Source organism: Bidens hawaiensis, unplaced genomic scaffold (genome assembly GCF_021521415.1).
Source record: "Bidens hawaiensis isolate Kalapana, Puna unplaced genomic scaffold, B.hawaiensis_p1.1 tig00000905_1, whole genome shotgun sequence".
Classification (NCBI taxonomy): Eukaryota; Viridiplantae; Streptophyta; class Magnoliopsida; order Asterales; family Asteraceae; genus Bidens; species Bidens hawaiensis.
This window is the reverse complement of record NW_027491053.1, coordinates 4,848,902-4,920,990: the sequence shown is the minus strand read 5'-3', so window position 1 is coordinate 4,920,990 and position 72,089 is coordinate 4,848,902. Positions and strand designations below refer to the sequence as shown.

General features: G+C 35.5%; 2 protein-coding genes across 2 annotated transcripts; both read right to left on the bottom strand.

Moving 5' to 3' along the window:
- Window positions 1–36,121: 36,121 nt before the first annotated feature.
- Window positions 36,122–39,490, bottom strand: LOC143547178 (uncharacterized). The gene is made up of 3 exons (XM_077038666.1): window positions 39,296–39,490; window positions 38,566–39,247; window positions 36,122–36,270 (listed from the first exon to the last, which is right to left on the bottom strand). The coding sequence occupies exons 1-3, from the start codon at window positions 39,488–39,490 to the stop codon at window positions 36,122–36,124; spliced, it is 1,026 nt and encodes a 341-aa protein (XP_076894781.1).
- A 9,663-nt stretch (window positions 39,491–49,153) lies between these two features.
- LOC143547156 (uncharacterized) lies at window positions 49,154–49,699 on the bottom strand. Its single transcript, XM_077038652.1, has one exon. The coding sequence runs from the start codon at window positions 49,697–49,699 to the stop codon at window positions 49,154–49,156; it is 546 nt and encodes a 181-aa protein (XP_076894767.1).
- Window positions 49,700–72,089: the final 22,390 nt, after the last annotated feature.

Here is a 72,089-nt window from a genome sequence, read left to right as displayed (position 1 = left end):
AATCAAATGAACCGTATGGCCCAGGGATCATTTTTGACGAGCATTTATTAAGTTTGGCCAAATAAAACACTCATTTAGTTTCACATTGAAACCATAGCAGAGAGTTACAATCATTGAAATTGAAGTTAAATAAAGACCCCAACAATCATACTAAAGTCCCAACACAAAACATGTCAGGACCGAAGATCAGTGCAACCTTAGATTGGTCGACAAGAGCACACAGATCCAATAACCCAAAGGCCTCTAGAATATCCCGGCGGAATCATGATATTCGACGAACGGGAACGAAGGTGTGAAACATCGACAAACAAAATAACAAATGATAATCAGTGAGAACAGATTCAAAGACAAAGATTTACGGTATTAAATACATCATTCAATGAAACAATAAATGGAATGTCTATGGTTTCGTGAAGTCGGCGGTACGAGGAAACAAAATGAATATTCGTTGGAATGTTTCTCGAATTCCGTGCGTGCCAGCGTTGCCCTAAATGGAAACTAGGACGCTACTTATAGACCATGACATTCCTTCTAGAATCCCTAATCATTACATAATGAAAGACAAATAAAATTACAAGTGTAAGAATATTCGAGCATGATTAGTATCATGCTCGAGCAGATTCACTATGTAAGGTATGCTCGATGAATGTCTTCGAGCATACTTTACTTAGAATATTTTCAGAGAAAATATTCTCCTTTAGCAAGCTTCATTCTTCATGACCAATCCATGCTTTGCTCGAACTAGTCCATCGAGCAAGTTTATTCTTCAAGATACCTTCAATCATGTCTTGAGACTTATTAAACAATTTTTAGCATGCTCGGATGTAAATCTTGCTTGGGGGACTGAACCATGCTCGAAGTCCTTTATCATGCAACCTAAGGTCCAACTACTTTTTAGCTTGTTTCTTCATCCAATATAGCTACCTGCGTCATGCGTGAAAGTATATAGTTTGTCAACATAAAGTTGAGCAAGTAATCACTGTTTTTGAATACATATAATATTGATAATTCCTCGCGATAAATATGAACTACTACAACTAGCATAACAATAAATATAAAAATTGTCTTTTCACTCGAATCACATAGATAACGAGTTACTCCGACGGCATATGATCATACTAATGAGGATGATGATGAGATACCAACCACCAAAATATAAAATAAACACTTAGTCAGGTATAACTAATTACTAATTGAGCAATATCATATAATGCAAATAATGGAATTGTAGTTAAATAAAATGATTGAGTTATGAACACATAACGCCCTCAAAATATAAAACGGTAAAAAGCCGGATGTGAATTACTTACCTTACGGTTGGAATAAGTGTTGATAGAATGATAAAAAGTTAAGGTGGCAACGGTTGCGTTTCTCGAGATACGTCAATAAAACGCCCTAATTGTTAACCGCAAAAATTAATTAATAAACGAAAATTTACAAGGGTTATAACGGATTTGCTGGTGTTTTGAGATTAAAGATCTATTAGTTTAATTTATATATAAATTTGGAGATTATTATATATATTAATGATTTGTATTATTATTATTATCATTAATATTATCGATTTGAATTAATATTTACCTATATTAATAAACATTATAAATATGTTTATTAACCATAAAATTATATATAATATGTTTGAAAAAAATGTTATACACATGCATATTTATTTATCGACGGGACTAAATTATTTGAACCCACAATTTAGCTCGGTTTATTATTATTATTATTATTATTATTATTATTATTATTATTTGGTATTTGCTTTTGATAACTAAGATACGCAATCCCATAGGGTTTTTTTATCTATGTTTATATTTATAAGCAAAATAATATTATTAATAAATAGCCAATATTAATCATCATAAAAAATTATATGTAAAAAAGACATAATATATATATATATATATAAGTTTGATGAACCTTAATATTTAATTATTGATAAATAAACAACTATTATATATACTAGTATTGTTAAATATTATAATAATATATGTGTTAATATATGTATTAATGGGAAAGTTAAACGAAGATTCACTTCGAACGTTAATAGTTAATAGGATGTTAGTTTGACGAATATATATTTATTGGCATTTTATTTATATCCATAAAATATATCTTATGTGTGTGTATATATATACATATATATATTTGTATATAATATGTTGTTGTCGGGAAAAAAAGGTTTAAAAGTCCGAAAGATAATAGCTTGGGGTTCGGTTTTAACAAAATAACGTTTATTAGATATTATATTAACAATAATATGATAGAAATATAAATTAAACAAAATATACAGAAAACCGGGCCTGAGGAGGGTTCGAACCCGCGCCCATGGCCGGTTCAAGACTCTACAACACACCCACATACCTTCCGGCCAAGTCTTTCAGTTGAATAAAACCCTAAACGATTTATTAAAAAACTATTACAACACTTGTCCCAAACCCCTAAGAACCCTAATCGATAAAATTCCTTAATTGAACAAGTTTTCCCATCGAAATTGACAGAGGGCTTTTGTTAAGGGTTGAAAACCGTTCAACAAGAACCAATTAATTACTTGCTTTGAACATGAATTGACAGATATCAACGACTTAGGGTTTGCGGCTTGGACATAATTCGAATTGTTATGAAATGGCTTTGTTTGCTGTAATTGAGAGGGGGTTGATTATCGCTAATATGAGGATGGTGTGGGACGATTGAATTGCATTATGGACAGGTATAAATAGTGATTTAAGGTTGTCAAGTTCCGCAGTTCTTTTGTTAACAAATTTGGTATACAAGCTGTCGATTTCCATGATTAAACGAAAATGCAAACGCGTTTCCAGCCAATTAATGATTTGGTGGTGTAAATTCCTTAATTTCCGGCGTGTATTATGGACCAAGAAATCAAAATAAAAGGGGTGTTTGGCCGATGGACGGGAAGAGGGAGGAGAGGGAAGAAATGGTTTTGAAAATATTGCAATTAGGTCCTTCATCTTTGGAGGTGGTGCAAAAGTGGTTAAACGTTTAGCTAGGAGTATTACTTGTATCTTTTTTGTAGTTTAACAATAAATAAATAAAGAATAATTAAATACTGCAATATTTTATAAAATAACCGAAACTAATTTGGGCGTCGTGAAATGATCGATGATAAATATATTAATTTGATTTAATAACAATAGACCAAAAAAAATAATAAAATTTTAAATGCGTCGGGTTTTAGGGTCTGAAATTTAACGAATGTAACAGTACGTATGTCTCGAAACAATTGTTTGTATATATTTGTTTATCAGTTAAAAAAATGAATGAAAAAAAACTCAAAAAGTGTCAATGTGTGACACTCCGTTAAAAAGACCATTTCCGTACAATGCTTTTTGTGATTTTCTTACGTTAATTCTCATTTAGTTAAAAATGGTTCAGGTTAATCTTGGCAAGTCTAGAATAAGCTCGCCTACATACAATACATTGCATTTAAGTAATTTATTTTTAAGTAAATTACTCGAACTTTCGGAACATGTCTGACAAATAAGGACGTTGGTGATATATTTAAACGCAGTGGATATATATATTTGAAATAACTAGAAGATTTGAGTTATACGTTATACAATTATATTTTATAATTATGTTTATAAAAGATCCATACGTCAGATACAAAACAAGTTTTGAGCGCTATAGCAGCGGTGCGTGAACATACGAAAAATTATGATTATGATTATGATTATGATTAATGTGTAATCTTCATAACACATTACCTAATTACTTGATTAATCTCATTCCTAACAAGCTAGATTAATTATGAACCAACTATAATTAACAAAATATATATAAAAAAGTGATAAAAATCAAACATCTCATCACATTATGATAAGTGTGGCAAAAGTCAAACTCATACCCTCTTTCCTGTTTTGATTGACTGGGCAGTACTCAACTCCCACCATATCAACTCCATCATATCTCTTGCTACAACAATTCAAAACCAACTTTACACTCAATATAGATACGAACTATGATGTGAATATTAAAATAAAAACTATTACAATCCTGCTTCTTTGTTTTTATAACACATACATAAAGACTTGGAGAAAACCACAAACCAACACACACACAACAAATATCGGTCCTCAATCTCTCTCTCTATCTGCTCATGTGCACCGGCAGCAAGCTCATAGTTGCAATCCGCCACCATCAGCAGCCACCCCGCCACCATCACGACCACCCTCTTACGTGTTTCATGCATGGCAGCAACATTCCAATACTTCCACCGCTCCGGCACCTTCACCAGCCGTGACAACCTCCGCGACCGCGACAGGCAGCTACCATCATCACCGCCAACAACTAAACTCTCTCTCGCCCCATCTCTGTCACCCCGTCACGCCACCACAACATCACCGTAATGCATCACCGGCAAGCCGTCACCATCAACAACCACCTCCAGCCTCCAACGGCCACCCTGAAACACCGCCCGGAACCATCATCATCGATCACCACCTTTTGTCACTCTAAAAACCACTCCCTATCTCTCTATGTTAACCACAACAAGTCACCACCTTTCATCTCTCTAACTCCAACTCCGCCATCGTAACATTTCCATAACGCCACCAAAAATATCATCGTAACACTACCGCAACACGACATCGTCAAACGTACCACCATCACTTACCTCCGTCACCACCGGTAATTACCTCTCACCATCATCGTGCTACTGGAACCACCACCATCGACACACCACTCACCATCGAAGCATCACCTATCCATTGCTTCAAAGCCAACCCAAGACGCTATAGTCCGCTATTAGACTCGAACCCGGCCCGAAACACGCTTCGGTCTCTTACCGGAAACCGGCCACGCCAAGCCCATTAGCGGTTTTCAATCTAAAGAAACAACTAGGAACGTGGAGTTGGCGGGCCGAGCATTAGGAAGCGGGAACTGGATCAAGTTTTTCTTGTTTCATCATCCTAAAACGAACCCGAATCTTAGAGCTATCTAAGCTAATCTTTTCTACAAACTATCTTTACATGTTTATAAAGAGCGTTTATGCTAGCTCGATCTAACACCCAACGATCAAAATATTAACTAATATGTTTAATGATGCTAAAACTTAGGCTTAAACTTGATAAATATGAGTTTGATTAAGAATTTGAAAAAGTTTATATATAAAACTTGAGGTAAAAACATTGTAAAAATGATCATGGTGTTTAAATACTAGTTAAAAGGGTTCTTTTGAATATAAATGGTGATTATGAAATATTAACTTAAATTGTGTTAATAAAGTCCTAAAATATTATACCACCTCATGTTAAAAAGATGAATCTTTGTATAAAATATTTATATGTACAAGTAGGTTATTTGAAAGATGCATGAAAAATGAATAAAAATATATAAAGTTTGGATATGAGCGGATAAACGAGTAAAACACGAGTTATTGGTTTAATAAAACGGTTATTTGGAAACTTTGTGAAATTGGTGACGATAACTGCAAATAAACTTGTTGAAGAAAATATGTTCAAATGAGTACCTGCGACTTTTAATAAAAAAAAACAAACATATTCAAAAGTCAAAACGTGTTTGATATTTTGAGTAAATAAGATATAAGTTTTTATAGATTTCCATGTTGAGATTGCAATGATATAGTTTTATTAAGCCTAAATATGACTTTTTAATAAAACCTAAGGGCTATGTTATAAAACAACAAATAATAAATATTATAATAACGACACTTTGTGGCAAACCAGTTATTGTTACATAGATATATATTTATGGAGAAATATATACAAAATAGACGTAAAAATAAAAGTTTTTACGAGTTAAACGATCGAAACAGTATACAAAAGTGGTTTGGGATAGTTATGAACGAAAATGTAGTTACCTTATTTTTACTAGAATATTTGTCGCAACTAAAAAAAAACGACAATACTTAGAAATAAATATATGACTTTAATGTATATTTATTTATTACTCTATCAAACGAATTAGTTATGTATAAATGAAACCGACACAAAGAAGAATTATATTCTTAATATTTATTATAAGTATATAAATATTTGTTTTCAAAAACAATATATAAAAACTTATCACCAACGGATCGTCCAAAAACTATTGTATGAAAAGTTACTTACGAAATAAGCAAAACGTTCGGTTGGTGAAAGCAACCGACACAAACAAGTGACACGTTCGGTTGATGAAAACAATCGACACAAACACACGAAACGATTGGTTGGTGAAAGTGATCGACACAAATATAATAAACGAAATGACTAGTTGGGTGAAAGCGACTAACATGAACCGACTTGCGAGTCAATAACAGTAATTAACTGACCTTACACGTTTAGGATGTGTGAAGGCAGCTGACCTCGGGTCTAAACGGAACTACTAACAAATGACCACTGAGCTCATGAGGTGAGTTTCACTACCCCCTTTACTGTTTTACTGCTTTATAAACCCCGGGGGGGGGGGGGGGAAACATACACAACTGCTTTTATATACGAAAATTAGAAACAAAACACCAATCCTTATGCGAACATGAGTTGAACTATGTAGTGCTATAAGTCCCTTGCTTGCATACTATAACCATTAGCTAACGGAGTTTGCCACAGGAATATACGAATAGTACTATTGACATTGACATTTCCCCCTATTTTAGGTTAGTCTCTCTAACCTCTGATATTGCATCGAAACAGGGTGCGTATATTCCATCTATGAGATTTGAACAGGGCAAAAGGATATAAGTTGTGGTTTGGTTATAGGCTCAGGGTTCGTTATATTAATTCGTAGATTTAGCTAGTCTACGGAGGATCATCGTATATGTTTCAACAGATTATCGTATACTTATTTGTGAACTAATTCAATGCTTTATGAATAACGTGATTTCATATCATGTCTCAAAACTTGTGAACTCACCAACCATTGTGTTGACTTTTAAAACGTATGTTTTTCAGGAAATTAACAAGTACTTAAGGAATCATGAAGACGGGACCTCAAGGCATAATTAGGATACCTTTTTGGAGGGGTTTCGCTTGTATATCCCTATTGATATTTGGGGTCATATACAAGAAATCCCAATTTTATCTTAAACTAATTTATTTAAAAACATGTTATGGTTTATAAACACTTTTTTTAAAACTATTGGTATCCTAATGGCTACTATGTTGGTGATAATCATATGCTTACGGTATACATGACGTCACGTGCCTGCGTAACCGTTTTGGCGGGGTGTGACGGATTAGTATCAGAGCCATTGGTTATAGCGAACTAGAGGGTCTGCTCTATAACTGGTGACTCATAAAAATGTTTTCGTTGCATAAATACACATTTTCATAATATATACTACATTGTACGAATATCGTTGCAGCATGGATTTCGTCCTCATCCACTCATATTGCAAGTTTCCTGACACCAAAACCATTAGTCTCTTGATATCCACCACTTCATGAGTAATAGCACGCTAGTCTTGGTAACCGCACCAACCACCCGTTCCGGCTAGCTGTGGGACCCGCACCAGAATAGTGACTTGAGAAAATATTCTTATTAGCCGTGGAGCGGGGATGACTCGTGTGACATTCGTCAATTTCGGGTCTTGTTTGTATTCGTTTTTGTATTTGTTTATTATGTAAACCGACCCGATTTGTAAACCGAAGCTTATGTTATAATCAAAATAATGGATTTATGTTACAATATTGTTTCACACTTGTTGGGTCTTGAAAACATCCTATTTTTATTTTTATTTATTTATTTATTTTTTTGTTGTTTTGTGTTTTTGTCTTGATCCATTTTGCATGAAAACTCTTGTGTCTCACACCCATATTTGACCACCAACATTACCCTATATATACACCACCTTTCATCTTCATTTTCCCTTGCTACAACTCCAAAAAAAAAAAAAAAACTCTCTCAAACATCAAAGATTCAAGGTTATCTTCTTAAGTGTTCTTGAAGGATTTTGGTATTTCATCTTAATTAGTTTATGTAGCCTTATTAATACTTGTTTATGGTTGTGCAACATATATATAATATACACCCCTTGTTTACCTTTGTTAGTTACTTCTCCGATTCCGGTCGGTGAGGTTTCGGACCCCATAAGGCAAGGCTTCATGGAGGACTTCGTGTCCTTGATATATATACATCTATATAACTTGTTCATACATATTAATCTTGCTTATTGTAGTTTGTTGGTCATGCTTACAAGTTCCATGGTTATGGGTTTTTAAGAGTCTATACTTCGGTTTAACCGTAAATAGCTCTAAACCATAAACCGAACTTTGTTACTAGTTTTGTTTGTTTAAACATACTTAGTGTTAGATCTAAGTTTCTAAAATCATTTTTACAAATTCTATGGTTATGGGTTTGTAGAATCTTACCTCGGTCTTAACCCAAAACACGATCCGAACCGAAAACCGAACTTTTGTTTAAAGACTTTATTGTTAACTTTTGGCATTTTTTTTATTTGTACATTATTATACAAGTTATTTAGTGTTTTGACATGTGGAAACCATCTATGAACTTGTTGTAAGATGGAAACCGAACCAAACCGATTCTTGCTCGCTTAAGACACACAAGTGCGTTTTTTTTTAGCCATCAAGACTTGTATATTTCTTTAAAAATAGTTACAAATTGATTTTTAAATATTTTCTTAAGTACTTGGAAATGTTGGATCCAACTTGAATCTCATAACAAAGTTTGGACCGACAAAACCGAACACTCGCTTAACGTGCGTTGTTAGTTTTAAAACAATGGAACTACATACTTGGTTAAGTCTTATTAAATTTTATTGAGTTATCTCATAACATTCAATATTTTGGAAAGTTGACTTTGGGTTTGACCAATTATCAAGACCCGAACCGACAACCCGAACACTCGATAAAAAAAACCCGTTTTAGTATCTTTATTCCAAAGGGATTTGCATTCTTGCATTTTACCCACCTTATTACTTAACATAGGTTGAGTAAATATTAAGGTTAGATACTTTAACTCGGTTTCGAGCAAACTTACATTTTTAAAGGGTTATTATTATAAATTCTTAAATAGTCACATTTTAAACCTTGAACTTTAATTATTTACATTTCTCAACATTTATTTTGTTTAAAGACCTTCAAGACAACCTTTCTAAATTCAAGACTTCTTTTCTTTTTAGGCATTGTGCGTTAAACTCGTCGTTCCGACAAATCTCCAAATTATCATCTTTCAAGTTTACTACTTGAAGGTGAGTACTTCATACCCCATTTTTCATCATTTATTTTGGGGGTGACATTTCATACTTATTCAACAAAATGCTTTATATTTGAATCTTAAACCACAAACGTAGTTGTATACTTTACCTAAATAATTGCTCGATTTGGTGTTCTATGCTTATATGCCTATGTGTTTATCGCTTTTGGTTGGTGGAACTATAAAATCCTAGACTATTTGGCATCCCCTTATAGCAAGGTGTCGTTAACGTAATGCAATTAACGATAACTATAAAATCCTAGACTATTTGGCATCCCCTTATAGCTAGGTGTCGCTAATGTGTTTAGCGATATCTATTTATCCAAATTACCACTTTTATTTATCGTTTCGTATGCAAGTTTTGTGGCTATCTTTATTATATACTAATATGATTAAACTTATGAATTGCTCACCGACCTTTGTGTTGACAAACTTTATTTTATGAAATGTTGCAGGTTTGCATCTTTGTTGATTTATGATTGTGAAGAAAACGACATCAAAGACCTTAGGATATTAGTAAAAATGAACAATATCAATTTGCCATATTTTGTGATATCTTGTTTATGGTTATTTTATGGATAATTGTTATGTGACATTTTCGATGTTGTGAAATGAAATGAGTTTATTAAATACTGTCACTTTAATTAGTGTCATGTGCTTATGGACAATCGTTACACCTCGGCATGTTCCGCCGCCTTTGGTCGGGGTGTGACAGATTGGTATCAGAGCCATGACAATAGGATAGGTGGTTAGACGTAACGACCTAGTATTGTTATGCTTAGGGTCCTATACGTGTGCTCATACGTGTTTACTCTATTTTGATTGTTCATATCGCATATTCTTTATAAACTTGTTTAAAATTCACCAATATCCCAAATGTTCACATACACACACTTTCATAGTATTTCCAAGGTATCCTTACCTTAAAACGCAAAAAGTAGATTTTCATTGTGTTTTATGGATTACAAGATTAATTTGGATCCCGTTGTTTATAATCCCTTAAAGGTTGCATTTATATCGGGTTCGTAGCCCTCATAGGAAGCGAGACATTATAAAACGACCATTTGACAAAAAGATTCCAAGAATCGAAGGTGATTTAGTTACCTGGAATGGTGGGATTATAGTGCTCGTTTTTCTAGGCCACAAACCATGTTATACATGTCAATACTTTAAGTAGTCAAATGCGAGCGTTCCGGTCGCCATCCTAATTTTTCGGTGTCAAAACAATAGAACTACGGTGATTCGTGGACTAGTGCTTTGACATGACGTTGTATTCCGATTTATGGTGTTATTATCGTTATTTGAGTCGAAAACATGAAAAAAATTGTGGTGATTCGTGCACATGTTTAGACTCCAACGTTGTGTTTTATAAATTTTTTTTTTGAGTTGGAATATCAAATCATGGTGGTTCATGTATGATTTTCCGACTCTATAAACCTCAAAATCTCAAATTTTTAAGCTTTAACCCCTCAAAATCTCAAAATCATTTACGATTGTTTCCAGTTTGTTGTTTATATACAAAGATTTATATTTTATCTAACACTAACATCTACTCCTCACTAACTCTAGGATTCACAATCAAAAAGAAAATTTAACTTCACCTTATTCTTATTTTATACACTCTCATATCCATTTCTTTTTTACCTAAAACTTATTCCATTTCTTTATAATCTTTTAGCATGCCTCCACTAAAACTGCGCAAGAGCACCAACCGACGTATGGCTGCTTTTATCATCAAGCAAATGGCCGCTGTGATTCCCGAACTTGTAACTCAAATCCAAGCTACCCAACCTCCTCCACCCGTTGTTGCACCCGTTGAACCCAAACCTGTATCCTACCCATATAAACAATTTACTAGTGCCAACCCAACCGAATTCTGGGGTACGAACTGTGCAACTACCTTGTTACAATGGTTCGAGTCTATGGAGAATGTGTTTAGATATAGCGAGTGCCCCGAAGCGAAAAAGACAAATTTCGCTTCAAGCATGTTTAGAAAAACCGCTCTAACATGGTGGGGTAGTGTCATGCATCTCCAAGGGTCGGAAACGGCTATGGCTCTTCCATGGTCCGACCTCAAGGCACTCATGATGAAGAAGTTTTGTCCCAAACACGAACTTCAAAAGCTTGAGGAGGAATTTTGGAACCTCAAGCAAGATAGTGGTGATAACGCCGCTTACTCACTCCGTTTCCACGAGTTGAGCATTCTCGTCCCTCATTTGGTTACCCCGGCTGAGCGTGAGCTTGACAAATACATTGGGGGTTTACCTATGCAAATCCGGGACTCAGTCATGAGTAGCAAACCCGTGAATCTTGAGGATGCCATTACTCTAGCCGGTGCGCTATCGGAGAATCATGTGAAAGCGGGTACCCTAACCCTCAAGAAACCAAAAGAAAAAGCCAAACCCGAGCCCGCACCACAAGCCAAGGTTGAACCCGTACCACAAGCCATTAACTACTCCAACTCTTCCCGTCACAACAATAACAACAACAAGAAGAAACCCAAAACCAACTACCGAAACTATGCCGTTACCCAACCCCAACCTCAACAACAAACCCAAATTCCACCCCAAACCCGAAAACCCTATACCGGTACCGCCCCACTATGCAACATTTGCCAACTCCATCACCCACCAAACATGCCTTGTCGCCATTGTACCATTTGTAACCGACTTGGTCATCTCAACACCACATGCCGATCCGCACAACGAACCCAACCTAACCAACCAAACCAACCAAGAACTTTTCCCCAAAATACTCAACACCGATATGCACCTTACCCACCAAACCAACCTCAACAACCCCGAGCTTGCTACAATTGCGGTGACCCTAACCATTTCCGCAAGAATTGTCCTCGCCTCATCCTTACTAACCAAACCATGACCGCACCTTACTACCAAACTCAAGCTTACCAAGTTCAAACCTACCAACCTCAACTTTCCCAACACAATGCACCACTCATCCAACCCATCCAAGCCATACAAGCACCACCTCCTCCACCACTGCAAGCACCTCAAGTCAACCAAGGCAATCAAGGACGAGCTTTCATGATGAATGTTAATCAAGCTCAAGCGGCAAACAATGTTGTGAACGGTATGTTTTTAGTGAACCAACATTTGGCTTCCATTTTATTTGATACGGGTGCCGATAGAAGTTTCATTTCTTTGAAATTTGAGTCAAAAATTGCCGTGTCTCGAACCAAGCTTTCCCGGTCGTTTTCTGTTGAAGTCGCCAATGGGAACTCCATCACCATAAATTCCGTCGTCTGCGATTGTACTCTCGTTCTTGCTAACCATAAATTCTCCATCGATCTCATCCCGATGCAAATGGGAAGTTTCGATATCATAGTAGGCATGGATTATCTTTGCACCGTGTCGAAGTTGTTTGCTTCGATAAATTCATTCGCATTCCGCTTGTTAACGGTAAAATCCTTAAGGTCTTCGGAAAAGCTACTTCGAGAAGGCTTAATCTCATGTCGTGTTCTCAATCGCAAAAATACTTACGCCAAAAGTATGCTCCGCTCCTGGCTCTCTTGGCGACAAAAGACAAAAAGGAAAGGAAAATCCAAGATATTTCTATTGTTCGTGATTTCCTCGATGTCTTTCCGACGATGTCACCGGCCTTCCACCCGTTCGTCCGATTGAATTTCGAATCGATCCTGTGCCCGGCGCGATGCCTGTGGCCAAGGCTCCTTACCGTTTAGCCCCGTCAGAAATACAAGAATTATCGAACCAACTCGAAGAACTTTCCAATAAAGGTTTCATTCGTCCTAGCTCTTCTCCTTGGGGCGCTCCTGTTCTCTTCGTGAAAAAGAAGGATGGTTCGTTTCGTATGTGCATCGATTATAGGGAACTTAGCAAACTCACCATTAAAAATCGTAATCCCTTGCCACGAATCGACGACCAATTCGACCAACTTCAAGGCGCAACTTGCTTCTCAAAAATCGATCTTCGATCAGGTTATCATCAATTGCGTGTTCGCGAAGAAGACATTCCAAAAACCGCTTTCCGTACTCGATATGGACATTTCGAATTTTTGGTTATGCCCTTTGGGTTAACAAATGCACCTGCGGTGTTTATGGACCTCATGAACCGCGTTTGCAAACCATTCCTCGATAAATTCGTTATTGTCTTTATTGATGACATTCTCATCTTTTCCAAATCCAAAGCCGAACATGAGCATCATTTGCGTTCCATTCTCGAACTTCTTAGAAACGAACGACTTTATGCCAAGTTCTCCAAATGCGAATTTTGGCTGGAGCAAGTTCAATTTTTGGGACATATCGTAAACAACAAAGGTATTCATGTTGATCCTGCTAAAATTGAGGCCGTTAAGGATTGGAAAACTCCAACGACTCCCACGGAAATTCGATCCTTCCTCGGTTTAGCCGGATATTATCGACGTTTCATTCGAAACTTTTCCAAGATCTCTTTGCCTCTTACCTCTCTCACTCATAAAGGAAAACAATTTGATTGGGGTTCGAAGCAAGAAAAAGACTTTTGTACTCTCAAGGACATGCTTTGCAATTCTCCCATTTTAACCCTTCCCGATGGAAACGACGATTTCGTGATATTTTGCGATGCCTCTCATCAAGGTCTTGGTTGTGTCCTCATGCAACGAGGTCAAGTCATCGCTTACGCATCAAGGTAACTTAAGGTCAACGAGAAGAACTACACGACTAATGATCTCGAACTTGGTGCCGTTATTTTCACTCTCAAAATCTGGAGACATTACCTTTATGGTACGAAATGTGTGGTTTTTACCGATCATAAAAGCCTTCAACACATTTTTGACCAAAAAGATCTCAATATGAGACAACGACGATGGGCCGAATTACTTAGTGATTACGATTGCGAAATTCGTTACCATCCCGGTAAAGCGAATGTTGTCGCAGACGCCTTAGGTCGAAAGGTTAATGTTAAATCCGTTCTGCTTCTAAGCGTTGTCATTCAAACCGATCTCCAAATTCGAATCTTCCAAGCTCAACGTACCTCCGTTGAAGAAGGTAACATGTATGACGAAATGTCATGTGGAGTCGAACTTCAACTCAAAACCAAACCCGATGGTATTTTGTACTTTCTCAATCGTTTGTGGGTTCCAAATCGCGATAACCTTCGTACTTGTATACTCGACGAAGCTCACAATTCGTGGTATTCCGTTCATCCCGGTGCGGATAAGATGTATTTCGATCTTCGTGCTACCTTTTGGTTGCCGGGTATGAAAAAGGACGTAGCGTTATTCGTATCTAAATGTCTTACTTGCTCAAAAGTTAAAGCCGAACATCAAAGACCTTTTGGTCTACTCGAGCAACCACCGATTCCCGTTTGGAAATGGGAAGACATTGCTATGGACTTTATCACTAAATTACCCAACACCCAAAAGGGCAACGATAGCATTTGGGTGATCATCGATCGTTTGACCAAATCTGCTCATTTCATTCCGATCCGCGAGAAGTATTCTGTCGAGCAGCTTGCTCAAATCTATGTTCGAGAAATCGTGTGCCGACACGGTTTACCATTGACTATTATCTCTGACCGTGATGCTCGTTATACCTCTCATTTTTGGCGTTCACTTCAAGAAGTTTTGGGAACACGTCTCGATCTTAGCACCGTTTATCATTCTCAAACGGACGGTCAATCCAAACGTACAATACAAACTCTCGAGGATATGCTACGGGCATGTGTTCTTGATTTCGGTGGGAATTGGGATTCTCACATTCCGTTCATTGAGTTTTCTTATAACAATAGCTACCATTCGAGCATTGAGATGGCTCTTTTCGAAGCTCTTTACGGTCGTAAATGTCGTTCTCCGATAAGTTGGAACGAAGTCGGTGAAGCTCAAATCACGGGACCCGAAATGGTTCAAGAATCCACCGACGTTATTGATCGAATCTGTAAGAACCTCCTAGCCGCTAGAAGTCGTCAAAAGAGTTACGCCGACAAACGGCGAAAACCGATCGAATTTAATGTTGGCGATCTTGTCCTTCTAAAAGTATCTCCTTGGAAGGGGGTAGCCCGTTTCGGAAAGAATGGTAAACTAGCTCCTCGTTTCGTTGGTCCTTTTAAAATCCTTGAGCGTGTTGGAAAAGTAGCTTAACGACTCGAACTACCGGAAGAACTTACCGGTGTTCATCCGACATTTCATGTTTCAAATCTTAAAAAGTGCTTAGCCGAGGGTAATCTCCATATACCTCTTGACGAAGTACATGTCGATGAGTCGATGGTCTTGGTTGAACGACCCGTTGAGATCATGGATCGCAACGAGAAGAGAACCAAGCGTAGCCGTATTCGGTTAGTCAAAGTTCAATGGGAATCACGGCGCTGTGCGGAATTCACTTGGGAGCGAGAAGACAAAATGAAAGAGAAGTATCCACATTTGTTCGCAGCATCGTATTCGTCTTAATTTCGGGACGAAATTTCCTAAAGTAGGGGATACTGTGACATTCGTCAATTTCGGGTCTTGTTTGTATTCGTTTTTGTATTTGTTTATTATGTAAACCGACCCGATTTGTAAACCGAAGCTTATGTTATAATAAAAATAATGGATTTATGTTATAATATTGTTTCACACTTGTTGGGTCTTGAAAACATCCTATTTTTATTTTTAATTATTTATTATTTATTTATTTATTTTTTTGTTGTTTTGTGTTTTTGTCTTGATCCATTTTGCATGAAAACTCTTGTGTCTCACACCCATATTTGACCACCAACATTACCATATATATACACCACCTTTCATCTTCATTTTCCCTTGCTACAACTCCAAAAAAAAAAAAAACTCTCTCAAACATCAAAGATTCAAGGTTATCTTCTTAAGTGTTCTTGAAGGATTTTGGTCTTTCATCTTAATTAGTTTATGTAGCCTTATTAATACTTGTTTATGGTTGTGCAACATATATATAATATACACCCCTTGTTTACCTTTGGTAGTTACTTCTCCGATTCCGGTCGGTGAGGTTTCGGACCCCATAAGGCAAGGCTTCATGGAGGACTTCGTGTCCTTGATATATATACATCTATATAACTTGTTCATACATATTAATCTTGCTTATTTTAGTTTGTTGGTCATGTTTACAAGTTCCATGGTTATGGGTTTTTAAGAGTCTATGCTTCGGTTTAACCGTAAATAGCTCTAAACCGTAAACCGAACTTTGTTACTAGTTTTGTTTGTTTAAACATACTTAGTGTTAGATCTAAGTTTCTAAAATCATTTTTACAAATTCTATGGTTATGGGTTTGTAGAATCTTACCTCGGTCTTAACCCGAAACACGATCCGAACCGAAAACCGAACTTTTGTTTAAAGACTTTATTGTTAACTTTTGGTATTTTTTTATTTGTACTTTATTATACAAGTTATTTAGTGTTTGGACATGTGGAAACCATCTATGAACTTGTTGTAAGATGGAACCGAACCAAACCGATTCTTGCTCGCTTAAGACACACAAGTGCGTTTTTTTAGCCATCAAGACTTGTATATTTCTTTAAAAATAGTTACAAATTGATTTTTAAATATTTTCTTAAGTACTTGGAAATGTTGGATCCAAATTGAATCTCATAACAAAGTTTGGACCGACAAAACCGAACACTCGCTTAACGTGCGTTGTTAGTTTTAAAACAATGGAACTACATACTTGGTTAAGTCTTATTAAATTTTATTGAGTTATCTCATAACATTCAATATTTTGGAAAGTTGACTTTGGGTTTGACCAATTATCAAGACCCGAACCGACAACCCGAACACTCGATAAAAAAAACCCGTTTTAGTATCTTTATTCCAAAGGAATTTGCATTCTTGCATTTTACCCACCTTATTACTTAACATAGGTTGAGTAAATATTAAGGTTAGATACTTTAATCCGGTTTCGAGCAAACTTACATTTTTAAAGTGTTATTATTATAAATTCTTAAATAGTCACATTTTAAACCTTGAACTTTTATTATTTATATTTCTTAACATTTATTTTGTTTAAAGACCTTCAAGACAACCTTTCTAAATTCAAGACTTCTTTTCTTTTTAGGCATTGTGCGTTAAACTCGTCGTTCCGACAAATCTCCAAATTATCATCTTTCAAGTTTACTACTTGAGGTGAGTACTTCATACCCCATTTTCCATCTTTTATTTTGGGTGTGACATTTCATACTTATTCAAAAAAATGCTTTATATTTGAATCTTAAACCACAAACGTAGTTGTATACTTTACCTAAATAATTGCTCGATTTGGTGTTCTATGCTTATATGCCTATGTGTTTATCGCTTTTGGTTGGTGGAACTATAAAATCCTAGACTATTTGGCATCCCCTTATAGCAAGGTGTCGTTAACGTAATGCAATTAACGATAACTATAAAATCCTAGACTATTTGGCATCCCCTTATAGCTAGGTGTCGCTAATGTGTTTAGCGATATCTATTTATCCAAATTACCACTTTTATTTATCGTTTCGTATGCAAGTTTTGTGGCTATCTTTATTATATACTAATATGATTAAACTTATGAATTGCTCACCGACCTTTGTGTTGACAAACTTTATTTTATGAAATGTTGCAGGTTTGCATCTTGGTTGATTTATGATTGTGAAGAAAACGACATCAAAGACGTTAGGATATTAGTAAAAATGAACAATATCAATTTGCCATATTTTGTGATATCTTGTTTATGGTTATTTTCTGGATAATTGTTATGTGACATTTTCGATGTTATGAAATGAAATGAGTTTATTAAATACTGTCACTTTAATTAGTGTCATGTGCTTATGGACAATCGTTACACCTCCGCATGTTCCGCCGCCTTTGGTCGGGGTGTGACAACTCGGCAACCTCAAGTTATCTCTATGGAATGCGAACCGGTAACTCCAGTAATGGGAGTACCGAATTGATATGTTGCTACCGTAAAGTATGTGTCACTAGACTGCGATTTAGGGCTGGCAAAATTAGGTACACGACCATATGGTGCGCCTGGAATATGTGTGGGGAATGTCACACGAGGAAGCTACATATGAATTTGTATTTGAAATCATACGCGATGATGTAGAGGCTAACATTCATGAAGCGGAGTTTACTTAGATGAATAAAAGTCTATTCTCCTATTGTTCATACTGAACCATTCATGTAACATCCTATCTTGAGGACGTCTATGGATGAATTCTTTCTAATCATTTCGTCCTCCATAACTTCGGTCCATGATTATTAACAAATCTTTAATTGTTCATGGAAATGTTTTAGCATTCGATAATGCAACTAAATGGACACTTCAGTTCCCTTTAACTAGAATCTCGAATATGGAAGACACTTGGTTGACCATGCAGAGCAGATCATCATTACGGGTGCACACGTAATCATAATGTACAATGCTTGAGAATCCTATTGAATTCTATGGCTTGAGAAGATGTTCAGATTAGTCTAAATTCATAAGTTTGTTAATCGAGAATCTTGTCTCCAAGTAAAAGGAATGTTCATTAGGGTAATGGTGAGGACTCCCTATAATAGCTTGATATATCGTCATTTACTTGAAATGTCATTTCACTCTGTTATCATAGCATGTTAAAACTCGTTACTATCAGTGACAGAACTTGCTAGATACTCTGTCAAGATTATTCATTGACTTTCAGGTCTCTATACCCAACCGATTTTGAATAACGATTACTGGCAAATTACTATGCTATGAAGTAACAACAAATAAGATTTTCTTTCGTAACATGCGCCTCTGTTACTTTTACATGTCCTCCCTGTAATGGCATGAGTCACGTGGTGACTCCACTACGTCACTCCATATGATCCTAATGAAACGTTTCTAGTAATCTTTCTATAAATCTAGTAACTTGACTTCTATGTGGACAACGCGCGGTATGACACAATACAACATAAATTTTCTCATTATTCTCGTAAAGGGAATCTCACCCTTCTATGTAAAGCTTTCGTATACACTTCCTTTGACTATTGGAACTATCCCGCAAGTGCAATCATTACCAACGCCTTTGGCATAGTCTTGTAATATGCCTCAAGGTTTGAATGCACTTTGCCTTTGTTGAAGCTTTCTATCAAGTGGCGAACTATATTAATGCAACCCTTTCGTTTCCGGTTGCCTATGCATTACATCGATTTTAATAATTGTAAACACCTTCTTAGCACATTTGTTACTTGTTCCTCGAGGTTACTGTTATCACTTCAACGTTCTTTAATCACGGATTAATAAGTGTAATCGCTCAAACAACATTTTGATTAACAATTATCTCTAAATTGCTTCATTCATCATGATAATAGGACCCACCATATGTCATCGCGATGATCGCTAAGTGGTCATACCTAATTAAGACAAGAAATAATTTTATCCTCCGATGCTTATCATACTCTTATGTAGCAAGCTCACTCATTTTGCTCTTACATCCCGTTCTAATCATTGAATATGATTTCTCTCAAATCAAGCCCTATTTATTCTTACTTTTGACCCTCATGTGGCAATTAGATTCTAAACACATTAAAGAATACTACTATTTATTTAAGATTTAAAAGTAGATTGATACAAGGAATTTCCTAAACAAAACTTCATGTTTATATCATGTGATTTCATGCTAAATAATTGGGCTTTAGTAATCAAGTCATGTTTATATGAGCATTCAAGTCGAAGAACTTTCTTTCATAAAAATCCACGTACCATATGGTTTTCCAAATAAAAGGGGGGGGGGGGGTTAAAACTCAGTTGTTTAAGACTATCATTTTTTATGTGAGTCTTTGTCTTTTGCACTTGAACTTTTAAAACATCATCAACTATATGAGAATATTTTATAACACTTACAAGTTTTTGTTGGAATTCTTGGGTAATTTTTTTTTGAGATTTTATGATTACTATATTTATTAAAACTCTCACAGCGTTTGCGTAGTTTTAGTAATACGTATGTATAAAGTTTTGTTAACGAGAATTCCTCAAACATGAGCTATATTGTTATTTCTAAACCTAATTACGTAATTTTTGGCAATTACCAAGAAATATGTAAACAACTATATAATTTTGAATTTTTTTTATTATTATTTTTTTGCTGGCTTATTCTAGTAAAAAATAATGATAATAATAAATAAATAAATAAATCCGCATGTCCTTATTCGATATTCATGATCATTTGAGTCTCCTTTCATTTCATGACTAAATATTCGCTTAATTTTATTCCTTTTTAAACCTTGGAGACTTAACAAAGCTCGTGACCAATAGTTTCTTCGCATCATTTGTATACGAAGCGTCATGATTGGTTTACTTTATGAAAACCAACACAGACCTGTGACCTATGTCTTTTTCCTCGATCATTACAAAACAAAAGATTGACATATTTCTTTTCCATAACTACCGATTCACTTGTGTCCACTAATGGAATAGTCGACATTAGTATATGCGGACTAAATCCAATAGACAAACTTTGACACTAGTGGTTTGAAATGCTCGTTAGTATTACTAGACTCAGAACGGCAAAAGACTTCTTAAACCGGGATACAAATTTTAAATCATGATAATTGCATTTTAAAATCCTATAATCCATCTCATAGTCATAAGCCCAGCAACCGTCATTATTCATGGTACGCTTCCATCGAGTCTAAAGAAACAATTTCGACGTTACAACCATACTCATTTGCTTTACCATGCTGAATCCAGTGATTCGTGATTACAAAGCAAATAGTGAGCACAATTTCCTACACAAACCTTGAAATTAACACACATATCCTCATATGTTTCTCACATAATTCCTAATCACTAGAAACACATGATACCTTATGTGGCATCACTATTAACTTCTATGTTAGGGATCCACACTGCAAATTTTATCATTCCACATATTCTACTTCAGTGGGATTAATACATAGCCCTTTTCATTTCCAAATTAGCATTTCGGAACTAAAAAATTGAATAAACCATTACATAAACCATATGATTTAGTCCCTGATTATGTATTCACAATAATACGCTTGTCGACTAATTTTCAAATAGATTAAATTGCATATGTGTTCAATTATGACATCAAGACTTTACATGTTTCAATATCTATAAAAGTATCACTAGCCACATGCCATACGGGTAGATTGTATTGCTAACAGAGTCCCTAGCCATAATTATTTCATTGTTGTCTTTGACAATGACAATCGACAAGCCGATATGCGTAACAACTAGGAACGTGAAGTTGGCTGGCCGAGCATTAGGAAGCGGGAACTATCTCAAGTTTTTCTTGTTTCATCATCCTAAAACAAACCCGAATCTTAGAGCTATCTGAGCTAATATTTTCTAAAACTATCTTTACATGTTTATAAAGAGCGTTTATGCTAGCTCGATTCTACGCCCAACGATCAAAATACTAACTAATATGTTTAATGATGCTAAAACTTAGGCTTAAACTTGATAAATATGAGTTTGATTAAGAATTTGAAAAAGTTTATATATAAAACTTGAGGTGAAAACATTGTAAAAATGATCATGGTGTTTAAATACTAGTTAAAAGGGTTCTTTTGAATATAAATGGTGATTATGAAATATTAACTTAAATTGTGTTAATAAAGTCCTAAAATATTATACCACCTCATGTTAAAAAGATGTATCTTTGTATAAAATATTTATATGTACAAGTAGGTTATTTGAAAGATGCATGGAAAATGAATAAAAATATATAAAGTTTGGATATGAGAGGACAAACGAGTAAAACCTTTTGTCCTAGCCTTTACGCAACCGGTGGTTAATGGGTGGAGATATTACTGGCTCGGAAGCTTATTACTTTGTGTTCATACTTGGTATAGAGGGTAGAGAGATACTAGCACACTTTTTGCCAGTCCAGATAATAAACCGAGATGACCAATATATTTGTTAAGGGTTGATCATGTGTGCTTTAACCGGAAACAATTTTTTTAAATGCATCATTAAATTTGATTGTTGGGTTATCAATCTTGATAGTATAAGTGATGGGAATTGTGTATGACGTAAGACCTTACTAGTATTAATGATGATAATTATTGAACTATCGATTGAGGTGTATCTGTTGCATGATAGTTTGCTTGAGGGCAAGCAAATAGTAAGTGTGGGGATTTGATGGTCGGGTATAAATCATGTGTATGAATGTGTTATTTCATGAATTTTAATTGTTTATACATAGCGAACACGGTTACTTTAAGTTCTTTTATGATCATAAGTGTTCGGAGCTTAAACAAGCTAATTCAGAGCCATCCAGTTGAAGATTAAGCAAGACTCGAGAAGACAGAAGCATATGGAAACATATATGGATGGTTAAGAAGGATTCGGGAAAGGTTTGGACGAGAAACCTGAAGCAGAAACGAAAACTGAACAAGACAAGTAAACATGAAAGTGTCTTTTTAGTAAAACGGGCATATCCGGGGCTAGAAAATAAGTTACGGGGACCCATAATATATGAATTTTGGGTTTCTCGATGAGACGAGTATGAAAATGGAATACAAATCACCTTAAGGCATCAGCTTCTAACCGTCTCCTAGGTCCCACCTTAATCTACTATCAACATGTCGTAGCTTACGGCCTGGTCTGACGGAAAATCTGATTTTTCTTGTTTTTCTTCCATATTTAAGCCTAGTTAAACCCTACGTCAATTATCTTTCATACCCTATCCACCAAGGACGATTTTTGGGCAATTCTCCACCATGATAACACCTTCCAATCATCACAACCATACATGTTATCATTCTTGCAACAATCAATGAAGATAATCAAGATCAAGATACAAGGCTAAACCATTCGTGACCATCTCCGTGAGTAAGGTTGTGTTTGTAAGCAATAATTTTTGTATTTTGAATCTTTAGATTAGAACTAGAGTTGATTAATCATTTGATTGATCAATCTTTTACGTTTGTCTGTGTATTCAACAGTTTTTCGTAATTGAATGTTTTGTGATTTTATCAACTAATCGGTTTGGGTAATCAACTTTTAGGAATAGATTCTTAGAGTCATGGACCCATTTATCTTTAGCCGTTAAATTACCTACATTTATCAAACCCTAAAAATGGTAATCAATCATTTTATTATTCATCCAAACAAATTGTTCGGATTAAGTTATGTCAATCAGTAAGGTTAAATATCTAACCTTTTGATTATAGGTGTAATCAAACGAGTTTTCCAAATAGGTTTAATTAATTGATCGTGTCTACTTCACAACCTGAAACCTGGAGTTTGGTTACTTTTTTCTAATTGTTTTACAACCAAGTTAACTTTTGATCCGCTTAACATTGTCTTTCTGCCCAGCATAATTATTATTAAACAAAAAACTCGATTAGCACTTTCCATTGATTCCCTATGGATTCGACACCTTACTTGCTCTTTCTAGTAAAGGTACTTTTATAAATGTTTTTGATTGAACTTTCGACATCGATCATAGTGATGGACGGTAACGGTAGATGGGGGCAGTGGGGGTGTCGGATGATGGGCAGTGGGTTGTGGTGGTGGTGGACGGTGGTGGTGGGTGGCGGGAAATGGGTGGTGGATGGTGGTGGTGGCGGATGATGGGTGGTGGGTGATGGTGGTGGACAGTGGGTGTTGGTAAGTGTGGTGCTTAACCCTCTTTACACCTTATAAGATCGTAGAAGTGGATGAGCCAAGACTGCACCAAGAAGAGTTTGCAGAGACGTTTTTTAATTAAACATCTTCGAAAAACAAACAACCTACAGATGGCAGTGTCTTCTGATGTGTGGGTGTTTGACTATGACTAATTGTTAATAATATTGCATTTTTAGTTTAAATATATTTTGAAACGCAATTACATTGAATGGTTTTTATATTTTGCAGGTCTCAAGTGACTACGGTCTAAAACGATCAAGTAATCAAAGAAACAATGCAAAGACGCTTTTATGTTTATATCAAAGGTCAATGATTGAGTAAATGATTAATCATGTAAAGAAATTAATATACTGTTAGAGTGCAGCTAGCAATTCAAAGAAAAGCCATGAAAGAATTATAAAGAGCCTTCAACGTATATGTGGAATTGCATGGAAATAATTAAAGAAATAGTCAATAGTGTGCGCCATTGACCATACGATATTTTAATTGGGCTTAATGCATAAGATTAATTAGTTGGGTTTGGAGTCAACAGCCGGAAGCCCGCATCTCAATAAAAAGAATAAAAGAAGGCAGATGACGATGTCGTAAAGGAGGCGGCCCTAAACAACAAGTCGGGCAGAAGGCAAAAAGGACGCAGCCTAGGGTTGCGTGTCACGAAAATCAAGAGGCAATAACAATGATGAGGCAAGGCTAATCTCGTTATAACTTCCCTTGGGTGAACGGTTCGTTTAGGTTTATTATTTTTCTCACTTTATTCATGTTTGGATTTTTTTTACTTTGACAACATTTTATAAACAAATTGATGTATTGGTTTATTTAAACTATTTGCATGTGTTGGCAATCCTTACTTTACAACTTGTTCGGTTGATGACAAAACCTGGTAGCTCGTTGGGTGACATGGAATAGGTTGATTCATACTAGTAAATACGGTAATTGAATTATAAAAGATCTGATAACAAAGACCTGCATATGATTACTACCTAAGTTAATCGACTAGCCAACACCATGTCTATGTGGTGTCCAATTAACCAAACGAGTTTTGTGCAAAACCTAGAACTTGAAACCTGGAGGACGTTGCATTTTTACTTTAATTGTTTTTAAAATCAAATTTTCAAATATCGCTTAACATCGTTTGTCCATTTAGAATAATATTAGAATAATTAATCAAACAAAAAGCATAATACTGACCAAATGTTCCTTGTGGATACGATACCCTACTTACTCTAGCCGTCTTGTTTAATTAGGTTTTTGAATGATTAAAACGACGGTTATCAAAATGGCGTCGTTGTCGGGAGCTAGTGCCCTTAGTGTTGCGTCGCTTGTTTGGCTAAATATGTATGTATGTATGTATGTATGTATGTATGTATGTATGTATGTATATTTATTTATTTAAAAAATCCAAAAAAAAAATTATTATTCTTTTTAGTCTTTATTTTTTTATTCGCTTAACCGTGGGTATTCTAGTTGTGTCTGTGCAGGTAATATAATCTCAAGTTGGAAATCTTACAATGGAAAACATTAATTTAGCATGACAAGTCTAGAATTCTGTCTCACAAGTGATGAGTGCCCAGAGATTCAAAAAATGTATGAGGAAGCATGGAGGAGAAAATATGAATCAAATTATGATAGTGAAGACTCGGAGACATCAACTTTCTCAAGTTACAGAGAGGAGGAAGACTATTATTACGATGAATACCCTCAGCTGACATATGTGGAATCCCATGTTTAAAATTACAACAAGGATCATCATGGTAATTATTATATAGGAAATTCTTGTTAATGCTCAAATCAACAACTCAGGCCGTGTCAAAACGATTATCCATCTGAAGATCTAGAAAAGTGTTGAATAAATGTGTGTCTATCATATGTTGAACGATCTTTGGTACAATCTCATCATTCAAGAGAATATCATTTGGAATTGTTGAGTTGGAAGTATGATATACTAGAGATAGGAAAGGGTATGCGAGGTCGTCCGGTTATTGACCAATCTTGGGCAAAACAAATGTGGATATCTTCACAAGTTGGGGATGAAGTTGTGGAGAATAATGTCATACCAATTCCTCAAGTTGTTGAAGAACTGACAATTTCATTGGTAGTCACCGACGATGAAGTGGAAGAAGAGGTTATGGGTTTTTTGGAGCACAAAGTTGAATGTTTAAAATCGGTCGAAAACATAATATTCCTTAAGGAACTAGCGACCGAGGTAGTGTCAATTTTTCCCGATCATCCTCCATTATTTATTATTCAAATAAAAAAAAAGTTGGGGATGATGGCTTGAACTTGAAGAAGAGGAAGGTGTGTATAGAAGAACTTGGGAAAATTGTGTCAAAGCGGATCCACATTGAGTTAATTAATATGTTGATTATGATAAATCAAGTATGCACACAACGTGTGAAATACCGAGCTTATATCAGGAAGTCGATGGGAAAATATTCAGTTCGACCCCACTCAAATTTGACATTTCGACACAAGCACGAGCGTATGGACTCGACCAGTCAACTACCGAACTTATATCAGAAATTCAGTTGGCAAATGTTCCATTCGACACCATAATCGCCAAATTAGGTAATGGTCCGGCTGAAAACCTTAACAAAGACTTAGTGCTGACCGGGAGGCAACCCGGATTTAATTTTCAGTTTGCATTTTATTATATTTTTGTATTTTGTTAATCTGCTTTATTTCAAGCGTACCATTGTAGCAAAAGGTAAGTGAGGGGATGCCACACATAAAATATAGGAGTTTATGGTGTTAGGTAAAGAAGCTATCGTTGCTTGGCTTAAGCCAAGGTCTCATTGGATTGCTAGGTCTGCTTGACTTGCTAGGTCCACTTACCTTGCTAGGTATGTCTGGCTTGCTAAGTTTGCTTGGCTTGCTTGCGAGGGGTGGCTAAACTCTCAAAATTTTTATGTGGCTCGTACTATGATATAGGCGAACCTTTAACAGTTCATGTCTTCATGATGCTCGAGGACCTGATAAAAAAAATTCATAATGGTCCATCGGCCCCTTTGAACCACATAGAGTGCATTATTTCTATGGTTAATCCAGGTACATGTATATTTTGTTGTAGTTAGAACTTTGTAGGTGTAGTTTCCTATAAACCCTCACGAGACCTATCTCGTCCACCCGGGCTAGGGGGTTTAAAGGGCTTGTTGCATACGCTAAATGCAACCGTGATTTCTATGAAAATGAGTTACGTCTTTTAACATTTTTACTCATTACACAAAATTTATTTAACTTGTCTTGGTAACTAAAAGTAACAATTTTGCAAACCGTTTAAAAGACCGACACTAATAGTTGTGAGAAGCTTTGATATGCAAAATGTGGTGTATAAAAACATGGCAATTAATCAACCAAGCACAACGTGTAATAAAACCCTAGAATACCCGAAACCAAACAACTAGCAACAGACAGGTGAACCTATCAGGTGTAGTATAGGTATGGGAAGACCGAGAATATCGAACCATAGAGACACTTATTAAATTATGAAACTGGCCCTAAAAGCGAATTAAATTAACAATTAAGAAAAAGATTACTATTAGATTTTTATATTTATACTATTTTAAAATTAATAATTAATTAAACTAATTTTAAACTAGTAAATTAAATTACCGCATAAGACTTTAACAAATTCAAATATTAGCAAGGGTTACCTAGACAAGGAATCCGAACTGTGATGACTCGGGCCTCTATGGGTTACGGGAAAATGTTACAGGAACCGGGAATCTAAAGATATGAAACCATTGGAAACCTAATGAATCCCTAATTTCTCTCAAGGTGTCACCTAAGAGGAAATCCTAGAGATCATTTAAGCATACCGGTTTATTGGTTCACATGTCAGTTCACCAACTATGATTAATTACCATAGAAAACTGCTAACTCGTTAGTTTTACTATCTTAATGCACCTAAGTACACGGGGTGGTCAATGAACAGTCTGAAGGGCACTGGTAAACAGTGAAATTAATGCGAAAATAGGTAAACCTCCTGTAAGATAAATCAACCTAAAACCCTAACAACACAGACAAACCTAACAACTTATCACCCGTCGGATATTTAAGCAAGTATGCAATCAAACTTCTAAATTTTAATCAGAATCAGTTCCTATGATCCACGAGCTCATCAAATCATAAACGAGTCATAAACACAAAGTAAACGACCTAACATGCTATATATAATCAACAGACCATCAACCGGAAGCATGTGAAACATTCATTTAAATTTTAAATCAGAAGTAAAAACACATGAACACATCCAACAAACTGATCAAGACTTTTAACTAACCAAAATCCAATAAATAATTCCCGAAAACCGTGTAAACCCTTTATCAATCAACAACACATCAATCCAAGCCTAGATAACATAAGATTTAGCTAACAATCATGTTTAACAGTAAGAAATCAATGAAATCAGTAGCAAACATTCAACCAAAACACAAGAATATGCAAAAGAAAACGTTAAACCAAACCCGGACTCGCTTAAACTTCAAACTCAAGCTCCGGTCTTCAATCTCTAAAATAAGAAGCCCCTCCTTCTTCAAAATCACCCTAGACAAAAGTTATGACGGCTGGAAGACTTGGAATCTTGTCTAGGGTTGTATAATGCCATTTAAACACTTGAAACTACCTTAAAAACTCCGGCACACGTCCCCCTCGCCGCGCGAGGGACTAATTGTTGTTATCTTAGGGTTCATATAAGACAAAATAATCGATTTCCCATTCTGAGCGTGCCGATCCGCGCTTAGAATGAAGCTCCATCCTCCGCGCCGAGCGGAGGATTGGTTGACCATATTATTTTATTATTTTGATTGTTTTGCTCGAAGAATCTTCATTTAGCTCTGTTTTCTTCCTCGTTTTTTTCTATGTCTTCGTATTACAATCGTCTGTCATATAATCTTCTAATATCTCCACTTCCAATCCATTTGTATTTTCTAGTTTTATTCTTTCACTCTTGTGTATTCTCCCGTGTGTTCGTTTCTTCATGATTTAGCCTCGTTTTCTCTCCATCCATGCACGAGTACCTGTAAACACGAAAAACTGTAAATACATGCCACTTTTATATATAAATAATGTACTTAAGAATGATTTATTCACAAAATGAGTATTAAACCATATGTGTTTTGCAACAGATCAAGCTTGCTTCTACATTTTTTGAGAGTTTGTAGACATAGTTGAGTCTTTGGAGAAGACGGATTTTCTAGGCCATCACGAGTGCACACGGGTTACCTATATCGGGTGATTTAGTTTTCATAATTTTCTTTGTTTTGCTTATTAGTTAAGAGTGTAATTGTATAGCTTGTTATTACCATCACATTAGGTCGGTTTTAAAATTAATAATCAATAAATTTTAACCCCATTCTCGTTAATGTTCTTTTAAAAGCTAAATTTTTAATATTGAGGATAATGTTCACCTCAAGTGTGGGGATGGGAGAAAAATTAAATTTTTTATTGCCTTAGAGTACCTTAATTGTGCGCAAAAGCCGGAATTGTAACTTGTTAATTGCTGTTATTAATGCCAAGTTAGAGGTATTCGTTCATGGTCAGTTTTTAAGATTCTCAAAAGTATTCTGTGAGACGCAGAAACCCGGGAATCCTACAGTTGGTAATCATATCAAAAACTTAACAAAAATTTCGAACCTAAAGCAATTCATTTTATTTTAAAACCAATTCAGAGTATAAAATCAGCGGAAAGTCATAAGTATCAAAACAAGTTCCCAAAAACCGGGAAATATACCCAAAACCAAATTTGAATACGTTTAGTAATAATTGAAAAGAAACAGATTTGCATTATTAAATTCCCCGACTAAATATGCCTTCAACCGTCCAATTAGTCTCGAACACGTCCAAGCGGTAAGCATCATCCTCTTAACCTGAAACTCACTAACATACACACAAAGTCAGGTTGAGCTGAGTGAGTTCAAGTTTTCATAAACAGTATTTATATAAATCATTCCAAGAGTTTAAATATAATACGGGTAATGAACAAATAGGCAATGGGTAAATGATAAGTAGCCATATTTACACACACACACACACACACACACACACACACATATATATATATCTCCCTATGCATAACATCCATATAATAACATCAAGGTCGAACACGTGTACGACCCAAACACTTGATACGGGATTTTAGGGACCCGTGATGATGATAATGCCACACGAGCGGCCCCCCTTACGGGCTTCCCAAGGCCCGCCACAGGATTTTAGAACCTGAGTAGTATAGTTTGGCCCGGCCAAAATCATCATGCACGCAACATACAATATGATAGTGATCATGCCACACGAGCCTCCCCCCTTACGAGCTTTCCAGGGCCCATCATAGGATTTTAGAACCTGAGTAGTATAGTTTGGCCTGGCCAAGATCACCATACACCGTATGCCAACACACAGTAGGCATACGCAATCATCCTTAGTCAATAATAACTAATTAACATCACTAATCATAGGCCATAAGGTAACACATGTGTAAACATACATATACATCATTCCAAGATATACCATAATACAAGTAAGCCTATGCAAAATCATACAGTATTCGTAATTTATTTCAAAGGTTATAGATCTAAAACAGTAGGGGATTAATAAGCAAATAAATAAATAAATATCACCAAATAATACATTCATGGTCGAACACACGTACACGGGCCTCTCCACCACGAGTCAAGACTCGAGTAATATATTTGACCCGGACACGGTAAGACATAAGCACGTGACACGGGCCTCTCCTCCATGAGTCAAAACCGAGTAAATACTTGACTCGGTCACGGGTTACACATCCAAACACGTGATACGGGCCTCTCCACCACGAGTATAACCCGAATAATATATTTGACCCGATCACGGTTTAACATACAACGGGCATCTCCACCATGTGATTTTAAAACCCGAGTAATATATTTGACCCGCCTTAATGATGATCACGCCACACAGGCCTCTCCACCACGAGATTTGAAAACCCGAGTAATATATTTGACCCGGCTGTAGTCATCATGCACACACACATCAATGAGCCTACTCGCATAGTTCTTAGTCACAAGGAACTAAATAATATCAACAATCGTAGGCTATAAGGTAATATATAATAGTCAGTCCAAAATATGAGCTAAAGTAAATATGTCTTCTCGTATTCAATTAACACCAAGCCTAACAAAATCCTTAAGTCTAGAGCATAAACAATGTATATAACTTTAAGGAATTTATGACCAGAACGAGTCTAAAATATCCTAAGGCTTAGATTATAATTAATATATAATTTTCAGAAATATATAATTATAAACGAATCTAATGATATCCTCTGGCACAGGCTATAAATAATATATAATTCTTTAGGAATATATAAAACAATAAACAAGTCTAATAATGCCCGTAAGCATGGACTATCAATAATGTAAACCTTAGCCAATCGATCAACCAAACAACATCATCACGTGTAAACTATAAATAATGAGTAGTCTGGGAACTATTACAAGGCCCAATAATAACCTCAAGCCTAGACTATAGGCAATATATATAAGTTTCGGGATTATAAGATTATAAACGGGTTTAAAAATATCCTACGACATAGGATATAATCTAAACATAATTCTAGAAATATACAAATACCATTGAAACTGCACAATATCGTCCTGAATGGTTAAACGGATAAAATCGTACGGAGGTGTGTATGGTAGCCCAAAACGTAAAAAGAGTTAAAAAGGGCATCATGAACTCACCTGGTACGAGGCACACAGTCATTCAGTCAACAATGAGCTAGAGAATCCATAAGTATTCCCACGACTCAAACGCCTGTCGGATTATACGCAAAGATTACTAACGGAACCGAACCGACTCGCTTATCCTATGAGGCGTTCTAGCATGGTTTGATTTAACTAAATCCTTGGCCTTACCAAGTTCAATTAAAATAGCCCCCGGGGCCTTGTATTTACCAAAACCTCCCTTAGCTAATCCCGGTGACAAGGATTCCCAAATTACCCCCGGAAGTTGCTAGTTGAACGAATATGCGCGTTTATGAGTTGTTTATGCTCTTAACAACCAAGTCAAACCCGTGTAGACCAAATTTAATAAAATCACAGACAAAAAGTCCACACGACACTACATGAGTTGGATGGGTCGGTAACTCGCAAACACAACGCACCAACTATCAAATAAACACGAATTCGCGTTGTACCAACCCGTTTGAGTAACCGACAACCAATTCAGCCCCAATACTTATAAAACTCATTTTTCCACAGCCCGCATATCAAACTGAAGTTACACAAACTGAATTGGTTGTTAATTCCTTCAAATATCGCGCTAAACACAACAATTTAACAATCTAGACAACCGAATACTAGTTTTCAATCTATCACTAGTTGACCAATCAAACGAAAACCATAGCTCATGATATTAAAGTATGTTACACTAGACATACCTAAGATGATTATGGAGCAAGAACCTCAATCAACACAGCCCCGAAAGTGTTCAAAAGGACAGCCATCGGTTAAGCCTAAAACGAAAGTATCGATCAATAACTAGTATAACATGCAGATTTTAGAATGCAGAGATGTATTTTATTACATAGGAAAACCATAGAAATAAATTATGAAATTTTTACCAGAGTTTAATAAATGTCTTAGGATTTTAAAAATGTTTTTTTTTTATTTTTTTTCCAATGCACACAAAAATCATAAAAATTCCTTTAACACAGAAAGGTACGTGCAGCTATTTCAGTGCGCAGAAAAAGTATTTTATTTTTTTAAAAATCATTACCAAACCAAATTAAGCGATTCCAATTAGGTTGTAATCTTAACTCAAAATGTGAACGTTCAGAAGTGGAATAAACCAATTTGGACTTGTCAAAAAAGAGCTATGTTGTCGGGAAGACATACCAGAATCTGTCACCCCGCATCAGCTTTGACACAATCTTATAAAATCATAAAAACCATTCAAATCCGGTCCAAAAATTACGTAGTATACCTTTCTGGAAACTAAACTCAAATTCGAACATCATTGAAACAAGAATTGATCAAAAACAATAAATTTTCATCAAGTTACAGACCGAGCAATAAACAAGTACGAATCTGTCAGAAACTGTTTTAATCAAAACTCAAACCATAACATGTTTGTGACATCTTTAGGGTTCAATAAAGGCTTTTATGGTGAAAAAGACATTCAATTGAGCAATACTAACCTGGAATTAGACGAATATGGGTTGATTATGGCTGGAACCTTGAAAACTAATTTGATGGTGGTGGTGCTTGGAGGTGCCGATCGTAAGATATGGAGCCTGCACATTCTTTTTTTTTCTTTTAGGTTATTATTACAACATATTACAGTCTGGCCCCTCAATTATGCAATTGCGTTTACTTGTTTCCAAAGTTGATTAAATGAACTATTAGAGTGGCCACAATAGGCCCCTCAACCTTAAATATTATAACCCGACTAGCATACAAACTCTACAACGTGCATGCCGTTAAACGGCAATTAGTGGATGCTACGTGCTAATCTAGTCCTTTAAGTTATAAGAGGTGATGCCTTGAGCAAAAGGATGGATGAACGGACATTTAAAACTTATTACAAGGCTCCTAAATTATAAAGATGAAACCCCGGCTTTCAAACAAACATTTATAAACAATCGAGTCGATTAACGAAATTTACGGGCGTTACATATTCTCATCAAATATTTCTTAAAAGGGGGAAATGAAAATGCTACCGGTTAAACGGGGATAACGAGTCATGGGGACGGGTACACATGTTTCATATCATTAGCCCATTTCTTCCCATGTGTGTGTAAGTTAGCTCTATATTTAATACACATATTATTATTATTATTATTATTATTATTATTATTATTATTATTAGATAGATAGATAGATAGATATGTCATATGAATGATCTCCAGTATATGTCATGATACCAGAACTTGTTTGTCATATGCATGTCGAGATATTAGTACCACCACATGTATGGGGAATTAGGACTGTAGAAACCCATATATATTGGCCTTTACATAAATAATATCCCCACCCTACATTATCTCTTAGGAGCCAATCTTGAGCATTTTCTTTTTCTTTTGTTAAACCCTACATTACAAGCTTTATTAGCCTTAACCTTTTGTTTTAATCTTTTGTGATGAAATCTAGTTGTCAAAGTTGTATATAGTTAGTTTGTTAAGCATAGTACACAATGTACATATGTCTCAGGTTAGTAATTGTATACATTGCTATCTTTAAGTAAAAAAATTGATGAAAAAGAAAGAAAAAAAGGTTGAAAAATCAGAAAATCGAAAAAGAGTCAGCTTAAAGTAGCTATTGAAAGTTATAAATAATAGCTTAGTTGTTTAAATAAACCGGTTTTCATCAACCATAAGTCCCTAAATAATTCATATTCCATACCGGAGCCCTAGCCACAACAAAACCCTTTAGTCCTAATCTTTATGCAACCGTTGGTTAATGGGTGGAGATATGACTGGCTTGTAAGCTTATTACTTTGTGTTCATACTTGGTCTTGAGGGCAGAGAGATACTAGCACACTTTTTGTTAGTCCGGATATAAAACAGAAAGGAGAGATATATTTGTAAGGGGGTGCGATCATGTATGCCTTAACCGGAAACAAAGTACACTTGTTTGGGGGGGGGGGTTCCAATGTTTTAAATGCATCAATAAATTTGTTTGGTGGGTTATCAATCTTGAAAGTACTTTGGGAATTGAGTATGACCTTAGATCTTACTAGTATTAATGATGGTAATTGTTGAATCATCAATAAAGGTGTATGTGTTGCATAATAGTTTGCTTGAGGGCAAGCAAATGATAAGTACGAGGATGTGATGTGTGGGTTGGTTGTGACTAGTTGTTTATAATATTGCATTTTCAGTTTAAATAGTTGTTGGAACGCAGTTACATTGAATGGAATTTATATTTTGCAGGTTTCAAGTGACTAGTCTAAAACAATCAAATAATCAAAGAAACAATGCAAAGACACTTTTATATTTATATCAGAGGTCGATGATTGAGTAAATGATTAATAATGTAAAGAAATTAATATAAATGTTAAGAGTGTAGCTAGCAATTCAAAGAAAAGCCATCAAAGAATTATAGAGATCCTTCAACGTATATGTGGAAATAATTAAAGAAAAAGTCAACAGTGCGCACCATTGACCATACAATATTTTATTCGAGCTTAACGCATAAGATTAATTAGTTGGGTTTGGAGTCAACAGAAGGAAGCCCACATCTCAAATAAAAGAATAAAAGAAGGCAGATAACGAATTTGTAGCGGAGGCGACCCTAGACAACAATTCTGGAAGTAGGGAAGAAGGCGAAAACAACGTGGCCTAGGGCTGCGTGTCATAGAAATCAAGGAGCAATAGGCAGGGCTAATCTAGTTGTAACTTCCTTCGGATGAACGGGTCGTTTAGATTAACATTTTTCTTAGTTTTATTCATGTTTGGATTTGTTTTTTACATTGAAAACGTTGTATAAACAAATTAATTTGTTGGTTTATTTAAACTATTTGCATGTGTTGGTAATCCTTAATTTACAACTTGTTCAGTTGATGACAAAACCTGGTAGCTCGTTGGGTGACATAGAGTAGGTTGATTCACACTAGTAAATACGGTAATTGAATTATAAAAGATCTGATTACAAAGACCTGCTTTTGATTACTACCTAAATTAATCGACTTTCCAACACCATATGTATGTGGTGTCCAACTAATCAAATGAGTTTTATGTGAAACATAAAACCTGAAACCCGGAGGACGTTGAATTTGACTTTAATTTTTTATTAAAATCAAATTTTCAAAGATCGCTTGATATCGTTTGTCCATTTAGAATAATACTAGAATAATTAATCAAACAAAAAGCATAATGCTAGGCACATGCTCCTTGTGGATATGATACCCTACTTACTCTAGCCTTCTAGTTTAATTAGGTTTTTGCATGACTAAAACGACGGTCATCATCCGCGCGGCATAGATAAAAGTGCTTGCACGGACATTTTTAAGAAAAACAAACGGTACCTTAAAATCAATAGAAAAATGTCATCATTTCCATTCTAGGTTTATAATTTTTAATTATTATATTTAACATAATGGGCTAATTATATAGACCCTATTATTATTAAATTTATATATAACATTTGAGAAGGTTGGTGTCGCACGACCGTAATTGGTCCATGTGGCAACACCACCTTATGACACATAATCCTCTTTTTTGTTTTTTTTATTTCAGTTTCAATATAGTAAGGAATATAACCGAAACCAACCCAATTCGGATCGACTATCCGTCGTAATACCTGACTTTTACTGACCTTTTTTTGTTCTACAACGATCATAAACATCATTGGTTCACGTGGCGACAACTTGTGACGCGCCATACAATATTTTCATTATATTTTAGTTCAGTATCATAACGAACGTAACTAAGAACGACCCAATTCGCGTCTACTCGTTGCCGTGATGCCCAAGTACCGACCAATGTTTTGTTTTGTTTCTAGTTCTAGTGTCGTAACGAACGTAACCGGAATCGACCCAATTTGCGTGTAATTGCCGTTGTAACGCCCGAGTTTTACTGACCCAATAAACATCATATTATATGAGTTATTTTTTTGTATAATAAGTTAAGCGAGTATTCTGGAGTCTTGCTAATTTAATCTTTAGATTAGTGTCAGTTTCATACGTAACTAATTGATACTAGCCAAATTCGTGTCGCTTTGATCATAAGTTGTATTTAATTTTTCTTTAACATGTTAATTTTTTATATTATAAATTATACCAGTGACACTACTTTTTTCAATGTTAACGAATTAGTGTTTTCAGTTTAGTGTCGATATCATAACGAACTTCTACCAACCGAATGCCCGTTAATGTATCACCACGTAATTCCACTGTTAAAAAACATTGCCAACGGTCCAACTTTTTGACTATTTTTTTCTCAGCGGACATCCGTTAAAAAACAATTAACGTCGTCAAGTTTTTTATTTTAGAATTTCAAACCGATTTTTTAGGGATTTTGGTTGGAGAAATGACACAATCGATTGATATAAAACATATCTCAAAACGATAGTCTAAACGACTGAATTATGCTTTAGTTCGGGTGCTTGAATTTTCAATTAACAAAAAGGATGCCATTTGAATCATCGCTTCAAGATAAGTTTTACATCAGTTGCCTCGTATCTTTCTTTCGAACAAAAGCCCTAAAACATCAGTTTGAAATTCGGAAAAACACTTAACAACGTTAAGTGTGTTTTATCAGAGGCCAATTGAGAGAAAAGTAGTGGAAAGGTTAGACCGTTGACATAAATTTTTAAAGATGAGATTATTATTGATCAATAAACAAAAGGTGAGATTATTTATTTTTAATTTGCCTTTTTTTTTCCTAGTTATGACACATAAAGGTAAGATGTGAAATTAATCTCTTGTAAGTTAATAAACATAAATAGATTATAAGATCTAATGCAAATTTCAATTGATTTTCCAACAAACCAAACACTCATGCTCCAAACGTTTTACTTGTTTTTAAGGTTTAGAAATGAAAATGATTATTGTTCTTTGTTTGATTTGGACTCGATACATGCGAATCAGCGAAAAATTTGTGTAAACAACTAAATACGTCTAAAAGAATGGTTTTTCAAAAAGCTCATCACAATGCTTTTTTTCTCGCTTTCCTCACTAGCTTTTTTCTACCCCTTCAAGTCCCAGATAGATAATCAACACGAATAAAATGACTAACTCTCGCTTATATTAATCAGAAAATATAACTCAAAAAACTGATTACAAACCTCAAACGCTAACTCGGTTTGACTCTTGATGAACCCTAACTTGGTTACATCAACTTCTCTTATTCTAATGTCTAACCATAACTCAGCTTATATAGACTAACCAAACTTGCTATCTAAGACATTACCAAATATAATAAACCCTAATAACTCTTGGGATGGGCCTTACACTTGGGCCAAACAACAATTGTGCCAACAATCACCCCCCCCCCAATTGTTGTATCCGACTCACCCACCCCCTAATTTCCTACTCGAAATTGGTGGGTCTTCAACTTCACGCTTGTCATCATTCTCTTGATTCTCCCTAGGCTTTTCTTGATCTCTTGCAATGTTCTTTGGGCTCCACCTGGCTTGAAGTAACACTTGCTTCGTTTGATCATTAGACACCTTCCCTTGGGTTTGAATATCTTTCTTGACCACGTGTTTAGTTTCTTGAACACTCTTCTTTGGACTTTGAATTTTAGAACTTGGATCTTTGATTGGAATCTGACTCGCAACCGGCTTGTCTTCTTTCAGTCCAATTCTTTGAAGATCCCAACCTGCAAAATTCTTCATTCCAATAATAGCTCGTTTACCGGAACTTGCTATCTTAAGGCTAATCTTGTATAATCGGTCCTTGGTCTTTGTCACCTTCATCAAAAGCTTACCCGTATCATCTTTAATGGTTAGCAAATCATGTTTCATATGAATCTCGCATCCATCTTCCGTTGCTTGACCAAGACTTATGATATTGCACTATAGGGTCAGGATGTAGTAGTCATCGGTCAACAGGCGCTGCTCCCCCGTTTTTCCTTCAATTAAGACCGACCCTTTTCCCCGAATATCAATACAAGATTCATCTCCGAATTTCACCGTTCCCGTTTCTTGTTCATTCAATTCATAAAAGTATGCTTTATTACCCGTCATGTGATTCGATGCTCCGTTGTCGAGATACCAAACATCTTTCTCCATCGGCTCGGTTTCGAAACGCTTTCGAATCATACTGTCTTCATTCAGTAAAACTGTCTTTTGATTACCTTTAATCATAAATAAAGATGGATCAAAATCATCAACTTTGTTCAAATTAGATTCTTTCTTTTTCTTCATACGTTCCGGGCACATAGTCGCAAAGTGACCAAACTCATCACAACGGTAACACTGAACCTGTGATCTATCCTTTCTTCCCCTTTGACGATCATTGGTTCTTCTTTGACCTGCCTGCCTTGACCCACGATGTTGACCATCTCGGTTTTCCCAACCATCTTGATCCTCATTCTCTTGGTCTTGACCTCCAGTTTCACGGCCTCTTCCACGCCTCTGTGAACTTGACCAACCCTTACCTCGGCTACCGGACTGATCATACGACTTGCCTTTATAACTACTTTTCGATCGATTGAAAAGTAACTGACCTTGTGAATTTGAAGCTCGTTCTCTCCCACGTAGACGTTCCTCAAATGCCTTAAGTCTTCCAATAGCATCTTCAAACATCAAACTATCGAGATCAACACTTTGCTCGATTGAGGCTACGAGTTGAAAGTACTTATCTGGAACCACATCCAGCAACTTCTTCACCAAGACATCTTGCTCGAACACGTGACCTAGACTCGTTGCCTTTGAAACCATACTTGTTATTTTTCCTGCAAACTCGTCAATAGTCTCGTTTTCCGCCATCTTGAGTTTCTCAATTTCACTTTTCAGAGTTAACAGTCGAGCCTTTTGAACTCGCTCGGCCCCAACATACCGTGCCTTCAAAGCCGTCCATATATCCCGGGCATTCTTGTATTGAGAAATCTGAAGAAGAATATCACCATTCACCACTTAGAACAAAAACGATCTTGCCGTTTTATTCTTCTTCGCATCAATAGCAACACCCTCTTCCGGTTGAACAACTTCCCATAGGTCTTGATCATCCAAGATCGCTTCCGCTACAATCGCCCATGTGATGTAGTTAGTTCCATTCAATTTTGGAACCTGTAGTGATATCCCCCCACTTGCTTTGGGTTGGATTAGCGGTCTTTCTTCGTCACCTGCCATTGACGTTGAACCCTTTGCTTCACTTCGTTAGAACAAATACAAACCAATCAGTCTGAACAAGTTTTCAGAACCGAATCCACTTTTTCACAGAATAAATCAAACTTTAAGCAGCCACAAAATAAATCACAAAAAGTTAACCCACAAACAAAAGCAAAATAATACTTCTTTTGTTTGCCTGTTCTTCGTACCTAGATTCTGGCAACCTTGAATTATCCAAATGCTTTTAATATTGGTGACTTAATTATGATTATTTAATCACAAAACGAAAGATCCACCGAATATGAAAACGGAACACAAACACCTTCCTTGTTTTTGTCAGATCGTATCCCTGTGATCAACCACGGCAACCCAAAATTGGTTGTGGCTTATTCCGGTGAACAAAAGCAGACCGAGCACCACCTTATGCTTCTTGTTTAATCACGAATTAAACTGGTGACGAGAACCCGATGACGCAAGCGGTGACGGAGATGACAACCCTTGAACTTGGTTGTCAGTCACGTTTTCTTCTCGGCCTGGCTTGGTCTTTAGGCGGACGGCGACGGTCTTCTTCCGGTCGGTGTAGTTGATTATCGATTTCTTGAACTTGGCTCTGATACCAATTCAAGTCCCAGATCGATAATCAAAACGAATAAAACGACTAACTCTCGTTTATATTCATCAGAAAATATAACTCAAAAAACTGATTACAAACCTCAAACCCTAACTCGGTTTGACTCTTGATGAACCCTAACTTGGTTACATCAAGTTCTCTTATTCTAATGTCTAACCATAACTCGACTTATATCGACTAACCAAACTTGCTATCTAAGACATTACCAAATATAATAAACCATAATAACTCTTGGGCTGAACCTTACACTTGGGCCAAACAACAATTGTGCCAACACCCCTTTTATTTTTAATTTCAAAAAACTTTTTAAAAAGATATACTAATTTAGTTTCAAACTCGTTTACAAATCAAATGTCACATAAACCTATTCATCATAAGCATGTACTACACGTAAAAACAATAGCATTTTTAAGCAAAATCCAACATTTGTCTCAATATGCTAAAATTAAATATATGGTCAAACATAACTTAAGAAAAAAAATTCAGTACACACATCTAAAAAAGTAACTTTGTAGCGAACAGAAAGAGAAAACCATAACATGTAAAAGATAGATGCCTGCTAATTAGGTGCATTTTCATAGAAATCAGTACACTCTCGACATTTACAGCCCTTAACCCGGCACATTTCACATCCAAAACAAACACAGTACTTGCAACCTTCGCAGTTTGTTTTCTTACGGCATCCATTGTGTGGTCTTTTGCTTCTCTCCTCAAGATCTCCACACGTCCACCTTAATCAAACAAAATACATATAAAACATATCGGTTTAATGTGATTATGAATCAAAACAAATCAAGTAAACAAATTTAAGTTGTAGTAAATCAACTTACATGCCCGGTATCATGTCTTTGCAAGTTCGATTTTCGTTAGCAGCTGCAAGATGATAGTACTTGAATGTATCACTTTTCCTAAATGTAAAGCGACGAAGCTTGTTGCACACACTGCAACACAAGAACTCGTCACGGTGGCATAATTGACTGTCCGGTCTAACGTACTCATCTCCTTTATAATACCTCAGAAGGCACGTTTCATTCAATTTTATCTTCTCACCATTCGAATTTTGAACCCAAATCTTTGTCCTCCAGTTTGGCATGCTGGTACTACTAGATGCGTGCTTTGCAAACTTTGCAGGACTATTAAAGACTGTTTCAGCCAAAAGTTATCAAAATTCAGTTTCATAACAGATACAAAAATAGGAAGTGGGTGTGTAAGGGAGTTTGATCATGCCTTGGTCGCAGCTTTCATTGCAACTGCACGTAGCACAGATAGTGCCATCATCACTTATCCTCAGGATGCCCATGGAGTCTCCGACCCTCTTGCTTGTGCAGCCACACAAAATTTCAATATAGTGTGGTGTGCTCACTCTAATTTGGCCATCAAACGCAGTCAATTCCTCTTTGGAAAACATAGTCCTAGTTCCTGTTATTCATGCAACAAAACACAATTCAGTTGGAAGTTGAAAGAATTATAGGCTTTATATTTAAAAAGCTCTTGCAATTCATAGTTACATGATAAAGTAATTTGATTGATACAAAGGGAATGCAATTTTTGTTATCAAATAAGAGATACTGAAATAAAATGATCTAATAACTTCATTTAAAAGGGAAAAGAATCATAAAATTATATTAAAAATTTTAAATCTATTTCATAACAGCTAGCCAGTTCATCTGTAATCAGAAACGATTTAAATTTAAAGCGATCTTAAGAGTACAAATTGGTTTTGAAGCAGATATAGTAATTCAAGCAATTTAAACAAATTTGAACTCAACATCGGGCACCTATATCACATTCATCAGTAGATCCAATCAATCAGCTTAAATTTAAAGCGATCTTGAAAGCACCGACTGTTTTTGAAGCACATATAGCAATTCATGATAAATAAACGAATCTGAAATCAAAACCGGGCACCTATATCGCATTCATTAGTAGATCCAATCAATCGATATATATATAAATTTAAAGCGATGATCGATTGATTTTGAAGAACGTATAGCAATTTAAGCAATATAAATGAATCAATCAAAATTGGGCAGATGTAGAACAAACATTAACATGTATTTTCTAAACCAAAACATAAAATCAAAAAAAGACTTGTAACAATGTATATTGAAAGTCTAAATAGATGGAGATAAAACTTCTTAACCTTGCGCCATGTGTTGAAATGTGAGTACCCTGTGTTTTCGTTCGAAGAGAATTTGGCTTATGATTGGACGCCCAAATCTCACCATTCGGAATTTATAAGAAAATAATCGGGGCTAAAGTTAATTCTCTCTTTTAGGTTTCGGTTAATTATAACACGACACTTGTCGCTATTACTTTTTGCCAAATCAGCTCAAGAAACCCTTTACGACATCGTCTTCAAACAGTTTTTAATCATGTGAATGTTGCATCGAGTGACATGAAAATTGTGATACTAAGATATTTGGTTCTTTTTTTTTTCTTTTTCGCGTATTACTTAAGCTTTGGTGTGCAACAAACTAACTTCAGCTTTAAGCTTGATATTATTACTTAAAATTATTATTACAACATTATAATTTATTTGAACACAGCCCATGGTACCTAGATAACCTTTTATAGGGTTTCTTTCTTGTATCTATTGAGAGTTCCTTCAGAGTTCAAACAAAATCCAATTTGCTTTACATGATCTAGAGTAGAGACTCACTGCGCAAACCCAAGCTATCACTTCTGAATTCCTGCTCTTGTTCCTATTCAGATTCCTCTTCTAGATCCACCCCATTTTCAAGTTCCTAAAGCTATGGTTCATTATCACGACTGAGTTTACCAGATTCTTGTTCATAGTTCTTTTTAGATATCTTTTTACAAGAAAAAGAAAAAGAAAAAAAAAAAGACACTATTGATCATGCATAGTGTCTTTTTAGATACCCCATTTTCAAGTTCCTAAAGCTGTTGCCACCATCACCTTCAAAGACCCTTAAGTAGGGTTCCTTCCATGTCCTCATTGCCAGAGCTTTTCCGAACTAGCCGCCACCACTACGGTCATGCATAAGCGTGGGAGGGGTGTGGCTCACTGAATTTCCATCGGATATTTCTTTTGTTGTCACTGCTAATGCTCAATATGATGAGGAGCTGATCCAAGAGTTAACTGACTTTTATGTGGGTGGACCAACTTGGTAAACATGCCTTTCAAGCTAGAACTTAAAAATTGTGTAACCTGGGCTACAAGTGGCATTACAGGTCCATTATTGAGCCGGACCTTGTGGCAAACACCATAGCTGGTTTGGCCATGTCAACCCAATATCCATAATTTAAGTCTTGATTTCACCCAAGAAAATTTATTCAAGATTTAACATTCATAAATAAGTTGGGATGTAACCAGTAATTTTGGTTGTCATTTTTATTTGGGTTAGGCTAAACGTATTCCCTCCCTTAATTGTCATACAATTGTTCCTAACTTTCATCTACAATTTTATTCACATATTACTTCACTCTAACACTATTTCTATGTTAAAATATTAAATACAAGTAACATTTATAGTTTATTCTCAACATAAAATTTGTGTACACATAAATACACTTTTTCTTTCTTTTCTTTTAGTTAACAACTAATATGAAATTTGTATTAAAAATGCAATCTATCTCTATAAAAAATTAAAAACATTATAAAAAAATAAAAAAATTATGGAAAAAAATTTATATTAAATAATAAAAAATGTTTATTTTATATAATTTTTTTTTGTTATTTTAAAAAATAAAAAAATCATTTAAAAAATATAAAAAAAGTAAACAAACAATAGTATATAAAAAATGTGTCATAAAAATAAAAATAATAAAGAATAACAAAATGACAAAAAAGAAACAACAAAGGTTTGAATCATATTAATATAAAACAACGGTTTGAATCGTATTATTCCATTCGTTATTTTGTAATTTCAAAATTTTAGCCTACCCGTCAAAATTAGAAATCCATATATAAAGACGCCTGTTTTAATGGTTTTATTAATTCGGAAATTTAATAAATAAATAAATAAGCCTTTCTTCTTGAGAATTTCGTCTATGCTTATTTTACCGCTCTGCATCACAATACTACCCCGCTCTGCACCCGGATCCCAGTTCCCCTTTAGACATTGTCAGTCAATTCCTGTTGTAGTTTCCCATTTCATATAAGTTTCAATTCTAGGATCTCCCTGTTCTTTGTTCCTAATAGCTTCCTAATCTAATGCTGACTTCCAAACCACCAATTTTGCCAAGTTTTATGTCCGGACCTGAACAACCGTCATGACCGCTTTTGTCCATGCGCGTCATTGTCTTGTTTTTTTGTCCTAGTTATTTGATGTTTATGTCCACGTTTATCCAGTTTTGGTCCGCAATTACTGATGATGTTTGAGATCAAGTTCAAATTCAATACCTAGTACCTGTTTCCTGTTTTGTTCAAGTCCATTGATAGTATAGCAGTTCAAGTAAAACATAATCATTGATGTTCTAGTTCAGAAGAACCCGCGTCCATGTGTTTAATTGAAAAGAAACTAAAACAAACTGACTACAAATTTCTAACTCAAACTTCTGTAATAAAATGTTTATTCAGGTCAAAACACATGGACTAAAACCGTACTTAACCTTAAAGTTATAACGAAACGTAAATAAAAATAACCACATTGGAAAGGTATTTCAAAACTTTAAGAAAAACATTGCAACGGATGAGTTGTGGTTAGGGATGAAGTGCCATGCGATCCCTGAAATAAACAAATTGTATTGTATTTGACCTGGCTCTGTTTTAAGTGAATTCATATCGAAATACAGATAAAAATTAGTATTTGACAAAAATACATTCTAAATTTTATAAAAAAATATATACAGCAAGAAGAAAACAAATTTTGTTTGAAATTAATTAATATATTAAAATAATTAGAAAAAAGATCACAAAATGAAACTTGAAAAAACACCGAAGAAAATACCATTTGAGCTACCTTATTTATTTGTTGTAATTAATTATTCCCAAATAGAATTTATATAATATAAAGTGCAGGAGGATAAATATTAAATCTACTCTGTTGTATATATTAGCAATATATGCATATGAAATGTTTCAAAATGAACCAAATATTAAATCTACTCTGTTGTATGTATTATAAAATATCAAATTATTACCTCATATGAGATGTTTTACATGTTTCATACATAATGTTGAAGCTCTGACAAAGAAGACGGCAGCACCATGTATAGAAGAAGTCTCTAAACCTGACCAAAAGAATGTTAATAGGTGTTAAGTTGAATGACTTCTTCCATTGATAATTGGAATATAAATACAAAGTAGTCTCAACAATAAGTCAGACAAATAAGGAAGCACTCTTATCTACAAATTACAACACAAAATAATCTACACAATATTCTACAAATATTGTTACGTTAATAGCCCCCCTCAGTTGGAGCGTTAGATGGACGAATGCTCAAACTGGATTTGAATCTTTGAAAAAGTTGACGGGGAAGACCTTTAGTGAAGATGTCCGCATATTGATAATCTGCGCGGACATGCAATACACGAACATAACCAACACGAACCTTTTCCCGGACGAAGTGGATATCGATTTCAACATGTTTGGTTCGTTGATGATTAACCAGATTTTGAGTCAAGTATACGGCCGAAATATTATCACAATAAACGATAGTGACCTGTTTTGTGGGCAAATGTAGTTCAAGAAGTAAGTTGCGAATCCAACTTGTCTCAGCAACCGCGTTTGCTACGCCTCGGTATTCCGCCTCGGCGCTTGACCGTGATATGACAGCCTGGCGTTTTGAAGACCATGATATAAGATTACTTCCGAGAAAAACACAATAGCCCGATGTGGACCGACGTGAGTCGGGACATCCCCCCCAATATGCGTCAGACTACGCGATTAAAGATGCATTTTTAGACGGGGTAATGTGTAAGCCATGATTTAAGGTGCCTCTAAGATATCTTAGGATACGTTTCAAAAAATTGAAATGAGGTTCACGCGGATCATGCATAAAGAGGCATACTTGTTGGACCGCGTAGGGTATGTCGGGCCGAGTAAATGTTAAATATTGTAAGGTACGATATAAGGTTGCATTGGGTATAGGATCACCAACTGAAGCACTTAGTTTGGAATTAGTATCTGTGGGTGTTGAGCATGGCTTGCACGTAGTCATGTTTGCGCGGGCTAGTAAATCGGCAGCATATGATTCTTGAGATAAAAAGAGGCCGCCTTTTCGACATTCAACCGAAATCCAAGAAAATGGTGAAGTTTTCCCAAGTCGGTCATGGCGAATTCCCGGGATAGAGAAGCGATAATCTGATGTAATAGTTTGTTGTCTGATGCGGTCAAGATTATATCATCAACGTATTAAAGAAGATAAGCCATGCGGTTCCCGTTATGATAAACAAATAATGACGAGTCGCTTGTGGTGCTACGAAAACCTTTGCTTATTATAAAATTTGCAAAATGTTGATACCATGCCCGTGGTGCTTGTTTAAGCCCGTATAATGATTTCTGTAATTTGCAAACATGCTTGGGCTTGTTCGGGTCTGTAAATCCGGGCGGTTGAAACATATAAACCGTCTCTTGAAGGTCCCCATGTAAAAACACATTCTTGACATCCAATTGATGGATGAACCAAGAACGAGATACGGCAAGTCTAAGGACCGTGCAAATGGTGGTCGGTTTAACTACGGGACTAAATGTTTCATCACAGTCCACGCCAACCTGTTGACTTTTCCCGTTGACCACTAATCTTGCTTTGTAACATTGTAGTGACCCGTTGGCATTGAACTTGTGGCGAAAAAGCCACATACATCTTATGATATTTGCATCAGTAGGTCTAGGAACCAATTCCCAAGTGTTGTTATCTATTAAAGCCCGAAATTCATCGGTCATAGCAGCATGCCATTTTGGATCGTTTAGGGCAGTTAGGTGAGACTTTAGAAGGGGAGAGATGGGTGGGCTGGTGGTGGTGTGAAGATTAAGAGGGATTCGAGGTTTGAGAATCCCGTGTTTGGAGCGGGTGGTCATGGAGTGTGAAGGTGGCGGCGGAGGGGGTGGCGTGGAATTGTTTAGTGAGGAGGTACTGTTGGATGAAGTTTGGGTAGAAGTGGGTGAATTGGTTGGGTGGTTGAGTGGTTCTCAGTAGGTGAAGTGTGGGAAATGATAGGGTGGTTGGGTAGATTGGACTATATTTGGGTTATTTTGTGGTGTAGAGATGGGTGTAGTTGTGGCATTGGAGTCTGTTGGAGTTGTGGAATTTATAGTGGACGGTGCGGAAGGTGGTGGAGTTTGGAAGAGCATTGGGGATGGGTCTGGATCAAATGGGGAATAATCATATGGAGTATTTTTGGAGGGAGTGGTGAAAGGGAAAGTTTGTTCATCGAACGTAACATGACGAGAAAGAATAATTTTACCCGTATCTAGATCGAGGCACCGATAACCTCTAAAATCGGTGGGATATCCAAGAAAGACACACGGTTTAGAACGTGGTGCAAGTTTGTGAGGACGGGTAGATGAGAGATTAGGGAAACACGCACAACCGAAAACATGTAAGTGCGCATACGTGGGATGTTTTAGGTATAAGGCCAAGGTTGGGGTGTTGAAATTGAGGAGTTGGGTTGGAAGAATATTATGAAGATAGACAGCAGCATGTAGGGCCTCAACCCAAAAATTTGGTGGTAATGATGCATGTGTAGGTAATTGATACGGCGAATCATGCGTTCGGCTTTCCGGTTTTGTTGGGAAGTGTGAGGACAAGCAAACTGAAATTGCAAACCGTTAGAAGCGGCGAATGTTTTAAAATTGTTGTTGTCAAACTCGCCACTCATGTCACATTGAAATGATTTAATGGTTAGATGAAACAGAGTTCTAATGAAATTATGAAATTGTGTGAATTTGCCTAATGTTTCGGATTTAAAATGGAGAGGGTAAATCCAAGTATAGTGAGTGTAATCGTCTATTAAAATCATGTAATATTTATACCCACTTTTACAAGGAATCGGTGAGGTCCACAGATCACAATGGATTATGTCAAATGGTAAAATAGTTGATGAACTAGATAAAGTAAATGGCAATCTTTTATTCTTAGCAACTTGACACGAATCACAAAAATGAGAAATACTTTGTTTATTACACGAAATAAAATTACGAGAAGATAAAATCTTCATGACAGGGAGACCGGGATGGCCAAGCCTATCATGCCAAAAGTTTGGTTAACAAGACGCCACAAAAGCAGATGCCGTTTGAACATTGGTAAATGGATAGAGAGGACCGTTGCTATCATGCCTGCTCAGGATCTTCCCATCCGGATAATCCTTCACAGAAAAACCAAATGGGTCAAACTCAACAGAAACAAATTTATCAATAGTAAAGCAACGAACTGATATTAAGTTTTTGTTTACATCGGGAGTATAAAGGACATTTTTTAGGAGAAGTGGTTTGGACGGATGGTTTAAATTGGTGGTTCCCGATCCAAGAACCGGCATGCTATTACCATTACCGACAAAAATTGAATTAATAGAATTAACTTGAGAGGGTACTGATATCTTACCGGGGTCAGCAGTCAAGTGAGCGGATGCGCCCGTGTCCATATGCCATGGATCATCGGTGGTATTTGGTTCAAGTGCCATGGCCTGAAAAGCCTCGCCAAGGTCTGTGGGCTGGAGAGCATTGTATTCAGTCAATTGAGCCTGAGTAGTGGACTGCGAAGTAGATGCTTGTTGGGTTGGATTGTTGGGTCGAGGGATCCATGGAGTAGCCCAGCCTTGCTGGGTTGGATAAGGACAAGGTGGTATCCCCCAAAAAACATATGGATTGCGAGGAGCCGAACTCATAGGAGCGCGTTGCTGACCGGGATTGTTGCGAGTGTTTCGGTTTTGACCAGAGTCATTTTGTCGGCGGTATTGAGGTCGGGAACCACCACGAGGTGGTGGGTCACGATGACGGTCAGCAGGGGGCTCTTGAGTGGCGGCTGCGACAATGGCCAGAGAAGACTCCGTCATGGCTCGTGCGGATTGGCGGTGTTGCTCTAGCTGCAGCATGGAACAAGCAGTTTCCCAAGAAGGGGTGGTTTGATTGATGTATGTGGCGGCAGAGTCAAATTCCGGTGGTAAATCCCGGACTAACCGGAGAACCAAATGTTGCCTCAGAGAGCGGATGATCGACATCGGTAAGCTGATCAGCCAATTCCTTCAACTTTTGGCAATATGCCTCAAGTGAAGGCATGGCACGGAGCAAGAGATTGGTGAACTCGTGCTCAAGGGTGGCAGCACGAGAGCCCTTGTTATTCAGAAAGATGTTTTTAATCCGGATCCAGGCTTCGTATGCGGTGGACTCGATCTGAAGAACACAAACCAGGAGCTCATCTGACAGGGTTTCGTAGATCCACTGTAGAACAATAGCATCGATTTTGGCCCATGATGCATAGGTTGGGTCGTCTTTCGCCGGCGGTTCAGTACCATCAACGTGAGTAATCACATCATATCCGCGGGCATGAAGCATAAACAGTTTGACCCACAACGAATACGAGACCTTGGTACCATCCAACACACGAACCTTCTGTTGGATGTTTGTCAAAGTGTAAACGGGGTGGAGAGCTGGTGAGGAAGACGAAGAGGCCGAAGCGTTGTTTGCATCACCCATGATTGATCTGGAAAAGAAAAAAAAAATTGATCGGCCGAAGCGAAGGTCGATGGAGGCGGTGGCTGAAATGGTAAAACTAGGGTAGCTGTGATACCATGTTAATAGGTATTAAGTTGAATGACTTCTTCCATTGATAATTGGAATATAAATACAAAGTAGTCTCAACAATAAGTCAGACAAATAAGGAAGCACTCTTATCTACAAATTACAACACAAAATAATCTACACAATATTCTACAAATATTGTTACGTTAATAAAGAAAACGTATGATCAATTTACGAAAGTATGCTAAATTACTAAACACCCGAAATAAAAAGGAGGATTATGTTGGGTGGATATCTGACTGGTAGAACCGTAGAATGACAAGAAACATAATACGGAACAACATAAAAGTTAAGGTTAGCCCATTCCTAATTGGCGACAACTTGGGGATAAAGAAACCGGCTATCAATCTTATTTCGGCAACCTACCAGCAATCTCCCAGTTAAAAGCTGATTTTTTTCAACTGCGCTGCATCTTGTATTTATGTCTCCTCTTCAGCAAGTTGTTGCGGCTTTTCAAAAAAGAATGTTCATGGGTAGTTGAAGCCACAAAAAGCTTCAACTTATACATCACTAGTTTTGTGAATATAATGTCGGATTCTTTGTATCAAGATGTTCCACAATTGTAGAGTACCGTCACTGATCAATCCGGTATCTCAAGTAGCTGATGTACCTTGTTTTCGTTTGAAATACTAGATTCTTGGCAATATATATGGCACTTCCAAATGAAATTCAACCACATGAGCTCTTTACTGGCTTCAGCATTTGTCATGTATACTGCTTCAGTAGTTGAAAGAGCAAGAGGTAACCATTTGTGCTTTTATAATATTGTTTGGGAGCACCTAGATCAGCATGTGTGTGAGTGTCTCCTTTCAGAAATCAGAACAACACCTTGTCCTCTAAAACACAATGCAAGCTTTCCTTTCAATTAATACTTAAGCAGCCATCTAACTACTTCCCAATGCGCTCTCCTTAGCTTGAACATAAACTAACAAATTCACTGCATGTGCAATACCTGTGATATGAAGAGTCTTATCCCCAGATCTAGTTCTCAGATTCTTTCGTAATATCCATGCAAGTAAGCAAGTAGCGTGCAATGCGACTCCAGAGTACATCATCAAGACTATAGAATCTTCTGCAGTAGATCAGAGCATCATCAGAATCTTCTCCTGCCATATTCAGCTACATCTTCTTTGCAGCTGATATCTAAACTGCCATGTTTGCTTGCAATTCTAGCATACTATGTCTTTGCAAATTCATTGAGTGGCCTCTGTTTCTTGATGTTGATATAGCCCAATTATTCCCCAGCTCAAACTTTCGTTGCCTGCTTCCGTACTTAACAAGAACTCAAAGATTAACTTGAACTTCTTCGTCACATGGCTAGCTTCTTCTATAATTGGGTCTCGAATACCTTCAAAGTGAGCTTAGCAGTTCCAGATTAGATGCTAATTGCTGTGACCATCCATGAGCAACTCTATGGCCAAGAAGACAATATATAGGAGTTATTGCATCTCATCATCAAACCTTATATCAACGAATATCAAGCATGATACAATAGACCTGAATTCATTAATATGAGAGGTAATAAACGCACATTCCTTAATCTTTGTATTTACCAACTGGCGGTTGTGAAATTCCTTGACAGTTTCTCATATACACTGGATAAAGCCTATAGCAATCCATGCATAGTCTTTTCATAGACTATTCTGTTCTGGTTTTTGTCCCAATAGTGGTCGGTGTAAACTATTCGAATATAGAGCTTATTCAGTATGCATATTCCAAAATCGAATGTTATGCCCGTCAAACTTGTCAATCTTAATCTTTCACTCTTCTGCCATGATAACCGAATAAACAAGTCTGATCTGTGATACTGGTTGTTGGGTGGATATCCGGCTGTTAGAACAAGAAGAAAACAAAATACAAAACAGCAGCGGACTACTACTGTTGGCCTGACAGCGGCTGTCGCTGACTGTGGCAGTAATGTGGCGAGAACAAACATTGCGGCAGCGCCGGTAGCAAATTGGAGACAGTAGTAGTTTTGAACAGAAACACGCAAACAAGAACTGATAATGGATTACAAGTACATAGGTGTGCGTGTGTGTATATTGTTGGCAATTCTGAATTTAAATTAAAGAATAACAACAACTCTGAATTTAAATTAAAGAATAACAAATGTAACTGATAAAACTTGCACTTGAATTGAGAATATGTCCGTATAACTGATCGATCAAATTACACTACTTGGGTTTTTATAATCCTACTAGACTTTGAGACAATTACATACCAGACCCCTAGACTTTACAAATATACATACTAGACATAAACTATACTTTCCTAAAATGACTAAAGATCCCTAATATTTGGTTTATATTTCAACATTCCCCCTTAAACTAAATATAGCTCAACGAGAGTATTCAACTTTCTTGACTAGCATTTACAAACTAACCGTATTCGCCACATTCATAGCATTTGAGCTCGCTCTTGTCGTTTTTGTTGTTGTTTCTTTGACTCGTACTTCTTCCACGCCCTTTTCTTTTTCTGAAAGAGCCTCGTCCTCTACCGAGATTTCCTCCATAACTGTTTAAACTTGTCATAAAGAGCTTTCCGTGATCATGATCTTCTGGTTCGTCTCGACTTCTGAGACGTTCTTCAAGCGCCTTTACTCTTCCTACCACTTCTACAAATGGCATTGTGTCTATCTCTTGATATTGTTCGATAGATGCCACAATTGGTAGAAATTTCTTTGGAACCGAGATAAGCAGTTTCCTCACGAGTGCCTTATCTTTTAAAGTACCACCAAGAGTTTTAAACGTGGTTTGTAAACTTTTTAATTTTCCCATAGTCACTTACTATTACATTTGTCTTCATCTTCAAAGCCTCTAGTTCACTTCTCAACGTTTGTAAACGTGCCTTCTGAACTAGATCGGCTCCAAGATATTTCACCGCTTCCCAAACTTATTTTGCAGTCGTATATTGTATGACTTGCATTAAAACATCTTCCGGTAATGCTTGGAAGATCATGGCTTTTGTGGAATTCACATCTTTTCATCCACAATTTTCGTTTCAAGCTTTGCATCAATTATTTACCGCAGTTCATATGCTTTCAACATTGTTTCCATCAACAAAACCCAAGTCGTGCAATTTGTTTCATTCAGTTTGGGACACTGCAGTTCACGAGTTGATGCTGAAACACGTTCTTTCTTTTTATCGTCTGCCATACTTTCTTTGTTTTACCACAAAGGTCTTACTTTATTTTTTGTACCATGAAGGATTTATATGTACCTAGAAGGATTTGCACAATGAAAGATTTCTACCATGAAGGATTTATGTACCATGAAGGTTTTATGTACCACGAAGGATCTATGTTCCACGAAGGATTTCTTTGTACCACGAAAGTTTTGCACCACGAAGGATTTATACCACGAAGGATTATTATGTACCACGAAGGATTTGCACCACAAAGGATTTCTACCACGAAGGATTTCTTACCACAAAGGGTTTTTACCAAGAAGGATTTCTACCACTTTAAATAAACCAAACCGGTTTGCTTAACTTGCTATGAACCACACGGGTTCGGTTTGACTTGCTATGAACCAAAAAGTTTGCTTCTTGCTACAAACCACATGGGTTTGTTTTACTTGCAAATAACCACAAAAATGGTTTGGAACTTGTTCTTGCTATACTCGACGAACCAAGTTCCTTGTTATACTCAATGAACAACGAAAATGTTTGGAGATTCTTGCTATATGAACCGTTGAGATTCGGTTTCTTTCTATGATGTAACATCCAACTTTTGTTAAATAGTAAATAACAGAAAGTTTTGTTATTACCTGTGTGTCGTTAAATTAGTCGTGTGTTAAGTGTTTGGATAATATTTGGACTTGGAATTGTGAGTGGGTTGTGGGGCCCATAGCCCCTATATAAACCCAACCCCTCCATCCTTTCACCATTTCTTTCCTTTCACAACACACACACACACTCAAGAACACACACACTTTCTCTTCATTCCGAATCCAAATCCGTGTAAGAAGAAGGAAGAATCTCATATGTAAACATCGTTTAAACAACAAGAACACGCCCAGATCTACGAGTTGGTCCAGATCCGAACCGAACCCGAAGCAAAAAAAGGTGAGTTTTGGTTTAAAAGGGTAAGTTTTGTGGTTGATTCGACATGCAAACTGATAGAACGATAGATCGGGTTGTAGAACGTAAGAAAAACATAAACTTGGTAAGTTAGAACCTCAAGGGAGTGTTGTAGGACAAAAGATGATGTTCGGACCATGAAAAACACGGGTATACAAAGTTGGTACGACCCAAAACTCATAAAAAGAGTAGAATCGGGTCCTAAGGAAGAGTCTCGGAGGAAAATGACCTTAAAATAGTGAAAACGAAGTAAAAATGGGTTTTTCGCATGAAAAGGAAATCGCATCGCATGACCATGCGAAGCGAAATACTTCCATGCAAAGCGAAATACTTCCAAGTGTAGTGAAAAAGTCATGCGAAGTGAAAAAGTCATGCGAAGCGAAATAATTCCATGCGAAGCAAAATTCCCATGCGAAGCGAAATACTTCCATGCAAAGCGAAATTCTTCCATGTGAAATTGTTTAAGTTGCTATTAAAACGTGACCCGATTCATTTTTCTTATGCGTTTTTGATAAAGGACCTATTAAGTTGCTATTAAAACGTGACCCGATTCATTTTCAACCCCAGCCAGGGGCTCTGCCCCTTGGACCCTGCTAGGGGCGGCCGCCCCTAGACCCCTCTACCAGGGGCGTTGCCCCCGGATTCCCATTAGTTGAGGGTTTCATTAATGTAGGAAGTAGTAATAATGGATAATTGACACGCGTAATGTATTGTACAGTTAGCCGTGCACAACTAAGGAAGGGCATTACCATTAACGGTGAGAGAAACCGACTCTAGGTGAGTTTTAGCCCCTTTATCTGTTATGTTTTCAGGGATGTGTGCATACTCCTATGTGGTAGATAATACACTTACTTGATTGGTAAGTGTATGATACGTGTATGATTGTGTATTAAATGTATTGTTACATAATGATTGTATGAACGAGTATGTATATATATTTATAACTAGAAGATATGTAAAGTATGTACGTATGATAAAGGTATGGTTATTCAAGACAGAAGGGACCAGACCCTTATAATATCTGAGATGTTAGGGACCAGACCCTCATAATATCTTAGATGTTAGGGACCAGACCTTCATAATATCTGAGATGATAGGGACCAGACCCTCATAATATCTGTGATGTTAGGGACCAGACCCTTATAATATCTGTGATGTTAGGGACCAGACCCTTATAATATCTGTGAAGTTTAAGATAGAATAGCTTATGGTATACCATAGGGTTTTATGAAAGAAAGTATGTAAGTACGTACTCATGTATATAAAGTATGTATGAAAGAAGTAATAATAGGTAAGGTATGAATACGTATCTTAGGACACTAAGGATATGAATTTAATGTATGTTAATTGATTAACTAGAACTCACTCAGCGTAGCTGACTTTTAGTATGCGCGCAGGCAAATAGATTGAGGCAGCTGGCTTGAGGAGGGACACATGGCATGAGCTAAAGAGACTGGCTTTTATGAAGAAGTGTCATGACTATTTTATATTAATGTTTATTAAAAGACAACTTGTATGTTAAGACATGATTTGACGTTTTGTAATGTGATGGTTGATGTTTTTAGTGTTCCGCGAAAGTTCTTAATTAACTCTGATTTTAGAACTGTGTTTATGAGTAAATCCAACACCAAAGTAGGGTTGCCGGGAACGGGGCCTTACATATGATTCACTATCGTTAGGTACGTGCTATAAATCACACGGGTTTGTTTGACTTGTTGTGAATCACAACACAGGTTTCAACTTGCGAAAGGCACTGTATTCGTTTGATCATTTCTTGCAATAAGAACATACAACAAAACAAACCTAATTTATTTTGTTTTTCATTTTGCCTTTCTATGAGTCACAAAGAGTCAATATTGCCCTTGATATATATGAACTGTAAAGGTCTTTTTTTCAAAGACTTGATGTTTGTTTACTGTATAAACAACCCAAATCCAATTGATTTGTGAAATAATAAAAATCAAGTTCCCCTTTCTTGCTAAACAAAATATAAAAACGAATTGTTTTTGTTTTATAGTTTCTTTTTTCTCAGATCAGCCTTTCCTTTGACTTGGTTAAAGTATTTTAGTTGAATGTGAACAACCAAAATGGTGATCAAAGTAAGAAATTTGATTTGATGACTTTTAATAAACAGCCACCAAATTTCTTTACAAATTTCAAGGATTCCAAAAAATCACAGCCCACTCTTGATTTTGAATGGAATGGAATGCTTTGCAAACTTGCAATTTTCTTTACTGTTATATCTAGAATCAATTTCGTGAACGCCAAAGTGCATGTGGATTAAAAAACCGAGTTCAGTTTTGATTGGTTAATAGCAATCAAACGCAAATTAATTGACCACTTCCCAGTTCGTGTTTTTAATCATTTTTGGGTTAAGTGATAATCAATACTTGAAGAAACAATTTGGCCCTTTGCTACTGATCGATTAAACAGAAAAAAAACATGAACTCTTGGAGTTTTTGCTATATGCATCGTTGAGATTCGGTATCTTGCTATGAACCACAATGGTTCAGTACATGCTACAAACCACACGGGTTTGTTTGACTTGTTGTGAATCAAAACATAGGTGGTTTCGACTTGCGAAAGGCATTGTATTCGTTTCTTGCAATAAGAACATACAACAAACGAACCTGATTTATTTTGTTTTTCGTTTTTCCTCAAAGATTCAATTCTTTGAGTCTCAAAGATTCAATCTTGAACTTGCTATATATGAATTGAAAGGGTCTTTTTTCGAAGGCTTGATTTTCGTTTATTGTATAAACAAGCCAAATCCACTTGATTTGTGAAATAATAAAAATCGAGTACCCCTTTCTTGCAAAATAGACTACAAAAACGAATTGCTTTGTTTATGGTTTCTTTTTTTCTCAAATCAGCCTTTTCTTTGACTTGCTTAAAGTATTTTAGTTGAATGTTAACAACCAAAATGGTGATCAAAGTAAGAAATTTGATTTGATAACTTTTAATAAACAACCACCAAATTTCTTTACAAATTTCAAGGATTCCAAAAAATCACAGCCCACTAAATTGATTTTGAATGAAATGGAATGATTTGCAAACTTGCAATTCTCTTTACTGTTGCACTATAGAATCAATTTTGTGAATGCGAAAGTGCATGTAGATTACAACTGGTCCAGTTCTGATTGGTTAATAGCAATCAAACACAAATAAATTGGCCATTTGCCCATTCTTGTTTTTAATCAGTTACTGGGTTAAATGATAATCAATACTTGAAGAAACAATATGACCCTTTGCTACTAATCGATTCAACAGAAAACAACCGTAATTATAATTTTGGTCCTCTCTTTCAGTGTCAATTCATAAGGAAACGTATTCCAATCAAACGCAAACCTCCAATTTGATTTCTAGTTTCTGAATTGTAACAAACCAAATCTCAGATTGAATTCAATGAACAACTGTATTCTTGATCATATGATGAACGATTGCTTCAATTCAATCTAATTTCTTTCCCTTGTCGATTAGAAAACCAACGAATTTATTCTTCCCATGATTGATTAACCTTCCACTGACGCCACTACTGGTAATTCTGAATTGAAATTGAAGAATAAAAAATGTAATTGACAAAACTTGCACTTGAATTGAGAATATGTCCGTATAATTGATCGATCACATTACACTACTTGGGTTTGACCCAATTAGATACCAGACCCCTAGACTTTATAATTATACATACTAGACATAAACTATACTTTCTAAAATGACTAAAAGACCCCTAATATTTAGTTTATATAGTTCAACGAGAGTCTTCAACATTCTTGACTTGTGTTTACAACAACATCGGTTCTTCATCTTGCAACATGTTCTTGGTCATTTACTTTCTCATTGTCTTTTCTACTTATGCATTCGTATGCAAAGTGACCGTATTCCCAACATTCATAGCATTTTAGCTCGCTTTTGTCGATTTTGTTGTAGTTTCTTTGACTCGTACTTCTTTCACATCCTCTTGCTCCTCTGAAAGAGTCTCGTCCTCTACCTAGATTTTGATCACCGCACCCTCTTCCATAATTGTTTGAACTTACCATCAAGACCTTTACTTGATCATGATCTTTTGGTTCGTCTTGACTTTTGAGACATTCTTCAAACGCCATTACTCTTCCTATCGCTTCTACAAATGGCATCGTGTCAATCTCTTGATATTGTTCGATAGATGCCACAATTGGTAGAAATTTCTTTGGAACCGAGATAAGCAGTTTCCTCACGAGTGCCTTATCTTTTAAAGTATCACCAAGAGTTTTAAACTTGGTTTGTAAACTGTTTAATTTTCCCAGAAAGTCACTTACTGTTTCATTTGTCTTCAAAGCCTCTAGTTCACTTCTCAATGCTTGTAAACGTAACTTCCGAACTAGATCGGGTCCAAGATATTTGACTTTGATAGCTTCCCAAACTTATTTTTCATTCGTATATTGTGCAACTTGCATTAAAACATCTTCCGATAATGTTTGGAAGATCATAGCTTTTGTGGTATTCATCTTCTTTTCATCCACAATTTCCTTCTCAACCCTTGCATCAATTATTATACCAAAGGTCATATGCTTTCAACAGTCTTTCCATCAACAAAACTCAAGTCGTGCAAAAAATTTCATTCAGTTTGGGACATTGAAGTGAAACATTTCCCTGTGCACGAGTTAATGTTGAAACACTTTCTTTCTTTTTATCGTATGCCATATTTTCTTTGTTTTACCACGAAGGTCTAGCTTTCTTTTTTATACCATGAACGATTTATAAGTACTACGAAGGATTTGCACCACAAAGGATATCTACCGTGAAGGATTTATGTACAACGAAGGTTTTATGTACCACGAAGGATCTATGTCCTACGAAAGATTTTTATGCACCATGAAAGATTTGCACCACGAAGGATTATTATGTATCACGAAGGATTTGCACCACAAAGGATTTCTACCATGAAGTATTTTTTACCACAGAGAGTTTTTACCGCAAAGGATTTCTACCACTTTGAATAAACCAAACCAGTTTTCTTAACTTGCTACGAACCACACTGGTTCGGTTTCACTTGCTATGAACCAAAAAGTTCGATTCTTGCTACAAACCACATGGGTGTGTTTTACTTTCTAATAACCATAACAATGGTTCAGAACTTGTTCTTGTTATGCTCGATGAACCAAGTTCCTTGCTATACTCAAGGAAAAAAAATGGTTGGACTTTCTTGCTGTATAAATCGTTGAGATCCTTGCTATACTCAACGAAAAAAAAATGGTTGGACTTTCTTGTTGTATAAATCGTTGAGATTCGGTTTCTTTCTATGAACCACAATGTTCGGTACATACTACAAACCACACGGGTTTTTTTGTCATGTTATGAATCAAAAAACGGGTTTCAACTTGCGAAAGGCACTGTATTCGTTTCTTGCAATAAGAACATAAAACTAAACGAACCTGATTTATTTTGTTTTTTTTTCTTTCTTTAAGTCTCAAAGATTCAATCTTGCACTTGCTGTAGATGAATTGTAAGGGTCTTTTTTCAAGGACTTGATTTTCATTTACTATATAAACAAGCCAAATCCACTTGATTTGTTAAATAATAAAAATCAAGTACCTCTTTCTTGCACAATAGACTACAAAATCGAATTGCGTTTGTTTTATGGTTTCTTATTTCTCAAATCAGCCTTTTCTTTGACTTGCTTAAAGTATTTTAGTTGAATGTGAACAACCAAAATGGTGATCAAAGTAAGAAATTTGATGATGACTTTTAATCAACAGCCACCAAATTTCTTTACAAATTTCAAGGATTCCAAAAAATCACAGCCCATTCTTGATTTTGAAAGGAATAGAATGCTTTGCAAACTTGCAATTTTCTTTACTGTTGTACTCTAGAATCAATTTTGTGAACACCAAAGTGCATGTGGATTACAAAACTAAGTCCAGTTCTGATTGGCTACTAGCAATCAAACGCAAATTAATTGACCACTTCCCAATTCTTGTTTTTAATCATTTCGGGTTAAGTGATAATCAATACTCAAGAAACAATTCGGCCCTTTGCTACATATCGATTCAACAGAAAAAAACCGTGATTTTGTTTCTGGTTATCTCTTTCAGCGTTAATTCATAAAGAAACGTATTCCAATCAAACGTAAAACTCCAATTTGATTTGTAATTTATGAATTGTAACAAACTAAATCTCAGATTGAATTCAAAGAACAACCATATTCTTGATCATGTGATGAATGATTGCTTCAGTTCGATCTAATATCTTTCCCTTATCGATTAGAAAAATTGCACACATTAAATTTATTCTCCCCCTGATTGATTAACCTTGCTCTGATGCCACTTTTGGCAATTCTGAATTGAAATTGATGAATAACAAATATAATTGATAAAACTTGCACTTGAATTGAGCATATGTCTGCATAATTGATCGATCACATTACACTACTTGGGTTTTTATAGCCCTACTTGACTTTGACACAATTACATACCAGACCCCTAGACTTTACAATTATACATACAAGACATAAACTATACTTTCTAAAATGACTAAAAGACCCCTAATATTTAGTTTATATTTTCAAAACTCCCCCTTAAACTAAATATAGTTCAACTAGAGTCTTAAACTTTCTTGACTTGTGTTTACAACAACATCGGTTCTTCATCTTCCAACATGAGATGGGCTTCTTGGTTATTTACTTTCTCATTGTCTTTTCATCTTAGGTATACGTATTCAAAGTGATCGTATTCGCCATATTCATAGCATTTGAGCTCGCTTTTGTCGATTTTGTTGTAGTTTCTTTTACTCGTACATCTTCCACATCCTCTTCCTCCTCTGAAAGAGCCTTGTCCTCTACCACGATTTTGATCATCGCACCATCTTCCATAATTGTTTTGAACTTGCCATCAAGAGCTTTCCTTGATCATGATCTTCCGGTCTGTCTTGATTTTTAAGACATTATTCAAACGCCTTTACCCTTCCTACCGGACCTACGAATGGAATCGTGTCTATCTTTTGATATTGTTTGATAGATGCCACAATTGGTAGAAATTTCTTTGGAACCGAGATAAGCAGTTTCCTCCCAAGTGCCTTATCTTTTAAAGTACCACCAAGAGTTTTAAACGTGGTTTGTAAACTTCTTAATTTTCCCATAAAGTCACTTACTGTTATATTTGTCTTCATCTTCAAAGCCTCTAGTTCACTTCTCAGCGTTTGTAAACGTGCCTTCTGAACTAGATCAGCTCCAAGATATTTGACTGCCTCCCAAACTTATTTTGCAGTCGTATATTGTACGACTTGCATTAAAACATCTTTCGGTAATGCTTGGAAGATCATGGCTTTTTTGGAATTCACTTCTTTTCATCCACAATTTTCGTTTCAATCTTTGCATCAATTATTTACCAAAGCTCATATGCTTTCAACATTGTTTCCATCGACAAAACCTAAGTCGTGCAATTTGTTTCATTCAGTCTGGGACATTGAAATGAAACATTTCCTAGTTCCAGAGTTAATGCTGAAACATTTTATTTCTTTTTATCACCTACCGTACTTTCTTTGTTTTACCACAAAGGTCTTGCTTTCTTTTTTGTACCATGAAGGATTTATATGTACCACAAAGAATTTGCACCACGAAGGATTTCTACCATGAAGGATTTATGTACAACGAAGGTTTTATGTACCACGAAGGATCAATGTACCACAAAGGATTTTTATGTACCACAAAAGATTTGCACCACGAAGGATTATAATGTACCACGAAGGATTTCCATCACAAAGGATTTCTAGCATGAGGGATTTTTTACCACAGAGGGTTTTTACCACGATGAATTGCTACCACTTTAAATAAACCAACCAAGTTTGCTTAACTTGCTATGAACCACACGGGTTCGGTTTCACTTGCTATGAACCAAAAAGTTTGATTCTTGTTACCAACCACATGGGTCTGTTTTACTTGCTAATAACCACAAAAATGGTTCGGAATTTGTTCTTGCTTTACCTGACGAACCAAGTTCCTTGATATACTCAACGAACAAAAAATGGTTGGAGTTTTTGCTATATGCATCGTTGAGATTCGGTTTCTTGCTATGAACCACAATGGTTCAGTACATGCTAGAAACCACACGGGTTTGTTTGACTTGTTGTGAATCAAACACGGGTTTCGACTTGCGAAAGGCACTGTATTCGTTTCTTGAAATAAGAACATACAACAAACAAACCTGATTTATTTTGTTTTCCGTTTTTCCTTTCTTTGAGTCTCAAAGATTCAATTCTTTGAGTCTCAAAGATTCAATCTTGAACTTGCTATATATGAATTGAAAGGGTCTTTTTTCAAAGGCTTGATTTTCGTTTAGTGTATAAACAAGCCAAATCCACTTGATTTGCAAAATAATAAAAATCAAGTACCTCTTTCTTGCAAAATAGACTACAAAAACGAATTGCTTTGTTTATGGTTTCTTTTTTCTCAAATCAGCCTTTTTTTTTACTTGCTTAAAGTATTTTAGTTGAATGTGAACAACCAAAATGGTGATCAAAGTAAGAAATTTGCTTTGATGTTTTAATCAACAGCCACTAAATTTCTTTACAAATTTCAAGGATTCCAAAAAATCACAGCCCACTCTTGATTTTGAATGGAATGGAATGCTTTGCAACTTGCAATTTTCTTTACTGTTGTATCTAGAAACAATTTCGTGAACGCCAAAGTACATGTGCATTAAAAAACCTAGTCCAGTTCTGATTCGTTAATAGCAATCAATGGCAAATTAATTGACCACTTCCCAATTCTTGTTTTTAATCATTTTTGGGTTAAGTGATAATTAATACTTGAAGAAACAATTTGGTCCTTTGCTACTGATCGATTCAACAGAAAAAAACATGAATTAGGTTTCTGGTCCTTTCTTTTGGCGTCAATTCACAAGGAAACATATTTCAATCAAACGTAAAACTCCAATTTGATTTTAATTTATGAATTGTAACAAACTAAATCTCAGATTGAATTCAAAGAACAACCGTATTCTTGATCATGTGATGAATGATTGCTTTAGTTCGATCTAATATCTTTCCCTTATCGATTAGAAAAATTGCACACGTCGAATTTATTCTTCCCCTGATTGATTAACCTTGCTCTGATGCCACTGTTGGCAATTATGAATTGAAATTGAAGAATAACAAGTGTAATTGATAAAACTTGCACTTGAATTGAGAATATGTCTGTATAATTGATCAATCACAAACACTACTTGGGTTTTTGTAACCCTAATTGGCTTTGACACAATTACATACCAGACCCCTAGACTTTACAATTATACAAACTAGAGAGAAACTATACTTTCTAAAATGACTAAAAGACCCCTAATATATAGATTATATTTTCAGCATATCTATATTATATTATTAAGCACGATTGATGGGCATTGGAGGTAATTTCACAATTACATGATGAGGGAAAAGGGATATATCATAATTGGGCATGAAAAATAATTTTCCAATACATCGATTCATTGCTAAAGCTTGGTGCAACTTGACAAAGCTTCACATTTTCTGATATTACTCTTTTATCCTTTGGAGAAGCAAATGTTCTAGACATTAAGTTAATTGATTCCCAATTAACTACTTCATTCTTTAGGGATGTAAAAGGTTTAGACCCTAAATTAATTGATTGATCAAGTAATCTGTACTATTTTAAAGAGTTTCATATCTAATGCAAGGTATGGAGAGCAATATATATATATATATATAGAGAGGGAGAGGATCAAGAGAAAACTCACATTTAGAGAGAAAACTAAAAAACTCCTAAAAACTCCTAAAGAATTATTTTTAATTAAAAATAAAAAAATATTTTCAAAATTCTGTTTTAGCCATTATTCTTATATTTTCTTATATTTCACTCGAAAAAATATAAAAAAACCGCTGTAATGCACATACGTATTACTGTGCGATACCGTTGTATTACTATGTATTTTTGAGTTTAATAGTGTTTTATTGCAAATATTCAATATTTGTGTATTGTGTATGTGTAGTAGTATTATATTATATGAAAAAAAATTAATAATAAAATAAAAGTCGATGTGGTGCACATGTGCGTTAATGTTGTATTACACATACGTACTAATGTGTATTCGATGTGTGTATTAGTCTTATATTGCATATATACCATAGTATGTATCAAATATATACAATAGTGTTGTATTCTATGCAATACAAACACTTAGCATATATACAATGCACAATATTACACATGCGCACTATACCGACGAGGTTACCAACAAGTTTTTTTTTTAACCAATAACAACATATAAGAATAATGGAAAAAAAAAGAAACTTTAAAAAAAATTATTTTAAAAGTTAAAAATAGTTTTTTAGAAGTTTTTAGGAGTTTTTAAGTTTTCTCTTTAAGATGAGTTTTCACTAGAACCCATCCCTATACACACACACGCACACACACACGCACACACACACACATAATATATAAATAATAAAACCCTCTAAATTTAAATAACCTGCCTCAGGAGTTATTGTTCCATGGTCTCTCCAGCGCCCTATAAATTAAAGCAGTAGCGCTTATGGTCATCCATTGAATCATTGCATTCACTCAGGTTTAGTTTTAAGGAGAGCTATATATATAATAAAACCCTGCTAAAATTTATTATAGTGCAATTAATTGCTATAAATAAATAATAAAACCGTATAAAATTAAATAATCGTATAAAATTAAATAACCTGCCTTAGACGTCATCGCTCTATAGTCTCTCTGGCCCTTTAAATTAAAATTAAAGCAGCCGTATTTTTGGTCATCTATTGAATCATTGCATTCACTCAGGTTCGGTTTTAAGGAGAGCAATATATATATATATATATATTATATTAAAAAAATAAAATAAGTAAATAATAAAACCTTGCTGAATTTTATTAAAGTGCAATTAACTACTATAAATAAATAATAAAACCCTCTAAAAAAAATAACCTGTCTTTGGCGGCGCCGTTCCATAGTCTCTCCGGTGCCGTTTAAATTATAGCAACTGCGTTTACAGTCATCCATTGAATCATTGCATTCACTCAGGTTTGGTTTTAATTAATAGATAATCAAGAGGCGAAACTATAATTGAATGAGGGTTCTTATCTCACAAAGCTTCTTTAATTCCATTGATCGCCTCATTTTTTTATACGCTGTCAGGATCGTGAGTTTCGTGATAACGACATAAATTGGACAAAAACACATGAAACACATAATGTGAAAACCCCTAAAATGTGGCCGGCGGAATCACCACAAGTAGTAAGTTGGTAAATTTAGTAAGTGATTGAAGAACAAGTTAAACTCAAAAAATTTCCATTATCATTGATTGAATAATCAGTAGGTACAACGGAAATATTAGGGCTTGAAGGAATGACGACTCTGTATACAATGAGGTGAAAAGTATTAGGTCAGAGGTGTCAGCCGTCAGGTGTCCTAAACATTCTATTTATAGGCACACCTATCATTCCTTCTAGAACCCTAATAACTAAAAATACTAAAAAAATACAAGTGTAAAAACAGGTCTTTGAGCAGACATCTTTAATTATTAGTAGAGCTCTTTTGACCTCGCAATCCTTGAGTATCATTAGAGCATTTCTTCAAGCAAGTCTATGCTTAGAATATTTTAAGAGTTAATATATTCCTCTCAAGCAAGCTTCAATCTTCACGAGCAAACCAAACTTTGCTCGGATTGCTCCTACGAGCAAACAAGGTCGTTGCTCGAATCTCTTTAGCCCTTACTTAGTTTTATTTGAACATTCTATGTGTACTCGGGTACTGTAGACATGCTCGAGGCTGAACTTTAGTGGGAGTAAGACTTAGTAGAATTTCATAAACTCATTTCCAGCATACTGGAGATCCTTCATTATTACAACCTTGCTCAACCCACTAAGTTACTCGTGAACTCAGTTTAAGCAAAGATATGTAAAGGGTTTGCTTGGCAGTATACCTTACTTGATCAAGAACTAACCTTGATCGACGAAGTACAACTTTCTCGAAGCTAACATTTAGAAGATTTCTGAAGAAAAATCTTGCTCGGATAGGATACCATGCTCGAGGAAGTACTTTCCATGCACAGAGTGCTTGAGCTTGCTCAATTTCATACTTAGCCAATTCTGGGAACGTTGAGAAGATTTCAATCATTCCATTTTACCCATCAGTCTCTACCTTGATTGAAACAAACTGAGATACACCAAACACATATTGATTACATACACTTGTCATAAATACACATTAAATCCTTATGTAAATTACATTACATATCAAAGGTAATGATTACAAATTCAAATTTTGCCATATGGGCATTACAGTTTAAAGCACAGACATTAAGTCATCAATCTCTTCATCAGATAACTCATCACCAATTAAGTCTATGGCAGTCTTGTTCTCCCACTGCTTTAGTTTCAACCTCAGCACCATATTTCTTTAATCATTTAATCTTTTCAAGGGCATCTACAAGTCTTTGTTTTGAAACAACATTTTCATCAGACAAAGAGACATTTAAAGTTTGGCTCTATGACTTCTTGTCACATGTCATGTGACTGGAACACCCACTATCAATATACCATACATCTTCAGATTCCTTGGAGTGCTCCTGCATGCCTAAAAATATTTGTGATGAAGAGAATCATCACAAGCCTTGGAGGCTTGCTTTCTCTCATTTGCAAGAATGACCGAATCTTTTGGATCCACGACTTTAAATTTCACTTCATATTCTTCCTTCTTTTCCAATCTCTTGATAAATTCATCAGCGGACTCTGGCTTTTCTCCCTTCTTTACCCATTTAAAACCTCTAGGTTCCTTGCCACAAGCTATGAGAAAATCATCATTTCTTTTGGGGCTTACAACCTCTCTTTTCTTGTTCAGTTTGGGCTTGTTTTCCTAGCCTCATTCGCATTTGGATTTGGAGATTCATACTTCTTTACATACTTTCATTCAGATTTCACACACTTTTTTACAGGTTTCTTGATGTCTGATTCATCTTCTATTAGTGCATTTTCTTTATGGCACTATATGTATAAAGACACACGTGAAGATCCAAATGCGGTGGAACTTAGTCTTTGTAATTAGACTACAATATGCCGAATGGCATGCAAGGATGGCGAATAAAGATAATGTAACGAATGAGAAGCATGCATGGGAAAAAAAGACAGATCAAAAACTGGTAAACCAAAAACGATTGTTGCACCAAGGACATGTGAGAAGAAAGTTGTTTTCTGAAAAGTTATTAAATTCATTTTCAAAACCGAGTATTAAGGGTAAAAACTGGAGAGTTTATAAATTAAATGGTGTTGACAAGATGTTTGTTGATGAGCTCTTTCCGATAGCTCTTGTTAAACCTGAGTGTGTTGAAAAAATTTATAATTGTGATTACTTAGATTTTCTTAATTGTGATGCATCAATGATTCCTATTGGGGAAATGAAAAAGATAAATACAAACCCCAAAAGGAATCCAAACCAGTGTTGTTTTAACAAAACATATTTGTCAAAACTACTGGTTCTGATGTATTGGAAAATTTTGCATAGTGTTTAAATCTTGAATTTTTTCCAAAGAAAAAAATGAGAAAATTCAACCCTCTGTGTCTAAAATTGTAACAGAATCATCTTCGACGTGGGTTGAAATGAGAAAATGTTTTTATTGCAATGTCAAAAAACATTTGATTGTTGATTGTCCTTACAGGAGAAGACTCAAATTCCCTGATGCTTTTAACAAGGTTTCTTTAAATTTTGGGCAATTTGAGACACTTGAATAAAAAGCTAAACAACAAAGAGTTTATCTTAGTTCTTTGTTAAAGTCTCCTGAAAAGTCTCACAGTCCTTACGATGTTAAAATTTTGAGACAACAAAATGATAAACCGTTACCAGCTAGGAAACCAAAGATTCCATCAGCTGTTTCTGATAATGTTGAGAATATTGGCCAACCTAAGAATATGGTCTGGCTTTCAGTTTCTTATTAAATTATCTAGTTTTTGTGCAGGGATATCCAAGAAGATCTATTAACGTTATATGGATTGTTGTTAAATCAAATTTGTTGATAGTGGATTATCTCGGCACATGATGGGTGTTTTTGTTTAGTTTGAGTTGATTGTTAACTGCAAAGATTTAAATTTCATAAAATTTTCAACCAGCAAACTTGTTTACCATTCACACTTTTAAATGCAATATATTTAAAATGCAAGATTTCTTTTTGATGAACAAAATTTTCAAAAGATTTTATCAATGTTGGAAGATCTTTTTTATTTTTTATTTTCCGTTATTTTTCTGTAAATTTTTGTTTTTATTTATATTTTTAGGGAGAAAAAATTAGAAAAATAAAAAAATATTGTGTTTTTCTGTATGAAAAATATAAAAATACAAAAATATGTTGTTAATTTTGAAAAATATAAAATTTGAGAAACTTGATTCGACATATATGGGAAATGATAGTGCATTGACTTAGGCCTAACACATGAATAAAATAGACTAAAAAGTGTCATAAGATCAATTGCATATGTATATGATAGGCTTAACAGATCGTATAAGTGCTGAAAAGATATAAACCTAAATGCTTGCAAAATCTATTGGTGTTACATCTTGATGCACAGTTAATATTTGTATTAAGTACCAAAAAGTTTAAAGATTGTTATGTGTACATGCATTATTTTTGCAAAGAAATTCAACTTATTTTTCTTTTTATTTTGCAAAGAAATTCAACTTTATTTTTGTTCAAATCTTGGATTCTCTATTGCGTGAAAGTCATATCCGACCTGAGAGTTAAGATTTGGATATTCTGCTTTATTTTCTTGGTGTTTCGTATAAAGTCTTAGACTTTCTCTGCGCGATAATACGATATTATCCGAATTGATTGTTAAGTCCTTATACAACTTCAACTTATTTTTATTTTTTTATTTTGTTAAAATGGAACCTTATGATGTGCTGAAATGGTCTATAAAAACCTAACTTAAATTAGACGCTTTAGTTTTAAATTTATAAACCTAGACTCTCCTAATGCTAGACCACTAGACAGGCAAGTGTACCTATCAACTGTAGTAAACCCTAATGAAGTCCGGATGTCGAACCCATAGGACACTAGCGACACCTAAACTAGACTCTGACTAAATTAAACTAAACTGAATTAATTGATCTTTTGTGTTTTTTTTATTATTAAATATAAACTAAAAAATACTTAAACTAAAACTGACGCTAAAACTAAACACGAACAAATCGGACAGGAACTTATATAGGGGAAACAACTACCTAGGCAAGGAATCCTACTAGTCATCTGGTACACTCTCGGAATTGGATTTATGATCGGTAACCGGATTCTAAAAATATGAAACTTAAGGCATAACTAAAGCATGCTAGATTACCTCCCGGTCTCACCAACAATACCTAAGAACTTTAAATATCATGTAAGCTCAACGGTTTAATGGTTCAGATCACCTCCCGGTCTCACCTTACCTAACTTGCTAAGGTACCCAAAGATTAAATCACCTCCCGGTCTCTCTAATCACAATATACCCTAAGGCGTAAAGGGGTATTCTTATTAAAGTTAGTTATAATTCAGATCTGTAAGAATCTAAAGAAGTCTAGGGCAACTCACTCCCGTGCAATCACTACCCAAACCCGCAAAAGACCAAAACAGACGACACTCAATTACCTCCCGGTCTCTCAAGTGGCAGAATATAAAGTATCTCTAAACTCTCAATTACCGTTCCTATGGAATATGTTAACAATCAACCATAAACTAGTTGTAACCACACAGTAAACAACCTAATACGCATCCATACATGAAAGACGTTCACAAAGACGAATATGGAACAATAAATTAATCATAAATTAATACCAAATACGCATACGCATCATAACCAAATATAATAAAAACTTTTACCAAAGCAAAAACCAATCAATAAACAATCCAAAACTGAAAATGAAACGAGTCTAAAAAGTATTCATCCAAACCCAGGCAGTATGACAGACTAGCCGCTCATAATAATTGATGAAACAAAAAATAATATATGAATCACGGTTTATCGTAAAACAAATAATATTAATTGAGCTACCTGTCTGCTTAAATAAATTCAGCAGCCTGCTTGCTTCCTTATTAATTCACTTTTTGTAAGATGACCTTTTGAGTTTTGACGTGCTTGCTTGATTTCTTAATCCTTTTCCGGCTGTAGACTTTTGAGCCAGCTTGGCTGCTTTTTATTTTTTGTTCCGAATAGTGGCCGCCAACAGGGGGCTCACCCCTTGCTTTTCTTTTTTTACCCCCAATCAAAATATATATCCGTCTATGCTAGGGTCCTCCTTATATTTATTATTAGCCAGACCTCCAAAAGCCCAAGTGACGGGTCTTCATAAAAGTAGATTTCAACCCAAATTTATCCTTTTGATGCGTGGGCCTTTCATACGGGATCAAAATATTTGAAATTAAATTAAAATACTTCATATTATATGAGTTCAACTTCAACGTTGTAAAATAATGAATTCACCGTATCTATTATAGACTCTTAAGTTTTATTTATTTAGGTTAATAGTTTTAATAACTAATCTATTGAATTATTTCTAACAAAATTAATAATCATATTTAATTAAATTTGTTTGACGATTTACTTGTTGATCTTAAGATTAGTAAAAATACTATAATTTAGCTTAACGTGTCTTGAAACTTTTAAAATAATATGAGCTAGTTAGAAGAATTCTTTAATAAATATGAACCAAAAGACAATTAAAAGTGTAGGAAATATTTATAATATTTATATATAATTTAACCCATATCACCTTATATGCGTGTAGTAATACCGATCTTAAGGAAAAATTTTAACTTTCTACTTTTTTTTTTCTATTTTTTATTTTTGAATGAGTCACAGTTAATCAATTTAAAGAAAAGAGAAAAATGTACATATGAAACATTCAATGTATAAAAGATATAAAAATTGTGTCTGATAGATGGGATCCACATAAGATTGTGTATGTATCGTAAAGTTACTGAAGGATCTATGTAAAGTTTAAAGAGAAAATTATATCTACAATCATCGTTGGGTTATGTGCATAGTAATGTTGAAATTGAAGTGTAGTTTAGGACGTTACTAGTCAATATGATCCCATGTCACGATCTTTCTCACAAAAATTTGTACTACTTATGTTTATTGTTTTAATTTTCTTTTCGTTATTTTGAGAAAAATCCAAAAAGATTTTAGGTGTGTTTTGATATAAATTTTGAAATATCAAAAATATATTTGGTGTGTTTAAGCATAAGTTTGTAAAAGCTAAAAGATTTTCTTTCCAATTTATTTTTGATCTTCCGACAAGCGATACGCATTTTCAAATTGTTTTGCCGAGTTACAAAAATGTCTTCACCATTACACATTCTTTTTTATACTATTTGGTGCTTAAATGCTAAATCAAGATAAACTGTATGGTTTATTGATGAATGTGTTGATTGACTGCAGTTTTAACTGAGAGATGATTATTCAATCCTTGAATCTTCTCAAGATGGTGAATTTAAGGTATGGCAGAGTATTCGAGTTCAAGAGAATGAAGATGTTGATCGTGTGTACAAGCTTGATGCTGATAAAGATTGGAGACGTACAGCTAATGCCAAAGGAGAGTTTGTTAGTGCATTTTCTTCATGGCATTACATGTATAAAGACACACATACTAAAATCAACAAAGACTAAAAGTTAACGAACTCCAGCAATTGTCAAGGGGGGTCTGTTAGAACATGAAATGTGACAAGTTCTGGGAGTTGAACCGACGAGTCGCTTAGTCTTCGTAATTAGACTACAATATGGCGAATGGCATGCAAGGATGGCGAATAAAGATAATGTAATGAATGTGAAGCATGCATGGGAAATAAATGAGAGATCAAACTCATTCGTTAAGCTAGTTTGGCTAAGTGAAGTATGGATAATGAATGGGAGGTGATTGGAATGCATATGTAACAAATCAGAAGTGTCAAGGGTAGCAAATGAGCATGAAAGATAACGAATGGAAAAGCTTCACGAATGTGAGTCAAATGGTGACGAATGAGAAGTCAGTCAGTAACGAATGGGAGAGTACATGTAACGAATGTGCATGTGTGTGTATATAGTTTCATTTTGTTCATTCAAGAGTTAGTTACGACAACCGACATCTTACGAGACACCAAATTGTACCAAATTTCTGCCGAAATTTCTAATGAACTTCAACTCGTTATTATTTACATCTCTTCTACATGCTCTATCATTTTCGTTCACCGATTAGCACCGAAAC

Coding starts and splice junctions, on each gene's coding strand:
- LOC143547178 (XM_077038666.1), bottom strand. CDS start 39,490: ATGGCAGGTGACGAAGAAAGACCGCTAATCCAACCCAAAGCAAGTGGG. Junction 39,248..39,295: donor ATGCGAAGAAGAATAAAACG/GCAAGATCGTTT, acceptor ATTCTTCTTCAG/ATTTCTCAATACAAGAATGC. Junction 36,271..38,565: donor TGCGACTATGTGCCCGGAAC/GTATGAAGAAAA, acceptor TTATTGGGTCAG/TAAAACTCGGGCGTTACAAC.
- LOC143547156 (XM_077038652.1), bottom strand. CDS start 49,699: ATGGGTGATGCAAACAACGCTTCGGCCTCTTCGTCTTCCTCACCAGCT.